At 40.8% G+C, this 66360-nt stretch overlaps 1 protein-coding gene and 1 long non-coding RNA gene across 3 annotated transcripts; both read right to left on the bottom strand.

Moving 5' to 3' along the window:
* Positions 1 to 7506: 7506 nt before the first annotated feature.
* Positions 7507 to 35656, bottom strand: LOC134329278 (uncharacterized). The gene is made up of 7 exons (XM_063010846.1): positions 35267 to 35656; positions 31543 to 31878; positions 24086 to 24421; positions 21711 to 22034; positions 14469 to 14507; positions 8067 to 8390; positions 7507 to 7553 (listed from the first exon to the last, which is right to left on the bottom strand). The coding sequence occupies exons 1-7, from the start codon at positions 35403 to 35405 to the stop codon at positions 7507 to 7509; spliced, it is 1545 nt and encodes a 514-aa protein (XP_062866916.1). The 5' UTR covers positions 35406 to 35656.
* Positions 35657 to 51243: 15587 nt separating this feature from the next.
* On the bottom strand, positions 51244 to 53792 carry LOC134318704 (uncharacterized). Of its 2 annotated transcripts, none has more exons than XR_010013420.1 (3): positions 52448 to 53792; positions 51555 to 51751; positions 51244 to 51397 (listed from the first exon to the last, which is right to left on the bottom strand). It is a non-coding gene; the product is annotated as an uncharacterized LOC134318704 (long non-coding RNA). The 2 variants fall into 2 exon arrangements; XR_010013419.1 differs by having other exon boundaries at positions 51903 to 53791.
* Positions 53793 to 66360: the final 12568 nt, after the last annotated feature.

Raw genomic sequence — 66360 nt, 5'->3', positions numbered from 1 at the left:
ATCCAGGGTTTAGAGGGACTGAAACAAACCTGTTAAACAGTATTGAAGGACTGAGATATTTTCATGATTAAACCTCATATATCATCACTACATCAGAATGTACAGCACTGGGGATCATGGGAAAACCTGCTATCTAACAGATAAAAACAGTGTGTATACAGTCATTTTATAGGGAAGGGGGGGGGGGGGGGGGGTTTGAAAACATTGTGTTTAGTATTTGAAAGTGTTCATTATTTCAGTAAGATGTTTAGAAAATTGTATTGTTTAAAATGTTATTTCCTGCTGCAGCTCCATAAAGACGTTGTTTGATAAGTTCAGATCTTAGTTTAGATTAGCACAAAGCTAACCACAGCTGTAACAGAACATTCACGTATTTAACACACAGTGTGTTGGACTTTAGCAGGGTCTCCCTCAATTTAAATATGGATTTGGCAGCAGATGATCCTCAGTTTCTCTTCCACATCACCACAAAATACACAGTATTTAAGTAGAGTCTGCCATGTTTTCATTTGTGAGTTATATTCACTTTCATTACTTAAATAGTTTTAATGATTTTGTTTCATAATATGAACAGTGAAACATTTCACCAGAGCATCTTTAACACATAATGAACACAAAATTATACAACCCCAATTCCAATGAAGTTGGGACGTTGTGTAAAACATGAATAAAAACAGAATATGATGATTTGCAAATCCTTTTCAACACATATTCAATTGAATACACCATAAAGACAAGATATTTAATGTTCAAACGGATAAACTTTATTGTTTTTTGCAAATATTCACTCATTTTGAATTTGATGCCTACAACATGTTCCAAAGAAGTTGGGACAGGGGCATGTTTACCACTGTGTTACATCACCTTTCCTTTTAACAACACTCAGTAAGCGTTTGGGAACTGAGGACACTAATTGTTGAAGCTTTGTAGGTGGAATTCTTTCCCATTCTTGCTTGAAATACAACTTCAGTTGTTCAACAGTCCGGGGTCTCCATTGTCGTATTTTGCGCTTCATAATGTGCCACACATCTTCAATGGGAGAAAGGTCTGGACTGCAGGCAGGACAGTCTAGTACCCGCACTCTTTTACTATGAAGCCACGTTGTTGTAACACGTGCAGAAGGTGGCTTGGCATCGTCTTGCTGAAATAAGCAGGGACGTCCCTGATAAAGACGTGGCTTGGATGGCAGCAAATGTTGCTCCAAAACCTGTATGTACCTTTCAGCATTAATGGTGCCTTCACAGATGTGCAAGTTACCCATGCCATGGGCACTAACACACCCCCATACCATTAGAGATGCTGGCTTTTGAACTCAGCGCTGATAACAATCCGGACAGTCCTTTTCCTCTTTGGCCCGGAGGACACGACGTCCATGATTTCCAAAAACAATTTGAAATGTGGACTCGTCAGACCACAGGACACTTTTCCACTTTGCGTTGGTCCATCTCAGATGAGCTGTGGAGCTGTTCACCTGTGGAATGTTCCAAACAGGTGTTTTTTTTTAGCATTCCTCAACTTTCCCAGTCTTTTGTTGCCCCTGTCCCAACTTCTTTGGAACGTGTTGCAGGCATCTGTCACACTGCTAGCCTTGGTGTGCTCATATGTGCCACGCCCCTCTTCTCCGTGAGCACACTCACTCCTGCCAGGCCTCACTCCTGATTGGTCCCCCTGAGCAATCAGCCCCAGCTGTTCCTAATCAGGGACCAGTTTAAAAAGGAGAGCTGAGGAACAGGCTGGCAGGGGTTATTTTGGTTTATGGTGGTTATTTTTGACTTGTTTGTGTTGGACTTCCTAGGTGATTACTTTGGTTTCTTTTGACTCTGGTTTGCTCTATGTTTCTGGCACTTGTTTGTAGTCAGTTCCTAGTTTGTGTTCCTAGCCTGTGTTTAGCCAGTGTTCCTAGCCTGTGTTTAGCCAGTGTTCCTAGCCTGTGCTTAGCCAGTGTTCCTAGCCTGTGTTTAGCCAGTGTTCCTAGCCTGCGTTTAGCCAGTGTTCCTAGCCTGCGTTTAGCCAGTGTTCCTAGCCTGCGTTTAGCCAATGTCCCTAGCTTATGTTTAGTTTGTGTTCCTAGCCTGTGTTTAGCCAGTGTTCCTAGCCTGTGTTTAGCCAGTGTTCCTAGCCTGTGTTTAGCCAGTGTTCCTAGCCTGTGTTTAGCCAGTGTTCCTAGCCTGTGTTTAGCCAGTGTTCCTAGCCTGCGTTTAGCCAGTGTTCCTAGCTTATGTTTAGTTTGTGTTCCTAGCCTGTGTTTAGCCAGTGTTCCTAGCCTGTGTTTAGCCAGTGTTCCTAGCCTGTGTTTAGCCAGTGTTCCTAGCTTATGTTTAGTTTGTGTTCCTAGCCTATGTTTAGTTTGTGTTCCTAGCCTGTGTTTAGCCAGTGTTCCTAGCCTGTGTTTAGCCAGTGTTCCTAGCCTGTGTTTAGCCAGTGTTCCTAGCCTGTGTTTAGCCAATGTTCCTAGCTTATGTTTAGCCTATGTTCCTAACCTATGTTTAGTCTGTATCCCTAGTTTATATTCCCAGTCCGTGTTCCCAGTCTGTGTTCCCAGTCCGTGTACCTAGTTCATGTTCCATACTCTTGTCATTCCCTTGTTTAGTTCATTAATAAATATCTTGCCCTACATCTCTGCGTGTGTGTCCGCCCCCTTTGTCTTGTCTTTGTTTAGTCCTTAGCCCCACCGTGACATAATAACCCCTCTCTAGGACACAGCGAGATGTTTAGTCTTAGTAATTTTCCGGAGTTTGACTCCATGAGGTTTCCTCTAATCTTCTTACTTTACAAGCCAGCTCCCTATGATGGAAGCGACCTTTTGGTTGAGGGCTTTCTGCTTCAGAGCCAGCTCTACCTGCAAAACCTTCTCGACCCGCAGCCTTCTGAAACACAAAAGGTGATGTTCATGATGTCTAGGCTGAAGGGTGCTGCACGAGAATGGGCGAGGCAGCTCTGGACTGAGAAGGGAGCAGTGCTGAACTCTGTGCAAGAGTTTGAGGGCCTCATGCGAGCTCAATTTTCTCGTCGTCACCCCAAGGGCTCCAGGGGTCTTTTTGTTTGTTCACCGGCCCCAGTGCCGTGTTCTCAAGTTCGGGTCAGTCCTAGGCCGAGTTCATCTGTCCAAGTCTGTCCAATGTCTCCAGTGTTTTCGCAGCTGAGTCCAGTTTCTCCAGGGTCCAAACAGCTGACTTCTGACGCATATCCAGGGTCCAAGCAGCTGATTTCGGACGCCTCTCCAGTGTTTTCGCAGCTGAGTCCAGTTTCTCCAGGGTCCAAACAGCTGACTTCTGACGCATATCCAGGGTCCAAGCAGCTGATTTCGGACGCCTCTCCAGTGTTTTCGCAGCTGAGTCCAGTTTCTCCAGGGTCCAAACAGCTGACTTCTGACGCATATCCAGGGTCCAAGCAGCTGATTCCGGACGCCTCGCCAGTGTTTTCGCAGCTGAGTCCGGTCTTTCCAGGGTCCAAACAGCTGACTTTTGACGCATATCCAGGGTCCAAGCAGCTGATTTCGGACGCCTCTCCAGTGTTTTCGCAGCTAACTTCGGACGCCTCTCCAGGGTCCACGCAGCTGAATGACGTTTCTCCAGTGTTTTCTCAAGTGACTTCGGACGCCTCTCCAGGGTCCTCACCGTTGTTTCAAGGAGTTTCTCAAGGATTTTTGCAGCTGACTTCGGACGCCTCTCCAGGGTCCACGCAGCTGAATGACGTTTCTCTAGTGTTTTCGCAAGTGACTTCGGACACCTCTCCAGGGTCCTCACAGTTGAGTACTGTTTCTCCAGTGTTTTCGCAAGTGACTTCAGACGCCTCTCCAGGGTCCTCACAGCTGAGTGACGTTTCTCCAGTGTTTTCGCAAGTGACTTCAGACGCCTCTCCAGGGTCCTCACCGTTGTTTCAAGGAGTTTCTCAAGGATTTTTGCAGCTGACTTCGGACGCCTCTCCAGGGTACTCGCAGCTAAGTGACGTTTCCCCAGTGTTTTCTCAAGTGACTTCGGACGCCTCTCCAGGGTCCTCACCGTTGTTTCAAGGAGTTTCTCAAGGATTTTTGCAGCTGACTTCGGACGCCTCTCCAGGGTCCACACAGCTGAATGACGTTTCTCTAGTGTTTTCGCAAGTGACTTCAGACGCCTCTCCAGGGTCCTCACCGTTGTTTCAAGGAGTTTCTCAAGGATTTTTGCAGCTGACTTCGGACGCCTCTCCAGGGTACTCGCAGCTAAGTGACGTTTCCCCAGTGTTTTTGCAAGTGACTTCGGACACCTCTCCAGGGTCCTCACAGCTGAGTGATGTTTCTCTAGTGTTTTCGCAAGTGACTTCGGATGCCTTTCCAGAGTCCTCACAGCTGTTTCAAGGAGTTTCTCAAGGATTTTCGCAGCTGACTTCGGACGCCTCTCCAGGGTCCTCACAGCTGAGTGATGTTTCTCTAGTGTTTTCGCAGCTGACTTTGGACGCCTCTCCAGGGTCCTCGCAGCTGACTGACGTTTCTCCAGTGTTTTCGCAAGTGACTTTGGACACCACTCCAGAGTCCTCACAGCTGAATCAAGGAGATTCTCAAGGATTTGTGCAGCTGATTAATGACGTTTCTCCAGTGTTTTTGCAGCTGACTCCGGACGCCTCTTCTCAAGGGTCCACGCAGCTGACTCCGGACGCCTCTTCTCAAGGGTCCACGCAGCTGACTCCGGACGCCTCTTCTCAGGGGTCAACGCAGCTGACTCCCGAAGCCTCTTCGCCAGGCTCATCGCAGCTGACTCCCGAAGCCTCTTCGCCAGGCTCACCGCAGCTGACTCCCGAAGCCTCTTCGCCAGGCTCACCGCAGCTTACTCCCGAAGCCTCTTCGCCAGGCTCACCGCAGCTGACTCCCGAAGCCTCTTCGCCAGGCTCACCGCAGCTGACTCCCGAAGCCTCTTCGCCAGGCTCACCGCAGCTGACTCCCGAAGCCTCTTCGCCAGGCTCACCGCAGCTGACTCCCGAAGCCTCTTCGCCAGGCTCACCGCAGCTGACTCCCGAAGCCTCTTCGCCAGGCTCACCGCAGCTGACTCCCGAAGCCTCTTCGCCAGGCTCACCGCAGCTGACTCCCGAAGCCTCTTCGCCAGGCTCACCGCAGCTGACTCCCGAAGCCTCTTCGCCAGGCTCACCGCAGCTGACTCCCGAAGCCTCTTCGCCAGGCTCACCGCAGCTGACTCCCGAAGCCTCTTCGCCAGGCTCACCGCAGCTGACTCCCGAAGCCTCTTCGCCAGGCTCACCGCAGCTGACTGCCGAAGCCTCTTCGCCAGGCTCACCGCAGCTGACTCCCGAAGCCTCTTCGCCAGGCTCACCGCAGCTGACTCCCGAAGCCTCTTCGCCAGGCTCACCGCAGCTGACTCCCGAAGCCTCTTCGCCAGGCTCACCGCAGTTGATTTCTGTTCCTGAGTTGGTGTCCTCCGACGGCACTTCTGTTCCTGAGTTGGTGTCCTCCGACGGCGCTCCTGTTCCTGAGTTGGCGCCCCCTGATGGCGCTCCTGTTCCAGAGTTGGAGTCCTTTGATGGTGCTTCTGTTCCCGAGTTGGCGCCCTCCGATGGCGCTCTTGTTCCCGAGTCGGTGCCCCCTGATGGCACTCCTGTCTCCAAAGGCGCTCCTGTCAAGTCAGCACCCCCAGAGGGTGCTCCTGGTTCTTTATCAGCACCCACCGACGGCGCATCTGAACTTTTGTCATGCCTGCCTGAGGACATTTTTAATGACTTCAAATTTACCCCGCAGGGCCCAGGACCTCCTTGTTTTTGTTTTTTTTAGGCACTCCAGGTGTAGTGCCTTTGGGAGGGGCATCTGTCACACTGCTAGCCTTGGTGTGCTCATATGTGCCACGCCCCTCTTCTCCGTGAGCACACTCACTCCTGCCAGGCCTCACTCCTGATTGGTCCCCCTGAGCAATCAGCCCCAGCTGTTCCTAATCAGGGACCAGTTTAAAAAGGAGAGCTGAGGAACAGGCTGGCAGGGGTTATTTTGGTTTATGGTGGTTATTTTTGACTTGTTTGTGTTGGACTTCCTAGGTGATTACTTTGGTTTCTTTTGACTCTGGTTTGCTCTATGTTTCTGGCACTTGTTTGTAGTCAGTTCCTAGTTTGTGTTCCTAGCCTGTGTTTAGCCAGTGTTCCTAGCCTGTGTTTAGCCAGTGTTCCTAGCCTGTGTTTAGCCAGTGTTCCTAGCCTGCGTTTAGCCAGTGTTCCTAGCCTGCGTTTAGCCAGTGTTCCTAGCCTGCGTTTAGCCAATGTCCCTAGCTTATGTTTAGTTTGTGTTCCTAGCCTGTGTTTAGCCAGTGTTCCTAGCCTGTGTTTAGCCAGTGTTCCTAGCCTGTGTTTAGCCAGTGTTCCTAGCCTGTGTTTAGCCAGTGTTCCTAGCCTGTGTTTAGCCAGTGTTCCTAGCCTGCGTTTAGCCAGTGTTCCTAGCTTATGTTTAGTTTGTGTTCCTAGCCTGTGTTTAGCCAGTGTTCCTAGCCTGTGTTTAGCCAGTGTTCCTAGCTTATGTTTAGTTTGTGTTCCTAGCCTGTGTTTAGCCAGTGTTCCTAGCCTGTGTTTAGCCAGTGTTCCTAGCCTGTGTTTAGCCAGTGTTCCTAGCCTGTGTTTAGCCAATGTTCCTAGCTTATGTTTAGCCTATGTTCCTAACCTATGTTTAGTCTGTATCCCTAGTTTATATTCCCAGTCCGTGTTCCCAGTCTGTGTTCCCAGTCCGTGTACCTAGTTCATGTTCCATACTCTTGTCATTCCCTTGTTTAGTTCATTAATAAATATCTTGCCCTACATCTCTGCGTGTGTGTCCGCCCCCTTTGTCTTGTCTTTGTTTAGTCCTTAGCCCCACCGTGACAGCATCAAATTCAAAATGAGTGAATATTTGCAAAAAAACAATAAAGTTTATCCGTTTGAACATTAAATATCTTGTCTTTGTAGTGTATTCAATTCGAATATGAGTTGAAAAGGATTTGCAAATCATCGTATTCTGTTTTATTTATGTTTTACACAACGTCCCAACTTCATTGGAGTTGGGGTTGTACAAACTGTGGTCATATTCTGCCAACACAAAAAGTAGAAAGATCTGATCATTTTATATCAATGTAAAACATATAAAAAATAAACTAAAGTAAACTGAGATTTTTCAACCTGTCCATAAACCTCTTGATAGAATCATTAAGAATGACATTGTACAGTGTAATCACTGGTTCTACTGTACACATGACAATAATAGTCTTGAATTATGAATCTAATTTAAAACCATCCAAGAAAACCTGAATAAACAAAACCAATGAAGCTTCTCTTTTTTATTATTTACTATTATTGTTATTATTTATTTATTATTTATTAGTTGTATTTCTTTCTGTTTTTTCCTGTCTTCTGCTGTAACAAGTTAATTTCACTAAGGAGATCAATAAAGTCTTATTCTATTTAATAGCTTTTAATTCAGACCAGAGACATTTTTATATTCTGTGTTCAGACGTATGTAAGAAGTGATTATTGAACATTCAACTTGTAGCAAAGAAAAAATCACTTTAATATTCACTCACCTCTGAAGGAGTCTGAGTCTGAACTCTGTGTTTCTTTGGCTAAAACAGACATTTGTATTAATTTTACAGTCTTAGCATCATCATAGCTCTCCTATCTGTAACAACACTAAATAAATCTAATTGGAGTGAAAAATGAACCTGAAAAATCTTTTACTTCTAATTATAATGATGTTTGGGTCATTCCTGGGATTGACCAGGATATACACTGTGACGTCCAGCCTGTTACGTATTAGGTGATAACAGGGTGGACCATAACAGGCTGGACATTCTGACATAAAGTTAGCCATTAGCTAAACCATGCTATAGCATAAAAGTGAATTCAGACAAATAATTATCTGCTTTTTAGTGTGATCATTTTTAAAATGGTCAAATCGTTTAGCTTTTTCTCATATGTATTTTTCTGTATGTATGATCAGAGATCTGATTCATTCTAACAGCTTTATAATAAAGTCTGAATGTTTATTGAATGAAAAACAGTGATCAGTGTTTCTAATGACTGATTATTTTGTTTCTGATGATCAGTTTCTGTTCTACTGAAAATTAAATACTTACCATCAACTGAGAGATGAACAGTTTGGATTAACGATCCAAAAAATCTCTCCAGGTGGTAGCACCTATAGATGCTCTCATCATTAATTCTGACATCCTTCAACACTAGAGAACAGTTTCCTTTATTGAGCTCGTCCTCAGGAACATCCACACGACCCTCATATCCTTCTCCATGATACGAGATATCACCCAATCGCTCAAACACTGTCTCATTATCAGTCTTCCACTTAGCATGTGATATTGGATAATCTGTGTTACATTTACAAGGCAGACGAGCTGTGGAACCCACTCTGGCAGTTATGTTGATCTGATCTTCAGGGAAGGAGCCTGGAATAAAATAAATAAAATCTAAATAACCTGGAGCTGATAGTAAACAAAACTCTTATATCAGAAGAATTCTGTTGCTCAGAAACTACAAAAGTAGTGTGGTGTTCCACAGGGGTCGGTACTGGGACCACTATTGTTTACACTCTATATGCTTCCACTAGGTGAAATTATTCATAAACATGGCATAAAATTTCACTGCTAAGCAGATGACACACAGCTGTATATATCAGCCAAACCAAATGATACTGACACAATCAGTAAGATAGAAGATTGTGTAAACGACATAAAAAACTGGATGTCGTGTAATTTTCTTTTACTTAATTCAGATAAAACTGAGGTTTTACTTGTTGGCTCTAAAGCTGCAAGAGACAAGTTGTCTAACCTGGTGCTAAACCTAAACACTTTCTCTGTTACTCCCAGCCCAGATGTAAAAAACTTGGGTGTCACACTTGATTCAGATCTTTCCTTTGATACACACATTAATAATATTACTAGAGTTGCTTTCTATCATTTGCATAATATCTCTAAAATAAGAAATATACTATCTGTTAATGACGCTGAAAAACTGATCCATGCGTTCATAACTTCTCGGTTAGATTATTGTAATGCTCTTCTAACTGGATGCTCTGGTAGATCCATAAACAAACTCCAGTTAGTTCAAAATGCAGCAGCTCGAGTGCTAACTGGAACTAAAAAATGTGATCATATTACTCCTGTTCTATCATCTCTTCACTGGCTGCCAGTTAAATTCCGCATTGATTACAAAATACTTTTACTAACCTATAAAGCGCTACATGGTCTGTACCACAGTGTCTGAGTGAACTTATTAATCACTACAGCCCAGTGCATCCACTTCGTTCACAAGATGCAGGGTTACTTATAGTTCCTAAAATTAAAAAGACCACAGCTGGTGGAAGAGCATTTTCTTACAAAGCTCCACAACTTTGGAATAATCTTCCTGCCTCTGTTCGGGATTCGGACACAGTCTCAATGTTTAAGTCTAGACTGAAAACATATTTATTTTCTCAGGCTTTGATTAATATAGACAAAGGCGCAGAGCTTGGGGGTTCTTGGTCATAGAAACTTGTGGTGATCAGGGATGTTGGGTTGCTGTCGTTCTGCCTCTCTTATCCGATCACTCCGGTTTGGGTAGGAGAGGTGGGCGCTGATGTCCTGTGAAAGCCTTCATGACCTTGTTACCTGCTCGCTCTCCCTTTTAGTTATGCTGTAATAATTAGGGCTGCCGGAGTCTAAAACTCTCTGTAAAACTGTTTTACTCAACTAGCATTGTACATTATTAACTACATTCTCTATTGTTTTACTCCAAGGGCATTCTGATGGAAACCTGTTTACCCGCCGAGGTTAAGGATTGAAGTCGAGACTGCCGTGACAACGATGCTGCTCCTGCCGGATGTGACGGGGCTGGAGTATCTGCACCAAGAATTACAAGAAATCACTACAGACTTTTATTGAAGACTAGAGCGAAGAACAACTCTATTATTATTTATTTATCTATTTATTACCAGTTATAACTTTTAGATCATTTAATTCTGTGTTTGTATGCTCTGTGTAAATCGTGTATTTATTTAAAGTTTCCTCCAGGCCACCCAAGAAGGATGGGCCCTGCTGAGTCTGGTTCCTCCCAAGGTTTCTTCCTGTAATTTTCAGGGAGTTTTTCCTTGCCTCAGTCGCCCTCGGCTTGCTCAACAGGGGTTTTTTGTATCTTTTGGTCCTGGATTTTGTAAAGTTGCTTTGAGACAATGTCTATTGTAAAAAGAACTATATAAATAAAGTTGACTTGTATTTTATAGAAACTGTTCACTCAGCATTACAGCTCCAGCGTCTCTTATTTACAGTTTTTAACAACTGTTTACACACATTTTCAAAATTCTGTGTCTTTTTTCAAAACTCTACACACAAAACCCACAATTGCTCACACAAAATGCAAAATGCCTCAAATCTCAAGCAAAATGACACACAACATTCAAAATGTCATAAACACATCTCAAAAGCAAGCATTGACCTCACATTGCAAACACTTTTGTCATAATATGACATTTTGGATACATTATGTACACACTGATGTTTAAAACCTAAAGCTCTTCTGTCTTTCATGGGATTCTATGTTTATTTACATACAAACGTGCAGAGAGAAGGTGGAATATACTCACAACACACAGAAGCAGTATTGAAACCAAAAATATTTATTTTTTTCCAAATCATTTGCTGCTCTAAATACAATGTTTGTACAGCACATAAGAAGAAAAAAATCCAACCACCACATGTAGTTGGACAGAAACCAAACACATCTATGAAAAAGCTAATTTCAAACAAATAATTTAATTTTTTACCAAAAAATTAATTGTGTGTGTGTGTGTTGGTTGGGGGGAGGGTAGGGGTTGGGTCTGTGTCTAGGCTTCATCTCTCCTCCGGGCTGGGTCTGGCCACAGTACTTCATCCACGTCGCATGCTATGTCCTCTCTTGCTAAACACAGAGGAAAGAACCTTCTTGCATGGCGCATCCATCCTTGAATAGAGGCAGCGTCAATGTCGCCACATGCTTCCTCTATTGCCTGGAGAAGTGGAATGCGGGCACAGGGACAACGATCATATTGCCAGCGCCATGTGGAGAAAAATTCCTCAATCGCTCTCTTTGCTTCCCTTCTTTGCCCTCGTCCTCTTCCCTGTCACTCCTGTCCTCTTCCTCCTCTTCCTCTCCTTCCAACTCCTCCTCCTCAAACCCGAACTCCTTGTGGTCTGCCTCTACCTCCAACTCTCCTGGCTCTCTCTGCGTTGTCATTCATTGTTCAAAACAGACATCTTGACCTATGTCAATATGTGACCTATGCTAATGATTCTTTGGTGTTCAATAAAGTAATGAATGTTTGCACATGTGAGGAGTGAGAGTGAAGCACTGGTGATTTAGTGTGGCATTTTGATAGGTTGTGTTTGAAAAAGGAAATCAAGTTACTTCCTGTTTGATTTTTGTGTATTAGGTAGAAAATTGTGTGTGGAGTTTTGCAAAATGTGTTTTAGAAAATTGAAAACTGAGTTAGACACTGAGAATTAGTGTATGGTTTTGCAGATTTGGTGTGGGGTTATGGTGTTTGAAGGACATGTTTAGAAAGTTGTGTGACAAGCAAATATCCGGACGTCGGGGGCTGAAAAGGAACAAAAAGGCATACAAAAGAAAAGGGAAAGCGCGAGGCGCGAACCCAAGACTCTTGCCTCCCGACCGGGAGCTTTAACAGCCTGCCACAGCGGCGCTAGTGGCAGACTCGCTCCCGGCGCTATTGAGGCAAAGAGTGGGTTCGCGAGATGGAACACCTCGCGCTGTTGGCCGAAGAAGGGGGGGTAACACCGACAATAGCTGGATGGCACGGCGCTTTCCAGCAGCTTATGCTGGCTAGAGCCATGCCAGCTACCGGGTGTGATTTATTTGCGGACTTCAAAAATTAAATGCAAAGGCGCTGTCACCAGCCAGGGTGGCTGGGAAGTGGCCATTTGCGCTAGCGCTCCAGAGGGCGGAACGTGACGCTGTCACCAGCGGTTTGCGCTGGGAGGGGGTCGCGTTCCTCTGGGCGCGATAATAGGATCTCACGGTGGCGGCGGCACGGCGGCTCGACGGCTCGGCGGCAGCGGCCTGACGGCGACCTGAAGGCGGCGACCAGGCGGCGGCGGCGGCTCGACAGCGGCGGCACAATGGCGGCAGCTTGGCGGCGGCGGCGGCCTGGTGGCGCCCCAATAGCGGTGGCCCGGCGGCGGCGGCACGGCGGCGGCGGCACAACCTAGAGATAAAAAATAACAAACATAAAAGGGCACCGCAGTGCCAAACAAACTGAAAGAAAGAAAAAAGAAACAGCCAACAGGAGCAGAAGGTGCGACGGCTACAGCTCTGCACCTATCCCTTAAATAAGGGAAAGCACAGGTGCAGCCCGTTCGCCCTAACGAGCTGGCCAGGTAATTAAATGCGCAGCTCGTCTCTGCTCTGTAAGGCCTGTGGCGTCAGGGAGAGATGGCACATTCCCCTGACGCCACAGAGCCTAACAGTAATAGCTTTTAATGTGGACCAGGGAAACTTTAATATTCTGTATACAGACATTACAAAATAAATGAATCAATAAATAAAATAAAGTGAATAAAAAAAACACATAATATATAAATACAGTGCAGTAATAGTAAATACAGTATAAATTACATTAAAAGTAATTCACTGCACTGGTCCTGAATGAATAAAAATTGATTTCTAAGAATGCGTAAGTCATGTTCAATTGTAAATTACATTTGGTTAACGAGTTGTTTAAGTAACTAAGGGGGCAATTACTTTTTCCCCCCACACAGGGCCAGTTGGTATTAAATAATGTTTTTCCTAATGATAATGATGTTTGGGTCATTCCTGGGATTGACCAGGATATACACTGTGACGTTCAGCCTGTTACGTATTAGGTGATTACAGGGTGGACCATAACAGGGTGGACATTCTGACATAAAATTAGCCATTAGCTAGCGAGTGAGCAAAACCATGCTAGCATAAAAGTAAATTCAGACAAAGAATTCTCTGCTTTTTAGTGTGATTATTTTTTAAATGATCAAATCGTTTTGCTTTTTCTCATATATCCCATAACAGGGTGGACATGTTATGATGGACCATATAAGACTTTTAGGATAAAATGTGGAAAAAACAACATAAAAATGAGGAGTTTAATAAGCCGCTCATCTTCCACAGTTGTTTTTCCTCCAAAAACATCATGTGAGCTCCAGGAAATGACGTCAGGATGTAAAACAGTTCTTCATGTTAAGAGACAGTAGTAAGAAATAACAGGGTGGACAGAAACTTGAGGGACGTGTGAAAAACCCTCATAATCAGCAATAACATCAAACTCATAAAGAAAATAAATCCAGGGTTTAGAGGAACTGAAACAAACCTGTTAAACAGTATTGAAGGACTGAGATATTTTCATGATTAAACCTCATATATCATCACTACATCAGAATGTACAGCACTGGGGATCATGGGAAAACCTGTTATCTAAGAGATAAAAACAGTGTGTATACAGTCATTTTATTTGGGGGGAGGGGGTAGAAAACATTGTGTTTAGTATTTGAAAGTGTTCATTATTTCAGTAAGATGTTTAGAAAATGGTATTGTTTAAAATGTTATTTCCTGCTGCAGCTCCATAAAGACGTTGTTTGATAAGTTCAGAGTGGAACCAGTGGCTGACCTGAATGATCTTAGTTTAGATTAGCACAAAGCTAACCACAGCTGTAACAGAACATTCACGTATTTAACACACAGTGTGTTGGACTTTAGCAGGGTCTCCCTCAATTTAAATATGGATTTGGCAGCAGATGATCCTCAGTTTCTCTTCCACATCACCAAATACACAGTATTTAAGTAGAGTCTGCCATGTTTCATTTGTGAGTAATATTCACTTCTGTTATTTAAAGTTTTAATGATTTAGTTTCATTGTTTCTTCCTGATATTTTTACCTTGTTTGTGTTTGTAATAAGAACAGTGAAACATTTCACCAGAGCATCTTTAACACATGATGAACACAAAATGATACAAACTGTGTTCATGTTCTGCCAACACAAAAAGTAGAAAGATCTGATCATTTTATATCAATGTAAAACATATAAAAAATAAACTAAAGTAAACTGAGATTTTTCAACCTGTCCATAAACCTCTTGATAGAATCATTAAGAATGACATTGTACAGTGTAATCACTGGTTCTACTGTGCACACGACAATAATAGTCTTGAATTGAATTAAATCTAATTTAAAACTATCCAAGAAAACCTGAATAAACAGAACCAATGAAGCTTCTCTTTTTTATTATTTACTATTATTGTTATTAATTATTTATTATTTATTAGTTGTATTTCTTTCTGTTTTTTCCTGTCTTCTGCTGTAACAAGTTAATTTCACTAAGGAGATCAATAAAGTCTTATTCTATTTAATAGCTTTTAATTCAGACCAGAGACATTTTTATATTCTGTGTTCAGACGTATGTAAGAAGTGATTACTGAACATTCAACTTGTAGCAAAGAAAAAAATCACTTTAATATTCACTCACCTCTGAAGGAGTCTGAGTCTGACCTCTGTGTTTCTTTGGCTAAAACAGAGAAATCTGTATTAATTTTACAGTCTTAGCATCATCATAGCTCTCCTATCTGTAACAACACTAAATAAATCTAATTGGAGTGAAAAATGAACCTGAAAAATCTTTTACTTCTAATTATAATGATGTTTGGGTCATTCCTGGGATTGACCAGGATATACACTGTGACGTCCAACCTGTTACGTATTAGGTGATAACAGGATGGACCATAACAGGGTGGACATTCTGACATAAAATTAGCCATTAGCTAGCGAGTTAGCAAAACCATGCTAGCATAAAAGTGAATTCAGACAAAGAATTATCTGCTTTTTAGTGTGATTATTTTTAAAATGATTAAATCGTCACTAAATCAGAATGTACAGCACTGGGGATCATGAGAAAACCTGCTATCTAACAAATAAAAACAGTATGTATACAGTCATTTCATTGGGGGGGGGGGTAGAAAACATTGTGTTTAGTATTTGAAAGTGTTCATTATTTCAGTAAGATGTTTAGAAAATCGTATTGTTTTACTTTTACTTTTATTACTTTTTCCCCCACACAGAGCCAGTTGGTATTAAATGATGTGTTTCCTTTTGTAGAGGAATGGATCGGAGGCTTTACTTTGCTCAGATTAACTTTTATTAATCAACTTCAGCCATGCAACAGCATACACACACAGTCTCGGTAACAGAGTTGTGTTTTCTATCTCCCCTCCCAGCCCTCGGCTCTCTACTGCCGTATATGACATAGTGTAAGCGCAAACACATTTTACTACCGAATATAGACGGTTTTCCATCCACCAACTTTTTGCGAATTTTGAAAATGTGCATTAAAAAACCTGGATGGAAAAGCTCAAAATTCGAAAAAAGACCCAAATATCGCAAAAAAAGTTTTCACGCTTGAACGAGGTGGAAAAGTTAGAATATCGCATCGCCGAAATGCAAAAAAAGGGGATGGAAACAGGTTTTGTGAATAAACGATGACGTTTCAAGCTCTAAGTCACACACACACACGCATATACAACCCCTGGCAAAAATTATGGAATCACCACTCTTGGAAGATGTTCTGTCAATTGTTTAATTTTGTAGAAAAAAAAGAAATCACAGACATGCCACAAAACTATCATTTTTCAAAATGTCAACCTTCTGGCATTAAGAAACAATAAAAAAAAGAAACAAATATAATAGTTGTGGTCAGTCACAATTGCTTTTTTTAGATCAAGTAGAGGAAAAAAATATGGAATCACTAAAATCTGAGGAAAAAATTATGGAATCACTCTGTAATTTGCAGTTTAAAAACAAAACATCTGCAACAGATTAGATTTGCTAATTATTCTTCAGTTTAAAAAGAGTGCTTACACCTCGGAGAGCTGTTGCACAAAGCAGATTGTCATGAATCATGGTTCCAACACAAGATATGTCAGTTGAAACAAATGAGAGGATTATAAAACTCCTTCAAGAAGATAAATCATTGTGGAATGTCGCAAAAGATGTTGGTTGTTCCCAGTAAGCTGTGTTTAAAATCTGGACCAAGTACAAACAAAATGGGAAGGTTGTAAAAGGGAAGCATACTGGTAGACCAAGTAAGACATCAAAGCATCAAGATAGAAAACTTAAAGCAATATGTCTTGAAAACAGAAAATGCACAACAAAACAAATGAGAAACAAGTGGCCGGAAAGTGGAGTCAATGTCTGTGACTGAACTGTAAGAAATCACCTAAAAGAAATGGGATTTACATACAGAAAAGCCAAACAAAAGCCATCATTAACACCTAAAAAGAAAAGAACAAGGTTAAAGAAGGCTAAAGAAAAGCAATCGTGGACTGTGGGTGACTGGATAAAAGTGATCTTCAGTGATGAATCGCGAATCTGCATTGGGCAAGGTGATGATGCTGGAACTTTTGTTTGGTGTCTGTCCAATGAAATTTATGAAGATAACTGCCTAAAGAAAACATGTTAATTTCCACAGTTGTTGATGATATGGACCTGCATGTCAGGTAAAGGCACAGGGGAGATGGTCTTCAATAAATGCCAAAGTCCACATTGAAATTTTGGATGCTTTTCTTATTCCATCAGTTGAAAGGATGTTTGGTGATGATGACTTCATTTTTCAAGATGATAATGCATCTTGCCATAGGGCAAAGGACGTGAAAACTTTCCTTCAAGAAAACATATAATGTCAATGGCATGGCCTGCAAATAGTCCGGATCTCAATCCATTTGAAAATCTCTGGTGGAAATTGAAGAAAATGGTCAATGACAAGGTTCCAACCTGCAAAGCTGATCTGGCAACAGCAATAAGAGACAGTTGAAGGCAGATTGATGAAGAATACTGTTTGTCATTAGTTAACTCCATGCCTCAGAGAGTTTAAACCATTATAAAAGCCAGAGGTGGTGCAACAAAGTAATAATGGTTCAGTGTTTTCTAATGATTCCATAATTTTTTCCTCAGATTTGAGTGATTCCATATTTTTTTCCTCTACTTGATCTAAAAAAAAGCAATTGTGACTGACCACAACTATTATATTTGTTTCTTTTTTTTATTGTTTCTTAATGCCAGAGGGTTGACAGTTTGAGAAATGATAGTTTTGTGGCATGTCTGTGATTTATTTTTTTTCTACAAAATTAAACAATTGAAAGAACATCTTCCAAGAGTGGTGATTCCATAATTTTTGCCAGGGGTTGTATACTGTCAATGTGTGTAGTGTACCTGAAAAGGTGTGATGTGTTAAAGACTGCTGCGTCATGTGCGCTGCCGAGAGAGCCAACACATACATCACGAATCAACAACTGGTCATCCAGAAGTGCCTGCAAAACAATCGATGGCCATCCCGATTTACATATTCCCTGTACCCGACTACTGGAGGGAGGATTGGAATGTGTGTAGCATCCAGTGCACCGTACACCTGTGGTATGTGGTGCGCTGCGTAATTACGCTGCGCTATTTCTTCTGCCTCCTGCGCATTTACGACGTAATGTTTCATTAGTTTTGATGTTATTGCTTGGCATACAGCGTACACACTATGGTGAACTGTTGTTACGCTCACGCCGAACGTCTCGTCCACTACTACTTGTACAAGGCAATAGCGATCCTCTTTTCAGTTGGCACGGGTGGCCGGTGACTGTAAACTTTTGGCTCTACAGATGACCCGATCATGGTGCACAGCTCATCAAAGGCTGATTTTGACATTCTGAAATTCTTGATCCAAAGCTTGTTTGAAAAATGGTTCTGCACAATGTGCTCCCAAAAGTGTTTAGTGCGTTTACGTTCCCAGATGCGGGGTGAACGTCGCCGTGGCGCGGAGATTTGAGCCCACATTAGACGGGCCATTGCTCGTTCTGCCCGACGTCTCTTACGTCATGTAAAGGTTTTTTTCGCATAACTGTAGTTGATGGAAACGCAACATTTTCCGCTTTTTTTTCTGCCGATATTTCATAAATGCGCATTACACTTGCAAAGCGTTTGGATGGAAACCCGGTTTATGACATCCCTCCCCCCTTTTTTTTTTTTTTTTTACGTTTAGTAACAGCATATTCTAGTATCTCACGTACTTTAACACGGTACTGTATTATCACCGACACAATTACGTCGCAAATCAACATTACTGACAATAATACAACTTATTCCCATTTCTTACTTTACAGTTTTCTTTTCACCATTTTTATACACAGATATCGTTTTTTTTTTTTACTTTACTTTATACATAAAAAAATTCAGATCAATGTGAAAGATCTTGGAGTTGTGCTCTCACTAGAGACCACTGCTGGTAAAGACCACGACCTTTCATGATCCAACTTACAGAACACAGCATCTCCTGGTCGCAGTGCAGGTAAGGGTTTGGCTCTATGACGGCAGTTGAAGTAGTAAGCCTGTTCAGCCTTCTCCTTACTGTCCTTTACCTTCACTGCAGTTCTATTTGGTCATTTTGGTAGTAGATTCTTCTCCAAGGTAGGTAGTCTAGTCAGCAGCTGGGCTGAAACCAGTGGAGGAACATGGAGTGGACCTATAGCTCATCAGAGCCATCACAGGATCATTTTGTTTGAGAATTTTCTTTGCCATTTGTACAGCTCTCTCAGCATGTCCATTACCTTGTGGATGGTGGGGACTCGAAGTACAGTGCTTAAAGTTGAGCTGTCTAGCAAAGTTCTGAAATTCAGCACATGAGAACTGTGGTCCATTATCACTCACTACCTCATCTGGAATACCAAATCTAGCAAAAACTGTTTTCAGTTTATTGATGACTTGTGCACTTGTTGTTGTTGGCAATTGTAGAATTTCAATAAATCTAGAGTAATAGTCTGAAATTACCAGGTACTGATGGTGTTTGTACTCACACAAGTCCATTGCAATTCTCTTCCAGGGTCATTCAGGAAGTGTTGTAGAGATGAGAGGTTCCTTTTGTTGTGTTCTTTTCAGTTCACGGCACACCTGGCATGATGTCACAAGCTCGCTTATTTCCTTGCTAATCCTGGGCCACCACACAGATGAACTTGCTCTCTCTCGACATTTCACTAGTCCCTGGTGCCTGTCATGGATTTTCTGAAGAATTTCGCTCCTCATCAGCCGTGGCACAACAATCCTGCTCCCTCTGAGTACAAGGCCATCGTAAACTGACAGTTCAGATTTCACTTGGATGTACTCTCTTGCACTCTCAGGTACACTGCTTAAGTGCTCAGGCCATCCAGTTCTTATGAGTTTCATGACAGACAGCAATTCAGCATCAAAGGATGTAGCTGCTCTAATTTCCTCCAGTTTGCTTAGAGAAGCAGGGATTTACCCTATTACACTAGCCACGTAACATGCTACCTCACTGTGCGTTTTGGATTCTACCCCTATGGCAGCCAGCGGACTGCGTGACAAGGCGTCAGCGATGACCAGAGTTTTTCCTGGAGCGTATTCTGCGATGGGGTTAAATCTCATAAGCCTCATGAGAAGACGCTGACAACGTAAAGGTACATTGTCCAGGCTGCGGTTGTTGATAAGGGGTACTAATGACTTGTGGTCTGTCACAAGTTTAAACTTCTCAAGTCCATTGAGGTATCTGTCAAACCTCTCACATGCCCACACGCCAGCCAAACTCTCCTTCTCTATTTGAGCGTATCGTGTTTCTGCTTCAGTTAGGCGTCTGGAGCAAAATGCCACAGGTTTCCACTGCTCTCCATGGAGCTGAAGGAGAACTCCTCCCAGTCCATAACTACTTGCATCTGCTGACACAGCAGTGGGCTTGTTTACGTCATAGTAGGCAAGTACTGGTGCAGTTGTCAGCAGTTCTTTTATGTTTTCAAAAGCTGTTTGTTGTGCATGATCCCATGTCCATGTGTTCTTGTTTCTTTTTAGAAGCTCATATAGTGCTTGTCCTACGGTTGAGAGGTTGGGAATGTATCTTCCTAGATAATTCACCATTCCCAGTATTCTTTTCAACTCTTGCACGTCTGCAGGTGGAGGTAGCTGCTGAATGGCTTCCACCTTGTCGGGGTCTGGGTGGATTCCGGACCGGTCAATTAGATGTCCAAGGAACCGTAGCTGGTTCTGCCTGATAAAGCACTTCTCACGGTTGAGTTTCATGCCAGCTGCCTCGATGCGCTGCATCACCATCTCCAGGTGACGATTGTGCTCTTCTGTTGTAGTTCCATAAACTAGAATGTCATCCATAAAGACTTCAATGCCCTCCAGCCCCTGCAGTGTCTCTTTCATCTTTCTTTGGAAGATTTCTGGAGCGCTGGTAATCCCGAATGGGAGACGCTTGAAATTGAATCTTCTGAATGGTGTTATGAAAGTGGTTAGTTTACAGCTGTCTGGGTGCAGCGGTATCTGGAAGAATCCACTGGCAGCATCAAGTGAGGAGAATACAGTGGCTCCACTTAGTTTTGCTGTGATCTCTTTTATAGTAGGCAGTAAATACTGTTCTCTTTTTACAGCCTCGTTCAGTTTCTTGAGATCAACGCAAATACAGAATTTACCTGTGCTCTTCTTCAAAACTGGCACTATAGGTGCACACCAGTCAGTAGGCTGTGTCACTCTTGCAATAATGCCATTTCTCTCCATCCTCTGGAGCTCCTCCTTGACCTTTGGCAACATGGGGAAAGGTACACGCCATGCTGCATGTACTGCATATGGCTGAGCATTGTCTTTCAGCTGTATTTTTACAGGTTTAGTCTTTAATGTCCCATGCTCACCGAACGCTTGTGAATGTCCTCTGTTGCACACTTATTCATTCACTCTTCTCACCAGATTAATTTTCACTGACAGTGGTCTGCTCAGCAGGTTGCTTACAGTGTGCCCACGGATGACATATGCTGTGATTGGGTGTGTTTCTCCTTTATAGGTCACAGTGCTCTGAACTCGCCCTATGCACTGCAGCTCACCACCTGGACTATGCAATGGAATATTTGCAGGCTCTAGTGGTCTTCTGGGGATAAGTAAGTAGTAGGTCTCCTCGCTAATGATGCTCACATCAGCGCCAGTGTCGATTTTAAATTCTACCGGTGTGGAGCCCACCAGCAGCTTGACAGCCCATTGTTCTGATGAACCCTCTGCCTTACTCACAGCCCCAAGAAAATATGACTGCGCTTCTAGTTCAGTCACCTCTCTCAAAGCTTTCCTGTTCCGACACACTCTACCCCAATGTCCGATTTTACTGAATCTCATGAAACGCTGCTTCCAATCCGGCCACTCACTTGGCTTGTCGAAAGAAAAGTTTGTCGGAGGGTTGAATTTCGCAATTACTTGTTCACTTCTGACACAATGTAGAGGAATGGATCGGAGGCTTTACTTTGCTCAGATTAACTTTTATTAATCAACTTCAGCCATGCAACAGCATACACACACAGTCTCGGTAACAGAGTTGTGTTTTCTATCTCCCCTCCCAGCCCTCGGCTCTCTACTGCCATATATGACATAGTATAAGCGCAAACACATTTTACTACCGTATATGACCCCTTTAATAAAGATAACAATAAATTTAAAACTACACATTATTTTACTCAGCTCATCTTTGTCTAACAACTTAAGTGTTACAATTATGCAAACATAAAAGAAATCAGGAGCAAACACTTTTTACTGCACTATATGTAAGGTCAGAGATCTGATTCATTATAACAGCTTTATAATAAAGTCTAAATATTTATTGAATGAAAAACAGTGATCAGTGTTTCTAATGACTGATTATTTTGTTTCTGATGATCAGTTTCTGTTCTACTGAAAATTAAACACTTACCATCAACTGAGAGATGAACAGTTTGGATCAACGATCCAAAAAATCTCTCTGGGTGGTAGCACCTATAGATGCTCTCATCATTAATTCTGACATCCTTCAACACTAGAGAACAGTTTCCTTTATTGAGCTCGTCCTCAGGAACATCCACACGACCCTCATATCCTTCTCCATGATACGAGATATCACCCAATCGCTCAAACACTGTCTCAAAATCAATCGCCCACTCAACATGGGATATTGGATACTCTGTGTTACATTTACAAGGCAGAAGAGCTGTGGAACTCACTCTGGCAGTTATGTTGATCTGATCTTCAGAGAAGGAGCCTGGAATAAAACAAATAAAATCTAAATAAACTGGAGCTGATAGTAAACAAAACTCTTATATCAGAAGAATTCTGTTTGTTGTATTTTATAGAAACTGTTCACTCAGCATTACAGCTCCAGCGTCTCTTATTTAATAGCTTTTAATGTGGACCAGGGAAACTTTAATATTCTGTGTACAGACATTACAAAACAAATAAATCAATAAATAAAATAAAGTGAATAAAAAACACACATAATATATCAATACAGTGCAGTAATAGTAAATACAGTATAAATTACATTAAAAGTAATTCACTGCACTGGTCCTGAATAAATAAAAATTGATTTCTAAGAATGCGTAAGTCATGTCCAATTGTAAATTACATTTGGTTAACGGGTTATTTAAGTAACTAAGGGGGCAATTACTTTTTCCCCCACACAGAGCCAGTTGGTATTAAATAATGTTTTTCCTAATTATAATGATGTTTGGGTCATTCCTGGGATTGACCAGGATATACACTGTGACGTTCAGCCTGTTATGTATTAGGTGATAACAGGGTGGACCATAACAGGGTGGACATTCTGACATAAAACTAGCCATTAGCTAGCGAGTGAGCAAAACCATGCTAGCATAAAAGTGAATTTAGACAAAGAATTCTCTGCTTTTTAGTGTGATTATTTTTAAAATGATTAAATCGTGTTGCTTTTTCTCATATATCCCATAACAGGGTGGACATGTTATGGTTGACCATATAAGACTTTTAGGATAAAATGTGGAAAAAAACAACATTAAAATGAGGAGTTTAATAAGCCGCTCATCTTCCACAGTTGTTTTCCCTCCAAAAAGATCATGTGAGCTCCAGGAAATGATGTCAGGATGTAAAACAGCTCTTCATTATAAGAGACAGTAGTAAGAAATAACAGGGTGGACAGAAACTTGAGGGACGTGTGAAAAACCCTCATAATCAGCAATAACATCAAACTCATAAAGAAAATAAATCCAGGGTTTAGAGGAACTGAAACAAACCTGTTAAACAGTATTGAAGTACTGAGATATTTTCATGATTAAACCTCATATATCATCACTAAATCAGAATGTACAGCACTGGGGATCATGGGAAAACCTGTTATCTAAGAGATAAAAACAGTGTGTATACAGTCATTTTATTTGGGGGGGGGGGGGGGTAGAAAACATTGTGTTTAGTATTTGAAAGTGTTCATTATTTCAGTAAGATGTTTAGAAAATCGTATTGTTTAAAATGTTATTTAATAAATACAATGATCAGTACTGGGGACACAAAAGGCACCGAATTGTAGGAACGACCTGTTTTGTGTTTGAGGTTAGTTTAGCACTGGAGCTACGAGGCTAATGCTACTTCTAAATAAGAGAAGGTTAATGCCTCCAGTTTACAGTGTATAAACCATCACACACACTTGATAGGTAATATTAATCAACCATACTAAATGACCAAAAGTATGTGGACACTAACAATCCATTGCTAACAGATCTCTAAAATCAGTAAAAGAAAACAGTATGACTGCACCCCTCCTGATCAGAGTTCAGCCACATCCATTTCTAACAGATGGTGTAAAATACTGACAAATGTTTAGTAGATTTCTGGTAGGTTGGTCAGTGAGATGATTTACTACTGTTACAGGTTTTCTGTTTTTGGAGACAGTGGCTCTTACTGTGGTTTGCTGGAGTCCCGGAGCATTTAGATTCTCCTGCAGTAATTTAGCTTGGTGTACCCAGTCATGACCAATTACTTTTTTTATTACACAGGGCCGGATGGTATTATATAATGTTTTATCCCGTCTAACTACACGTTGTATTTATTCAGTTTGTCTTATCTAACAACTGAGTTTTACAAATACGCAACAATAGAGAGAATCAGGAAGGGGGCAAATACTTTTTCACTGCACAATATTTAAGGTCAGTGATCTGATTCATTATAACAGCTTATAATAAAGTGTAAATGTTTATTGGGTGATAACAGTGATCAGTGTTTCTAATGACTGATTATTGTGTTACTGATGATTATTTTCTGTTCAACTAAAAATGTAATTCTTACCATCAACTGAGAGATGAACAGTCTGGATCACACGTAGTTTAAAAGAATAGCTGATGCTTTCCACGTGGTAGCATTTATAGACGTCCTCATCATTAACATTGACATTCTTCAACACTAGAGAACAGTCTCCTTTATTCAGCTTGTACTCAGGAACGTCCACACGACCCTCATATCCTTCTCCATGATACGAGATACCACCCCAACGCTCAAACACTGTCTCAGTATCAATCTTCCACTCAACATGGGATATTGGATACTCTGTGTTACATTTACAAGGCAGACGAGCTGTGGAACCCACTCTGGCAGTTATGTTGATCTGATCTTCAGAGAAGGAGCCTGGAATAAAATAAATGAAATCTAAATAAACTGGAGCTGATAGTAACAAAACACTGATATCAGAAGAATTCTGTTTGTTGTATTTTATAGAAACTGTTCACTCAGCATTACAGCTCCAGCGTCTCTTATTTAATAGCTTTTAATGTGGACCAGGGAAACTTTAATATTCTGTATACAGACATTACAAAACAAATAAATAAATAAATAAAACAAAGTAAATACAAAAAACACATAATATATCAATACAGTGCAGTAATAGTAAATACAGTATAAATTACATTAAAAGTAATTCACTGCACTGGTCCTGAATGAATAAAAATTGATTGCTAAGAATGCGTAAGTCATGTCCAGTTGTGAATTACATTTGGTTAACGAGTTGTTTAAGTAACTAAGGGGGGCAATTACTTTTTTCCCCCACACAGGGCTAATTGGTATTAATTAATGTTTTTCCTATAGATAATGATGTTTGGGTCATTCCCGGGATTGACCAGGATATACACTGTGACGTTCAGCCTGTTATGTATTAGGTGATAACATGGTGGACCATAACAGGGTGGACATTCTGACATAAAATTAGCCATTAGCTAGCGAGTTAGCAAAACCATGCTAGCATAAAAGTGAATTCAGACAAAGAATTCTCTGCTTTTTAGTGTGATTATTTTTTAAATGATCAAATCGTTTTGCTTTTTCTCATATACAGTGGGGCCAAAAAGTATTTAGTCAGCCACTGATTGTGCAAGTTCTCCTACTTAGAAAGATGAGAGAGGTCTGTAATTTTCATCATAGGTACAGTCAGAGTCAGTCAGAGTCAGAGAGGTTTTATTGTCATTTCAGCTACATACAAGTACATATTGAAACGAAACAGCGTTCCTCTAGGATCACGGTGTAACACAGTACAAAAAGTGTGAGACAAAAACAGTGTAAATACAAAACAGTGTAGGTACAACAATAAATACAAAAAAATCCTATAATAAATAACTACAAAAGATATTCCTAATTATCCCTAATCTAAACAAGTAATTAGAAGACAGGACTAAAGACAAGTGTTAGTACATGATGGTGAATAGATGGTACAATGGTTCATGAGGTAGTGACATGTTGTACATTAGCAGCGTAAAATTGGCAATGCAGATAAGGTGCCTAAAAAGTAAATAAGGTGCAAAAATACAAGTAAGGTGCAGAAATTAAAAGAAAACTTGTGCAGTTCCAGGAGGTGTGCAAAGAATGCAAGTAACATAGTCAATACAGTTCAGTGTGTGGCAGCAGAAAATTTCCGGAGGAAATTGTTATAGTACTGAGTTAAGGAGTCTGATTGCTTGTGGGATAAAACTGTTACACAGTCTGGTTGTGTTAGTCCGGATGCTGCGGTATCGTCTCCCAGACGGGAGCAGAGTAAAAAGTCCATGTGATGGGTGGGTTGGATCGTCCACAATGCTGAGAGCTTTTCGGATGCAGCGGGTGTTAAAAATGTCCGTGAGAGATGGAAGAGCGACCCCGATGATCGTTTCAGCTGTCCTCACTACTCGCTGGAGAGTTTTGCGGTCCGACGCAGTACAATTTCCGAACCAGACAGTGATGCAGCCGCTCAGGATGCTCTCGATTGTTCCTCTGTAGAACGTGGTGAGAATGGGGGGTGGCAGATGAGCTTTCCTCAGTCTTCTCAAAAAGTAGAGACGCTGCTGGGCTTTCTTGGTGATAGAACTGGTGTTGAGGGTCCAGGTGAGATTCTCTTCCAGATGAACACCGAGAAATTTGGTGCTCTTGATGATCTCAACAGATGAGCCGTCGATGTGCAGTGGGGAGTTGTCCCTTAGTGTCTTTCTAAAGTCAATGACCATCTCTTTGGTTTTATCCACATTCAGAGACAGGTTGTTGACTTGGCACCAGTCCGTTAGATGTTGTATCTCCTCTCTGTACGCTGACTCATTGTTGTTGCTGATGAGTCCCACCACAGTTGTGTCGTCTGCAAACTTAACGATGGAATTCGAGCTGTGCATTGCTGTACAGTCGTGCGTAAGCAGAGTAAACAGCAGTGGACTGAGCACACAGCCTTGGGGAGCGCCGGTGCTCAGTGTGGTGGTGCTGGAGGTGTTCTTACCGATCCGGACGGACTGAGGTCTCTCAGTCAAGAAATCCAGGATCCAGTTGCAGAGAGAGGTGTTCAGGCCCAGCATGCTCAGCTTTCCAATTAGATGCTGAGGAATGATGGTGTTCAATGCTGAGCTAAAGTCTATGAACAGCATCCTGACGTAAGTGTTCTTTCTGTCCAGGTGTGTAGAAGCCAGGTGAAGTGTAGTGGATATGGCATCGTCCGTTGAGCGGTTAGGACGGTACGCAAACTGCAGTGGGTCCATGGTGGGAGGCAGTAGTATCTTAATATGCCTCATGACTAGTTTCTCGAAGCACTTCATGATGATAGGCGTGAGTGCTACGGGACGATAGTCATTGAAGCATGACACAGATGACTTCTTTGGCACGGGTACGATGGTGGTCGTCTTGAGGCATGTTGGAACGATGGCGCTGCTCAGGGAGATGTTGAAGATGTCAGTGAATACATCTGCCAGCTGGTCTGCACATCCTTTGAGCACTCGGCCAGGAATGTTGTCTGGTCCAGAAGCTTTCTCTGTGCAGAGTTCTCCTCACGTCCGCTGTGGTGAGACGAAGCACCTGGTCGTCACAAGGTGGGATCATCTTCCTCGCCAACATGTTGTTCTGCGCCTCGAACCGAGCGTAGAAGTCATTCAGCGCATCTGAAAGGGAGGCATCACTGTCACAGACGGGTGGAGTCGTCCTGTAGTTGGTGATGGCCTGGATGCCCTGCCACAAGCACCGTGTGTCACCGCTGTTCTGGAAGTGGCTGTGGACGTTCTGGCCGTGTGTGCGCTTTGCTTCTCAGATTGCCCGGGACAGTCTGGCTCTCGCTGTTCTCAGAGCCGGCTGGTCACCTGCTTTAAAAGCGGAGTCTCTGGCCCTCAGCAGTGCACGCACCTCTGGAGTCAACCACGGCTTCTGGTTGGGTCTGGAAGGGATGGTTCTAGTGGTAGTGACGTCCTCAATGCATTTGCTGATGTAGCAGGTCACTGAAGTCGTGTACTCCTCTAGATCAGTGTAATCGCCGTATGTTGCAGCCTCCCTAAACATGTCCCAGTCAGTGCACTCAAAACAGTCCTGAAGAGCAGAGATGGATCCTTCTGGCCAGGTTTTCACCTGTTTCTGTACAGGTCTGGAGCGCCTGACGAGTGCTCTGTATGCTGGGATTAGCATTACAGAGATGTGGTCTGAGTATCCGAGGTGGGGGCGGGGCTCCGCCCGGTACGCACCGGCAATGTTCGTGTAAACATTATCCAGCGTGTTCGCTCCTCTCGTAGCAAAGTCCACATGCTGATGGAATTTAGGGAGAAGAGACTTGAGATTTGCAAGATTAAAATCCCCAGCGATAATAAACAGTCCGTCTGGATGAATGTTCTGCAGTTCGCTGATGGCTCTGTAAAGCTCGCTTAATGCTTCCTTCGCGTTCGCGCTGGGCGGAAGATACACCGCGACAATAAGCACGCTGGTGAATTCCCGTGGTAAATAAAAAGGTCTGCATCTAACAATAGCAAATTCCACCATCGGAGAACAGTACGCCACAACAAGCACAGAGTCCTTGCACCATTCGGTGTTAATGTAAACACAAACGCCTCCTCCTCGTGTTTTACCGGACTGAGCTGCATTTCTATCGGCGCGATACGATGCTAGCCCGTCTAGCTGAATGGCACTGTCTGGAATGTTGTCGCTAAGCCATGTTTCAGTGAAAATTAAAACACAACAGTCCCTGTACTCACATTGGGTAGTTCTCTGAAGTCTGATACAGTCCAGTTTATTCTCCAGAGAGCATGCATTTGCGAGGAATAACGATGGTAGAGCCGGCCGGCTTGGGTTAGCTTTTAGCCTAGCACGGACCCCGGCTCGCTTTCCACGCTTCTGCTTGCTTGAGCACTGCTTGCGGCGCCCCCTCCCCCGGTCACCTGCTTCAGGTAACACCGAGGACTGCAGGCCTGGTTCACGAAGTAGGCAGAGTTCATGCAGAGTTCGCAGCAGATCATCTTGCAGGTTGGTTTCTGACTGTTTTCTCAATTGTAGCAGTGTCTGGCGGTTGTAAACTAAGTCAAAAGTGGTTTCCATATGCTTATAAACAAAACTGTCCTAAACAAACGTACAAACTTTTCCTGAAAACAACAAAAAAACACAGTTTTTCGACCCCAGAGTGGCCGCTGCGTGTTAACGCGCCGCCATCTTGGATCTTCAACTTCAACTATGAGAGACAAAATGAGAAAAAAAATCCAGGAAATGACATTGTAGGATTTTTAAAGAATTTATTTGTAAATTATGGTGGAAAATAAGTATTTGGTCAATAATAAAAGTTCAACTCAATACTTTGTAACATAACCTTTGTTGGCAATGACAGAGGTCAAACGTTTCCTGTAAGTCTTCACCAGGTTTGCACACACTGTAGCTGGTATTTTGGCCCATTCCTCCATGCAGATCTCCTCTAGAGCAGTGATGTTTTGGGGCTGTCGCTGGGCAACACGGACTCCACAAATTTTCTATGGGGTTGAGGTCTGGAGACTGGCTAGGCCACTCCAGGACCTTGAAATGCTTTTTACGGAGCCACTCCTTCGTTGCCCGAGCGGTGTGTTTGGGATCATTGTCATGCTGGAAGACCCAGCCACGTTCCATCTTCAATGCTCTCACTGATGGAAGGAGGTTTTGGCTTAAAATCTCACGATACATGGCCCCGTTCATTCTTCCCTTAACACGGATCAGTCGTCCTGTCCCCTTTGCAGAAGAACAGCCCCAAAGCATGATGTTTCCACCCCCATGCTTCACAGTAGGTATGGTGTTCTTGGGTTCTTCTGCTTCCTCCAAACACGACGAGTTGAGTTTTTACCAAAAAGTTCCATTTTGGTTTCATCTGACCACATGATATTCTCCCAATCCTCTTCTGGATCATCCATATGCTCTCTGGCAAACTTCAGAAGGGTCTGGACATGTACTGGCTTAAGCAGGGGGACACGCCTGGCACTGCAGGATTTGAGTCCCTCTCGGCGTAGTGTGTTACTGATGGTAGCCTTTGTTACTTTGGTCCCAGCTCTCTGCAGGTCATTCATCAGGTCCCTCCGTGTAGTTCTGGGATTTTTGCTCACCGTTCTCATGATCATTTTGACCCCACGGGATGAGATCTTGACCCCAAGGGAGATTATCAATGGTCTTGTATGTCTTCCATTTTCTTACAATTGCTCCCACAGTTGATTTATTCACACCAACCTGCTTGCCTATTGTAGATTCACACTTCCAAGCCTGGTGCAGGTCTACAATGTTCTTCCTGGTGTCCTTCGACAGCTCTTTGCTCTTGGCCATGGTTGAGTTTGGAGTCTGACTGTTTGAGGCTGTGGACAGGTGTCTTTTATACAGATAACGAGGTCAAACAGGTGCCATTAATACAGGTAACGAGTGGAGGACAGAAGAGCTTCTTAAAGAATAAGTTACAGGTCTGTGAGAGCCAGAAATCTTGCTTGTTTGTGGGTGACCAAATACTTATTTTCCACCATAATTTACAAATAAATTCTTAAAAAATCCTACAATGTGATTTCCTGGATTTTTTTCTTCTCAGTTTGTCTCTCATAGTTGAAGTGTACCTATGATGAAAATTACAGACCTCTCTCATTTTTCGAAGTAGGAGAACTTGCACAATCAGTGGCTGACTAAATACTTTTTGGCCCCACTGTATCCCATAACAGGGTGGTGGACATGTTATGATGGACCATATAAGACTTTTAAGATAAAATGTAGAAAAAACAACATTAAAATGAGGAGTTTAATAAGCCGCTCATCTTCTACAGTTGTTTTTCCTCCAAAAAGATCATGTGAGCTCCAGGAAATGATATCATTATGTAAAACAGCTCTTCATTATAAGAGACAGTAGTAAGAAATAACAGGGTGGACAGAAACTTGAGGGACGTGTGAAAAACCCTCATAATCAGCAAAAACATCAAACTCATAAAGAAAATAAATCCAGGGTTTAGAGGAACTGAAGCAAAAGCTTTTAAACAGTATTGAAGGACAGATATTTTCATGATTAAAGCTCATATATAATCACTAAATCAGAATGTACAGCACTGGGGATCATGGGAAAACCTCTGCTATCTAACAGATAAAAACAGTGTGTATACAGTCATTTTATTTTTGGAGGGTATAAAACATTGTGTTGAGTATTTGAAAGTGTTTATTATTTCATTAAGATGTTTAGAAAATCGTATTGTTTAAAATGTTATTTAATAAATACAATGATCAGTACTGGGGACACAAAAGGCACCGAATTGTAGGAACGACCTGTTTTGTGTTTGAGGTTAGTTTAGCACTGGAGCTACGAGGCTAATGCTACTTCTAAATAAGAGAAGGTTAATGCCTCCAGTTTACAGTGTATAAACCATCACACACACTTGATAGGTAATATTAATTAACCATACTAAATGACCAAAAGTATGTGGACACTAACAATCCATTGCTAACAGATCTCTAAAATCAGTAAAAGAAAACAGTATGACTGCACCCCTCCTGATCAGAGTTCAGCCACATCCATTTCTAACAGATGGTGTAAAATACTGACAAACGTTTAGTAGATTTTTGGTAGGTTGGTCAGTGAGATGATTTACTACTGTTACAGGTTTTCTGTTTTTGGAGACAGTGGCTCTTACTGTGGTTTGCTGGAGTCCCAGAGCATTTAGATTCTCCTGCAGTAATTTAGCTTGGTGTACCCAGTCATGTCCAATTACTGTTTTTATTACACAGGGCCGGATGGTATTATATAATGTTTTATCCCGTCTAACTACACGTTGTATTTATTCAGTTTGTCTTATCTAACAACTGAGTTTTACAAATACGCAACAATAGAGAGAACCAGGAAGGGGGCAAATACTTTTTCACTGCACAATATGTAAGGTCAGTGATCTGATTCATTATAACAGCTTTATAATAAAGTGTAAATGTTTATTGGGTGATAACAGTGATCAGTGTTTCTAATGACTGATTATTGTGTTACTGATGATTATTTTCTGTTCAACTAAAAATTTAATTCTTACCATCAACTGAGAGATGAACAGTCTGGATCACACGTAGTTTAAAAGAATAGCTGATGCTTTCCACGTGGTAGCATTTATAGACATTCTCATCAGTAACTCTGACATTCTTCAACACCAGAGAACAGTTTCCTTTATTCAGCTCGTACTCAGGAACGTCCACACGACCCTCATATCCCTCACCAGGATACAAGATACCACCCAATCGCTCAAACACTGTCTCATTATCAGTCTTCCACTTAGCATGTGGTATTAAATACTCTGTGTTACATTTACAAGGCAGACGAGCTGTGGAACCCACTCTGGCAGTTATGTTGATCTGATCTTCAGGGAAGGAGCCTGGAATAAAATAAATAAAATCTAAATAAACTGGAGCTGATAGTAAACAAAACTCTTATATCAGAATAATTCTGTTTGTTGTATTTTATAGAAACTCTTCACTCAGCATTACAGCTCCAGCATCTCTTATTTAATAGCTTTTAATGTGGACCAGGGAAACTTTAATATTCTGTATACAGACATTACAAAACAAATAAATCAATAAATAAAACAAAGTAAATAAAAAAATCACATAATATATCAATACAGTGCAGTAATAGTAAATACAGTATAAATTACATTAAAAGTAATTCACTGCACTGGTCCTGAATAAATAAAAATTGATTTCTAAGAATGCATAAGTCATGTTCAATTGTAAATTACATTTGGTTAACGGGTTGTTTAAGTAACTAAGGGGGCAATTACTTTTCCCCCCACACAGAGCCAGTTGGTATTAAATAATGTTTTTCCTAATGATAATGATGTTTGGGTCATTCCTGGGATTGACCAGGATATACACTGTGACGTCCAGCCTGTTACGTATTAGGTGATAACATGGTGGACCATAACAGGGTGGACATTCTGACATAAAATTAGCTAGCGAGTGAGCAAAACCATGCTAGCATAAAAGTGAATTCAGACAAAGAATTATCTGCGTTTTTAGTGTGATAATTTTTAAAATGATTAAATCGTGTTGTTTTTTCTCATATATTCCATAACAGGGTGGACATGTTATGGTTGACCATATAAGACTTTTAGGATAAAATGTGGAAGAAACAACATAAAAATGAGGAGTTTAATAAGCCGCTCATCTTCTACAGTTGTTTTCCTTCTAAAAACATCATGTGAGCTCCAGGAAATGATGTCAGGATGTAAAACAGCTCTTCATTATAAGAGACAGTAGTACGAAATAACAGAGTGAACAGAAACTTGAGGGACGTGTGAAAAACCCTCATAATCAGCAATAACATCAAACTCATAAAGAAAATAAATCCAGGGTTTAGAGGAACTGAAGCAAAAGCTTTTAAACAGTATTGAAGGACTGAGATATTTTCATGATTAAAGCTCATATATCATCACTACATCAGAATGTACAGCACTGGGGATCATGGGAAATCCTGCTATCTAACAGATAAAATACAGTATGTATACAGTCATTTTATTTGGCGGCGGGGGGGGGGGGGTCGGTTATAAAACATTGTGTTGAGTATTTGAAAGTGTTCATTATTTCAGTAAGATGTTTAGAAATTGTATTGTTTAAAATGTTATTTAATAAATACAATGATCAGTACTGGGGACACAAATTGTAGGAATTGTCATTCCGAATTGTAGGAATGACCTGTTTTGTGTTTGTGGTTAGTTTAGCACTGGAGCTACAAGGCTAATTTGGGTAAAAAAGATGGTGGCGCATGCACAACGCGAGGCTCAGCGTCTCTCCAGACTTTGCATATTAGTAGTTATTAGTCTACTGTTTTTTAGTTTTTGCGTTCCATACTGCTAGGCGAGCATCTCATATAGCCGGCAGACACTGATTAATATTGGTTTAAATAACTTAAACAGTAAATTTGATCTGCAACTTCCTCGGGAAATGTCCGGATCACCGTGGACTACGGAATCGACTCACTCAGCTGAACGAAGCCGGTGCAAGCGCAGAGAACGTAAACAAAGGCGAGGAAAACGCGGAGGGCTACAGGTTAAGCTAATACTAAACCCGCATCGTACACCGGTTCCCAGCATTTTTCTCACCAATGTACGATCTCTGTCTAACAAAATTACATACAAAGCCACCCCCCTCCCCCACCTGGGACAGTCTGATCACCTTTCATTGTTCCTGCTCCCCAGGTATGTGCCACTCATCAAATGTGTGAAAACCACAACAAAGACAGTTAAAGTGTGGCCAGACGGCGCCATCTCCTCCCTACAGCATCAGTTCCATAACACTGATTGGAGCATGTTTTCGTCTGAAGCCTCCATGGACATAGACTTGGACACATACACATCATCTGTAATAAACTACATCAACACGTGTATTGATAATGTCACCTCTGTCAAGCATGTGAAAATCTTCCCCAACCAGAAACCCTGGATGAACGCCGAGGTTCGACTTCTGCTGAAAGCACGGGACGCTGAGGCCTACAGCTCAGCCAGGGCAAATCTGAAAAGGGGCATCAAAAGAGCCAAACACACTTACAAACTGTCTGTTGAGGAGCACTTTCACAACTCTGACCCCCGGCGTATGTGGAAGGGCATTCAGACACTCACCAGCTATAAACCATCACATCCAACCCCTCCATCCAACAGTGCGTCCCTCCCAGATGAGCTTAACAGGTTCTACGCTCGCATTAACTACAATGGACTTCACACCACACAGAGTCGACCACCTGAGGACTGCAACCTCCTTACACTCTCTACAGCTGAGGTGTGTTCAGTACTGAGTAAAGTAAACACGAGAAAGGCTGGCAGCATCCATGAACATGTCCTGAAAGCATGCGCTGAACAGTTAGCCCAGGTCTTTCCTAACATCTACAACCTGTCACTGGCCCAGGCTACTGTTCCTACATGCTGGAAGACATCGATCATCATTCCAGTGCCGAAGCGTACTACTGCAGCTTGCCTGAACGACTTTAGACCGGTAGCACTCACACCTATTGCAATGAAGTGCTTTGAGAAACTGGTTCTCTGCCATTTTGCACTTCTGGTAGATGCTAACTACATTTCGTTGCCTTGTACCTACCTACCTACCTACCCACCTACCTACCTACCTACGACGTTAAAATCCTAATAAATTAACAAAATACTAGCCCTAAATTGCCCCCATCCCAACTTTTTTGGAAAGTGTTGCAGGTCTGAAATGCAGGAATGGAGGTATATTAAGAAATAAAATTAGTTGAGCAGACAAAACATGAATTTGGGTTCAAACTTGGTTTCATCCTGTCTGCAATGAAATAAAAGTCAATGTAAATGTAAGAAACTCTGTGTTTTTATTTTATTTGCATTTTCCATACTGGCCCAAGTTTTTTTATTGCGGTCTCTTCTCTGCTGCCATGGTCATACTTGTATTTGCTTCTCCAGTTCAATCAATTGTAAGCTTTTCTGGATCCATTCCATGTTTTGTAGGCAGCTTTGCTCCACCTAATTCAGACTAGCACAGATGGTTTTAAATTAAGCTCCTTTGGGACTCCATAGTCCAGGTGTTAGTAATCAGTAGTTAATCTGTGTTTCAGAAAGTCTTTTTTTAAAGGCATGATTTACTATTCCAGATTAAGGCCTACTCCTGGCTTAAGTTAAACCCTGTCCGGGAAACCACCCCTAAATGTTTGTTGGGTGATAACAGTGATCAGTGTTTCTAATAACTGATTATTTTGTTACTGATGATCAGTTTCTGTTCTACTGAAAATGTAATACTTACCATCAACTGAGAGATGAACCTTCTGGATCACACGTAGTTTAAAAGAATAGCTGATGCTTTCCACGTGGTAGCATTTATAGACGTCCTCATCATTAACATTGACATTCTTCAACACCAGAGAACAGTTTCCTTTATTCATCTCGTCCTCAGGAACGTCCACACGACCCTCATATCCCTCACCAGGATACAAGATACCACCCAATCGCTCAAACACTGTCTCATTATCAGTCTTCCACCTAGCATGTGGTGTTGGATACTCTGTGTTACATTTACAAGGCAGAAGAGCTGTGGAACCCACTCTGGCAGTTATGTTGATCTGAGGCTGTTCAGGGATGGAGCCTGGAATAAAATAAATAAAATCTAAATAAACTGGAGCTGATAGTAAACAAAACTCTTATATCAGAAGAATTGTGGTTGATTTTATCTAAACTGCTCACTCACCATCACAGCTAACAAACTGCAAAATGCAGATGTACAGGAGAAACATCTGGATGTTTATGACTGTCAAGATGAATGAACAAATAATGACTTTAACAAAAGTGATGTTAATGTTTTATATTTGGTCACACTGAGCCCTATTTAAAGGTTTAGACATGCCTGGTCTAAAATTTTGTTTTTAACTGTAAATAATTGAACACAAACTTTTGACTTGATTTAAAATATTGTGAAAATGTTATGTTAGCAAGTAAACAGTAACTGGCCATTAAATGTACAGAAGTTTGTTCATTGGGGTAAAAGTGTAAACGGGTTAAAGTCTTTCACTGGGTCACTCAAAGACATTTAGAGTTTTTCCCCAAAGCTACTCCTGTGAACCTTCATCACTGTGTGAATTTGGCTGCATTTATTTATCAACCAGATTTTATTAACTCTCACTGCATCTGAAAAACACCTCTACAGCATGATGATGATACGTCCATGTTTCACCACATGCATGGTATCAGACAAGTGATTGCAAGACCTGATTTAGGAAGTGATGTCCATCCAACAGGTTCTCCTATCACTGCACAGGACTTTTGAAATCTTTTTAGAAGTGACAGTTGGGTTTTGGGATTACTGAGGCTCCTGTGGTCCAGGGAACAATGGCTTAGATAATGTTTTTTATCCTTGCCTTGATCTATGCCTTGCCACATTCTGATCACACATACAGTTCATTGGACTCTGACATGGTTTTTGTTTTAACCCTTTGATGCACAACCTGGGTCAAAAGTGACCCGACTGAGTTTTTATTTTCTATATCTTTGCAATAAATTAATTTCGTCATTCAAGCTTTCTTGAATTCCTCAATTAACTTGTTTTTGATCATCACAAATCCTTATTTCAGTTTTATATTTTTTTAATAAAAATAATTTTTGTATCACTACCCTTCTAATGCACAACATGGGTCAAAAATGACCCTTATATATTTACTATGGAATTTGACAGGAACTACTGACATTTGTAAGTGTTTGTAGTCAGAAACATATTTACTGATCTTTTGAAAGACAACCAAAGATTAGGCTCTTGAATCTTGAATATGTCCAATACTATTAGCTTGCTAGCTGTTAACATATTCTAGTGTGGAACATTAAATGGTGAAATGGTTTCAAAATATATACCAAAAAGATACTCAATAATACATGAAATAACACAGGAAACGAATATGGGTCATTTTCCACCCATGTTGTGCATTAGAAGAGGTTTACTTAGCTTGTGCATCAAGGGGTTAATAATGCAGTTTTTAATATACAGGGTGAGTCAAAAGTCTCAGGACACTCTTTTATTTCAGAAACGAAAGGGAAAATGACATATCTGATTACCCCAGCAAGTAATGGGTGAGGGGGCCTATCTTTTAGGCTATGTCTGGAACATGGCCGCCATCTTAAAAGCCGCCATATAGGGCAAGTTTTTCCAGTAAGAAGGTGGTCATGTAGCATATCAAAGAAGACCAGAATTTTCTCAGAAATCGATTGCCGCAATCAGATTTGCAAAGTCATCATCACAGAACTTTCAAAACTTTTTTGAATATCAGGATGACCCTGATAGACGTGTCGAGTTCTGCACCTGGGCATTACACCAACATCAACGGGATCCTGCATTCGCACAGGGCATTCTGTTCAGTGACCAGGCCAATTTTTATGTCAGTGGTGAGGTCAAGTGGAGTGACAAAAACCCTTACTGAACGGCAGACACCAAAGTCGTGGGTGATGTGAAGGTTATGGTGTGGTGTGGAATATGGGGCACCTGTGTAATCGGACCCATTTTCATTGACCAGACCTTAAATGCTCAGCACTACCTGACAATGCTACAGGAAACAGTGTTCCAATCCATTCTGACCCAAGATGGCGGTTTCCCCTGTTATTTCCAACAGCATGGGGCTCCACCACACTACGGAGCAGGTGTTCGTCAGTGGCTGGATATTTAATTCCCTGGTCATTGGATTGGCCGTCGTGGTCCTGTGGAACGGCCGCCCCGATCACCCGTCCTCACACCACTCCACTTTTATCTCTGGGGTCATCTCAAACGAATCCACAACAAACACCACCGTCAGCACCGCATCGTGGAGGCTTGTGACATCATTTTTTCCAGAGATTCTCATGCGGGTTTATAACGATTGGATCCAGCGTCTTCAGCTCTGTGTTCAGCACCAGGGACAACACACTGAACACGTCAAATAGCTGTTGCAATTTTCTGTGTTGATAACTTTTGAACTACAAGAGATATTGCAAATCTGATTGTGGCAATCGATTTCTGAGAAAATTCTGGTCTCCTCTGATATGCTACATGACCACCATCCCATTGGAATAACTTGCCATTGATCCAATATGGCGGCTTTCAAGATGGCGGCCATGTTCCGGACATAGCCTAAAAGATAGGCCCCCTCACCCATTACTCAGATATGTCATTTTCCCTTTCCTTTCTGAAAGGAAAGAGTGTCCTGAGACTTTTGACTCACCCTGTATTTTTAAAAAGTCTTTGAACCGTGTTTTCACTCGATCATTCTGGGTGATTAACTGCAGACTGATGGTAAAAAAGCAATTACATACATTCAAATATTTCATCAAACAATTAAATCAAGTGCCTGAACACTAAAGAACTGGATTTGTAACCTCAACATATTTCCAAACAAAACAACAAACTAGAGAGAACAGGGTGAAACAGGGTTATTTGTCAGTAGGCCCACAAGAGCTTCTTCATAGCAACTAAATCTAAACTTAAAAGTAAGTAAGTAAGTAAGTAATTTATTTATAAAGCACATTTACAACCAAAGTGCTGTACATGTTGAAACATAAAAAAACACATATAAAAAGCAACACAAAGTATAAAACAGAAGAAGAACAGAAACGCAGACCATGACACTCATCCAGGAAACGCTAGTTGGTAGAAGTGCGTTTTTAGTCTAGATTTAAAAACAGAAATGGAGGAAGCGGCCCTAATGTCCAAAGGTAGACTGTTCCACAACCTCGGAGCAGCAACTGCAAAGGCTCGATCACCTTTGAGCTTTGACCGTGACTGTGGCACAGCCAAGAGCAATTGATCGGATGACCTAAGAGATCTAGGAGAACAATAGAAATGGAGCAAGTCTCTTATGTAAGATGGCGCCAATCCATATAAGGACTTAAAAACAATCAGAAGAACTTTAAATTGGATCCTGTAGCTTACAGGAAGCCAATGGAGAGATGCCAGGACCGGGGTAATGTGGTCAAACTTCTTTGTACCTGTGAGCAGACGTGCCGCTGCATTTTGGACTAGCTGTAACCGAGCTAATGAGGACTTACTTATACCCATATACAAACTGTTACAGTAGTCTAGGCGACATGAAATAAGTGCATGAATTACCTTTTCCAGGTCTTGTGGTGACAAAATTGATTTGATCTTAGCAATTGATCTAAGGTGAAAAAAGCTGCTTCTAACAACAGAGTTTATTTGTTTATCAAATTTCAGGTCAAAATCAAATATTACCCCAAGATTCTTTACCTGTAATTTCACATAGTCTGACAGTTCCCCAATGTTTTCTATTAAAGGATCTGTATATTTGGGAGAGCCAAAGAGAATAACTTCTGTTTTATCCTCATTCAGTTGAAGAAAACTATTTGCTAACCAACACTTAATCTCTTTCAAGCATTCCTTCAGGCGTTTAAAAGAGCACAAATCGGTTGGACGCAGGGGGAGGTACAGCTGGGTATCGTCGGCATAACAATGAAATTGAATACCATACTTCCTGATGATTTTCCCCAAAGGAAGCATATATAAAGCAAACAGTACCGGCCCCAGGATAGATCCTTGAGGAACCCCACAGCCAATGGTAGAAACAGAAGAAAAGAAATTACCGACATGTACTGAGAAGGTCCTATTGCAAAGATAAGACTTAAACCAACTCAGCGCTGCCCCCCTAAGGCCAACCACATGCTCAAGACGTTGAATGAGCAAATTGTGGTCAACAATATCAAAAGCGGCGGTAAGGTCTAATAAGACTAAAATAGCACACTTTCCTGCATCTGCAGCAAGCAGCAGGTCGTTAGTCACCTTTAGGAGGGCTGATTATGTACTATTAAAAGGTTTAAAACCAGACTGAAAAATTTCAAAGATGTCATTTTTTGTCAAATGAGCCCACAGCTGTGAAAGCACCACTTTCTCCAATACTTTAGAAAGGAAGGGTAGTTTTGAGATTGGTCGATAATTATTAAGTATAGAGATATTAAGATTATGTTTTTTAAGTAAGGGCTGCACAGCAGCATGCTTAAAACACACAGGAACAGTACCAGAAGATAGACAGGCATTTATTATAGTCAACAGAGTAGGACCAATTGTATCAAATGTTTCCATAAGGAGGGAAGTGGGGAAAATATCACCAGGAGAGGTTGTGGGTTTCGTGCAAAAAACCACATCTTTCAATGCAGAAAGAGAGATGGGCTCAAAAAGATAGAAGCTATCCGAACACCCCAAATTTGGATGGGGGTCATTATTAGAGGGTGTTATATTTAATTTGATTGTCTCAATTTTCCCCATGAAAAACTGCAAAAAATCCTCACAAATCTTAGAGGACTCGACAGGGTAACAAATTGGTGGATTTAGAACAGAGTTAATAGTAGTGAATAAAACTCTGGGTTTGTTACTGTGCCTAGATATAATATTTGAAAAATAGCTTTCTCTAGCCAGCCTAGTAGCTTCTTGAAAAGCAAACAGGCAGCTCTTTAAAATCTCAAAAGATACCTGAAGCCTGTCTTTCTTCCATTTCCGCTCTGCTTTCAGACACTCTTTTCTAAGGATGTGGATATTATCATTTACCCATGGCTGATTGGGTTTACCCTTAGCCCGCCTGGTTGGGAAGGGAGCCACAGAGTCAAGGATTGATGAGCAGGTGGAGTTAAACATGGTGACCAATTCATCAGCAGTTGAATTAGATAAAGGAGGCACATTGCACTCTAGAGGGGACATCTTAAGAAAAGATTCTGAAAAAATGCTTGCTGTAGCAGAGTTTATAGGCCGATAACGACAGCTAGTAGCTCTGGTGCCGGTGGCTTGCATTGGCAATGTGATATTAAAAAATACTGATTTATGATCAGAAAACCCAACATCCTCGATTACAGTATTATTAATAGGAAAACCATAAGATAAAACAAGATCAAGAGTATGACCGAGACTATGAGTGGGACCACTGATTGACTGTACAAGGTTAAAAGATTCTATTAGGTGCATAAATTCACTGACCATAGGTTTGTTTGGGCAACAGACATAAATATTAAAATCCCCCAGAATTAAAAGTCTGTCTGCAGTAGGTATAATCCAAGCCAAGAAGTTAGAAAATTCATTGATAAAATTACCAACCACTTTAGGTGGTCTATATATAAGAGCACAAATCAGAGGATTACTACAATCCAGTTGTATAAGCTGCACTTCAAAACTAGTAAAATGTTCGACTGAAAGAGCTTCACATTTAAATCGGTTATTAAAAACCACAGCCACACCCCCTCCTCTACCAGTGGCTCTTGGACAGCTTAAAAAGGAACAGTTCGGAGGGCACAGTTCCAGTAGAGGGCTAAGTTTCAGTTAAAAATATAAAATCTAACTGATGATTTAAGAAGAAATCTTTCAGGATAAAAGTTTTGTTCGTGAGCGATCTCACATTGGCCAGTGCCATTTTCATCGGGGTGTATACAGCGGCCGAGCTTGGTTCCGGGACGAGTTCTCGTAGGTTTGCGAGTACCGCTCCCTCTCTGCTACGGCGAAGTGGGCGTACCCGGACAGGCCAGCTGAGCGCCGAGTTGTCAGGCTGAACACACCTGAGATGAACAGGTTTGAAATCTAATGAGTAGTCGCGGACAAGATCAGGTGCAAAGTCCACTCCGCGTTTCCCATCCCACTCCGTGGACAGCGTTGTCATTGAGACTAAACCGCTACTAGTGTGTAAGGCAGCAGTGCTCTGAAGATGTGTTTGCGGAGCGGCAGTGCGCACGGCTGACCAGAAGGATGGAATAGCGTTACCGTTTCGAAAATAAACAAGCTTTCTCCGGGAGCCCCTGTGAATATAACGAGGCCGGCGAAGGAGTCCAAGCTGTTTGATGACTGAAATACACGATGGAGTAGTGTAATTGTTGAACTTCATCAGCTGGTCAACGGAATAGTTCAACATTGTGCCGATCCCAGGAAAACTCATCCACCGTTCACCACCGGCCGCAGAAGTCACGCGATGCACAGCAGAAAGAACAAAAGTATCAAAGAACAAATAAAAGTATCAAAAGTAACATAAAAAGAAATAGAGCCACAAAGTGTGTAAAAAGATGAAAACGAAAAACGATAAAAAATACAATAAAATACGATAAAATACGGTAACGGTAGCGGCAGCCAAATGCGCCAGCGTCCACCATCACCATGACAACCGTTCAAAAAGTCTCAGTGTAAACGTTTATTGGTGCTATAGTTGACTGTACTGTATTTTCTCTTATCAGTGGCAAATGCGATTTTTTGCACATTTTGTTAAGACCTTTACAATGAAGTCTTTCTGCTATAACTTATTTATTTGTGTTTTAACACCATGTTTAACACATATTTGTGTAATTTTATCTCATGATTGGTATTACATTTCAATCTGCTCATTGTATCTTTATATTTTGGGCCCATCTTATGTTTTCATTTTTATGGCTGCAGGGTAGGTTCTTGTTTAAAAATGTCTTTGATGGTTTCAGGCGTGTGTACTTTCCTTGATGTATTTGGGGGTGTTCTATTGGGATGAGCTTTATTGTAATAGGTGTTTGGCAGATTTCACATGTTGAGGGGTTTTTCTCTTTTTTCAGGTGTTGTTGGGTTATTCTAAAGTGGCCGGTTCTGCATCTTGTGTGTAGTTGATGTGCTTTTTCATTTCTTCCTATCCCAGTGTGTCCTTGTACCCAGCATAACTTTGTCATGTTCCAGATCTATTAGGTTGTTGATTGACATCGCAGACAAGAAGAATGGAACCACACACCCAAACGTGTATCAAAGATTTTCTGGGGAGATTTGGTATTGTGAGGGTTCTGGGCTATTATGTTTGGAATTATTATGTTTGGAAGTTTTAGGTTGTCTATGTATGATTTTATAAGAATCCCAAATGGTTGGGTTTTATTTTGTCAGTTGTGTCGGGTTGGGGGCTGAGATTGGTGTATTATTCTGTATACTGGGTTTCTGTGGTTGCCCATGGTTCTGGCTGTGTATTGTAATGCTAATTTTAACCTTCTGAGTTCAAGTGAGGGTTCTTGTGCTTCTATGTAGAGGCTTAGGATGAGAGAAATTTGGTATAGTCCTATGGCCACTCTGATGCCTAGAAGGTGGACTATATTAAACATTAGTAATCCGCATTCTTAACAATGTTTTGTACAGGTGCATCAGTATGGACAGTTCTGCTTCTCATTCAGTACTAGCTAGTACTTTAAATATTGTACATTTGTTGAAACATTTCTCTCTCAGTAATGTAATATAAGGAAAATAGGTGAGTTATTTGTCTAAGGTTAGGCCCAAGTTAAAGTTTGTTATAACTAGCCTTAAGGCCTTGGCAGTTTCATTGTATTATGGTGTTTGTCATTTGGATTATAGTAAGTTTGAGCAAGATATTTCTGTATTTTTGGGGATATATTGCTGTGTCTGTTATGTTCCTCTTCTTTTAGCTATATGTTCTTAGTTGTTTCTGTTTTTCGTATGTTGTGGTCTGAAATGTTGTGGCCTTATTATTATTATTTTTTTTTTTTTATTATTATTATTATTGTTGTTATAATTATTATTTTCTAAGAGACATTTTAAAATATTCAATAAAGACTATAAAGTTTGTTTTATTGGTTTGTTAAAAGAAACTGGGTCTGTCTAAAAACCTAGTGGTCTCTCTACATACAACCCCACACAAAAAAAAAATCGGGACAGTATGGAAAATGCAAAAAAATAAAAAACGCAGAGTTCCTACATTTACTTTACATTTTAAACATTTAGCAGACACTTTTATCCAAAGCGACTTACACAATGAGCTGAACACGATGAGCAAGTGAGAGTTAAGGGCCTTGCTCAGGGACCAAACAGTGGCAACTTGGTGGTGGCGGGGCTTGAACCGGCAACCTTCTGCTTACTAGTCCAGTACCTTAACCACTGAGCTATCACTTTGACTTTTATTTGATGTCAGACAGGATGAAGCTGAGATATTTCATGTTTTATCTGCTCAACTTCATTTCATTTATTAATAAACATCCATTCCTGCATTTCAGGCCTGCAACACATTCCAAAAAAGTTGGGACAGGGGCAATTTAGGGCTAGTAATGAGGTGAAAAAACTAAATAATGATTTTAAACAGGTGATGTGAACAGGTGATTGTGATCATGGTTTGGTACAAAAGCAGCATCCAGGAAAGGTTGAGAGTCTCTGATGAGTAAAGATGATCAGAGGATCCAGTTTGTCCAGAAATGTGTGAGAAAATTATTGAAATGTTTAAAAACAATGAACCTCAAAGAAAGAAATGGTCTCCCTCTACAGTGTAGAATATCATTAAACCATTTAAGGAAACAGGAGGAATTTCAGTGCGTAAAGGCCAAGGGCGCAAGCTTAAGCTGAACACCCGTGATCTTCCATCCCTCAGACGGCATCAAGAACCTCCACTCAACAATAGCTGATATGCAAAACCACCTGCTGCACACATTACAAAGGCAGGGCTGCAGAAGAAAAAGGGTACGGGTACTGGACTGGCCTGCTTGCAGTCCTGATCTGTCCCCAATAGAGAATGTGTGGAGAGTTTTGAAATGAAAAATGACTAAACCCAATTGAGCACTGTGGGGCATCCTCAAGTGGAAGGTGGAGGAGCACAAGGTGTCTAACATCTACCAGCTACATGATGTCATCATGGAGGAGTAGAAGAGGATTCCAGTAGCAACCTCTGCAGCTCTGGTGAATTTCATGCCCAGGAGGGTTAAGGCAATAGTTAATAATGGTGGTCACACAAAATATTGACACTTTGGGCACAATTTGGACATGTTCACTGTGGGGTGTACTCACTTATGTTGTCAGCTATTTAGACATTAATGGCTGTGTGTTGAGTTATTTTCAGAAGACAGTAAATCTACACTGCTATACAAGTTGTACACTGACTACTCTAAGTTATATCCAAGTTTTATTTCTATAGTGTTGTCCCATGAAAAGATATAATGAAATATTTGCAGAAATGTGAGGGAGGTACTCACTTTTGTGAGATACTGTAAATAAGGACAAAACAAAGATTGTTGTGTTTGGCAGCAAGAGAAGAGGTCTAGTGTGAGTGAACACCTCAGTTCCTGGGCTCTAAAGACCAAAGACCAAGTCCGAAATCTTGCCGTTCTAATAGACTCAGATCTCACCTTCACTAGTCATATCCAAACCATCACCAAAACAGCCTTCTACCATCTTAGAAATATATCCAGAATCCAGGGTCTAGTGTCCCAACAAGACCTAGAGAAGCTGATCCATGCTTTTATCTCCAGTAGGGTGGACTATTGTAATGGTCTCTTAACTGGACTTCCCAAAAAGGCCATTAAACAGTTACAGCTCATTCAGAACGCTGCTGCTAGAGTTTTAACTAAGACGAAGAGAACTGAGCACATCACTCCAGTTCTAAAATCTCTACACTGGCTTCCAGTTAGTTACAGAATAGAATTTAAAGTGCTGCTACTGGTCTATAAATCACTGAATGGGTTCGGCCCAGAATACGTCTCAGAAATGTTTAGAGAATATAAACCCAGTAGATCTCTTAGATCCATGGACTCAGGTCAGCTAGCCGAGCCCAGATTTCAAACTAAACATGGTGAAGCAGCATTTAGCTGTTGGGCTGCATGTAACTGGAACAGACTGCCAGGAGATATTAGATGTTCCTCAAATGTAGAAATGTTTAAATTCAGGTTAAAAACTTTTCTTTTTTCTTGTAGCTCTACATTTTTGCTATTATTTAAGGGGAGTCTGTGTGGCTCCAGAGTCTGTGTGGCCCAAGGTCTGTGTGGCCTATTTTTATTACTATTTAAGGGGAGTCTGTGTGGCCCAAGGTCTGTGTGGCCTATTTTTATTACTATTTAAGGGGAGTCTGTGTGGCCCAAGGTCTGTGTGGCCTATTTTTATTACTATTTAAGGGGAGTCTGTGTGGCTCCAGGGTCTATGTGGCCCCCATTTATTGATATTTACTGAGAGTCTGTGTGGCTCTGGGTCTGTGTGGCCCTCATTTTACTACATTTTCTTTTAGTTTTTCATGTTCTTAATTTTTTATCTCTCGTTTTAATTTCATGTTCTCTTCATTGTAACTAAATGTTTGCAAGAAGTCTTTCTGAGGTTCTAGATCTCAGGAATGTTTTAATGCTTTTAATTTTTTTCCTTATGTAAAGCACATTGAATTGCCACTGTGTATGAAAGGTGCTATACAAATAAACTTGCCTTGCCTTGCTGTTTTCATATAAAACAACATGCTTCTTAAATCATTTTTGTTAAAGTTTTTGTTACAGTCGATAGTGTAATAGCTGTCTAACTAGAGTGTCTCAATAATCTGCCTTCTAAGGTTCAATGTCAGTTAGAGTCCGCTCCAGCTAATGCAGCGGGCAGCTCACTAGACAGACCCAGTGTTACATGTACATTACATTTACATTTTTGGAATTTAGCTGATGCTTTTATCCAAAGCGACTTACAGTACTGTCATAGTGTACAGTCTAAGCAATTGAGGGATAAGGGCCTTGCTCAAGGGCCCAACAGCAGCAACCTGGCAGTGGTGGGGCTTGAACCAGCGACCTTTGGATTACTACTCCTGTAGCTTAACCACTAGGCTATGATTTGTTGGCACATCTCAGCTCCAGTGTCAGTACTTGATCTTGAAAAACATGCCAAATCAGTTCAGGATTCCTTCCACCTTCTGAAAACATGCTGATATTTATTCAAATGATCCTCTAGGCCACCCAAAGAGGATGGAGGTCTCTGCTGAGTCTGGTTCCTCTCAAGGTTCCTTCCTGTAATTTTAAGGGAGTTTTTCCTTGCCACTGTCGCCCTCGGCTTGCTCAATAGGGTTTTTTGGTCTGTTGGTCCTGGATTCTGTAAAGTTGCTGTGAGACAATGTTCATTGTAAAAAGTGCTGTATAAATTAGTCTGACTTGACTCGACTGATAGCGAGTTTGGCCACTCTACATTACTACTTAGTATAAGTAAAAGAATAAGTGTGTGAGACCCTGCTATGATTCGGCTTCCTGTCCTGTAATACTTTGAACATATTACTAACAACCTTCCCTCAAAATAGAGCAGCAGAGTTTATTTGTTTGTGCTCAGTTCAACACTGAGGCAATAAACAAACAAGCAGTAAAGCAAATGACTATGCAATCATGTTCCATACCAGTACAAGAATAGATTTGGTATCATGACTCTGCCCTCAAAATCATTGAGTGATATACTGTACCTTTTAGACAAAACGCTGACCAAAACAATGTCCAGTAATGCTCTTAGCATTTACAGCACTGTGAAAAGGTATTTGCACTGTCCCAATTTGTTGTTTTTGTTAATTTGTTACATTTAAATGTTTCAGATCTTTCAACTAATTTAAGATTAAATCACGAGTAAACACAAAATACAGGTTTAAAATTAACATTCTATTTATTGAAGATAAATATTTATTCTAAACCTATATCACCCTCAGAATTACACATTTTCCTTTAGAATTTTTCTGATAGAGAGCAGAATTCATGGTTCCATCAATTATGACAAATCGTCCAGGTCCTGCAAAAGCAAATCAACCCCAGACCATCACACCACCAACACTACCATGTTTCACTGCTTGTATTTTTTTTAAAGATAGATTTAGATTTTATTTCGGTTTTTCAAAATGTATACATTCATATTGTTTGTATATTTAAATAAATAAATAAAAATACTGACCAAAAAGGTGTAGTATGAAGCTTTAGCTTATTTTGACTACCCTTTTTAAGACTTATACATTTTTGTAAATTCTGTATATAAACAATACAGATAATTATCAAAAGAAAAAAAGAAGAAAAAAAAAACATTTCATAGGCCGTAGCCTAGTGGTAAAGGTACTGGACTAGTATGCAGAAGGTCGCTGGTTCAAGCCCCACCACTGCTAGGTTGCTGCTGTTGGGCCCTTGAGCAAGGCCCTTAACCCTTAATTGCTCAGACTGTATACTGTAACTGTAATGTAAGTCGCTTTGGATAAAGGCGTCTGCTAAATGCAGAAAATGTAAATGTAAATATGATGATCATTCCTCAGTTTTGTAAGTGCTAACCACCTTCTTTTTAAACATTTTTTTTTACATTTGCAAAGTGAGCGACACATTCCTAAATTCTTATCAAAGCTATTCCACAGCTGTACCCCTTTGGCCGATATACATCTATCTTTTATATTTGTCCTTGCTCTTGTTTTTTTAAGTCCATAATTGCTCTCTTTGATTTTAAACAACCAGTAAATTATTTTGTGCTTTATGCAGTATTAAGGTCGACTAGATCATTGAATTTTGATAAAAATTTTGTTGAATAAATAGTTTGTTGGTTGGTTTATAATAATCTGATCGATTTATAATTCTTAAAGCTTTCTTAGTATGAATATAGGTTGTGTTGGTTTTGTATGTGTTTTCCCATACTTCCACACAGTAAGTCATATATGGAACTATGAATGAACAGTACAATCAATATATAGAGTGCATTTTCATTCAAAATATCTTAAGTTTTATACAATATTGCAATAGTTTTAGACATTTTTGTTTTCACATTACTTATGTGCTGTTTCCAACATAATTTATGATCAGTTATTACACCCAGAAATTTGTTTTCGTACACCCTTTCTATTTCAACATCACTGATCATAATTTTAACTTAATTATTGATTTTTCGATTTCCAAACAGTACACATTTTGTTTTGCTTTAATTCAATGATAACCTGTTAATATCAAAACATTTCTTTAATACTTTCAATTCACTTTCCACTGTATTCAGAAGTTGTTCTAAACTTTTCCCAGAGCAATATAAATTAGTATAATCAGCAAATAAAACAAATTTTAACAATTTAGACACTGTACAGATATCATTTATATACACTATAAACAACTTAGGTCCAAGCACTGAACCTTGTGGAACACCACAAGTGACTTTCATTAGTTTTGATTTGATGTTATTTATTTGTACATATTGATATCAATCATCTAGGTAACTCTTGAGCCATGAGTATGCTATATTTTGTTCATTAGTAAGTCATGATCAATGGTGTCAAATGCTTTTTAAGTCTATAAATACCCCAACTGTATATTCCTTGTTATCTATTGCAGTTGTGATCTCTTCTACCAGTTGCATCACTGCCATCGAGGTGGACCTATTTGCTCTAAAGCCATACTGATGGTCACTCAATAAATTATATTTTTCTATGAATTTATCAAGCCTATCTTTGAGAACTGGGAGAGCAGAGAAACTGGTCTATAATTGAAGAACTGGTGTCTGTCTCCATTTTTATAAACTGGTATCATTCTTGCTGTTTTCATTTTCTTAGGAAATGTTTTGAAAGACTGGTTGCAGATGTGTCAAAGGTTTCACAATGCATTCTATAATAGTTTTTACTAATGTCATATCAATTTCAGTCCAATCAGTGGACTTTTTATTTGTAATGTTTTTTTACAATATCCAATATTTCATTTTCATCAGTTCCCCTTATAAAGATGGAGTCAGGGTTTTTATAAACAATATCTTTATCTACACCATTCTTATTTTTTGGCTCCACAATTTCTTTTGCTAAATTGTACCCAACTTTCACAAAATAGTTATTAAATTAATTAGCAATTTCCTTCGTTTTATTTATAATTGTATTGTCTTCTTTTATGGAATAATCTGGACTGTCTGCTCTTCTTGAACTCTTTTTAATAATGTTATTTAGTACACTCCATGTTCGTTGGGTGTTATTACTGTACTGTTCCAATAATTTCTGATAATATTTCTTCTTACTAAATCTCATAACACTTATTAATTTATTTTTATATATTTTATATTTGTTTTCTGTTTCTTTTGTTTTATGCTGTATAAATCTCTTATATAGTAAATTTTTCTTTTTACATGCATTTGCTATTCCCTAGTAATCCATGGTTTGTCAGCATATTTATGCCTTCTTGTAACTTTTCTTAAAGGACAGGTTTTCATATACCGTAACTGTATGATGTTCTTATGGTGGAATGTGGTGTTAGCTTTACTCTAGATGTAACAGCATCAAAAGTACCACATTTTACTCATCCGTTCACAGACAATTATCATCTAAATGAGTCATCTAAATTTTTTTTTGGTAAATGTGACAAGTCTTTTTGGTCAGCAGCAGTTTGCACCCTGCAGCTCTCCAGTGAATGCCAGTTTTGACTAGTTTATTTCTTATTGTGGAATCATAACACTGGCTGCTACAGATGTTTGTCTGGGTTATTTTGTGAGTAGTCACTGCAAAATTTTGGTATAGGCCGGCCACTTCAAAATTTTTCCCAATTTGTGAATAATGGCTCTTACTGTGGTTCACTGAGGTTATCAGAGTCTCTGTAAAACAAGGCATTATGTGCTGTTTTTTGAGACCTTCTAACCTGATTCACATCACTAGACAGGTTCTATTTAAGTCATGTATACACTGATCAGCCATAACATTAAAACCACCTCCTTGTTTCTACACTCACTGTCCATTTTATCAGCTCCACTTACCATATAGAAGCACTTTGTAGTTCTACAATTACTGACTGTAGTCCATCATCTCTGCATGCTTGGTTAGCCCCCTTTCACACTGTTCTTCAATGGTCAGGACCCCCACAGAGCAGGTATTATTTAGGTGGTGGATCATTCTCAGCACTGCAGTGACACTGACATGGTGGTGGTGTGTTAGTGTGTGTTGTGCTGGTATGAGTGGATCAGACACAGCAGCGCTGCTGGAGTTTTTAAACACCTCACTGTCACTGCTAGACTGAGAATAGTCCACCAACCAAAAATATCCAGCCAACAGCGCCCCGTGGGCAGCATCCTGTGACCACTGATGAAGGTCTAGAAGATGAGCAACTCAAACAGCAGCAATAGATGAGTGATCATCTCTGAGCTTTACATCTACAAGGTGGACCAACTAGGTAGGAGTGTCTAATAGAGTGGACAGTAAGTGGACACGGTACCACTGTAAAAAATTATGTGTTAATTTTACTTAAAAATATAGTGCAACATTTTTGCATGCTTATTTTTGTGTATACTCTACTAAAGATTTTAGGTCATTTTTACTAAAAACTTTAAAATGTTAGTACTAAAAAATCTGATTTTCACTCCTCTGTCTTTACATTAAAAAATGTGTTTCTCCAGTTAGTAAAATTAAGCTACTTCTTTTCAACTTACTTAATGTTTTAAGATGACTGTGAGTAATAATTTGAGTTAACATTCCAGCTACACCACTAATACTGCTACTAATGCCAAAGTCAAAGATAATAACAGGTAAAATGGGTTGTAGATGTATATCAAATAAATGAAATCACTATACCAACAGGCTATTTAGTCAACTTCAAACAACAGTTTATTTTTAGAAATGGCATTTAAAAAACATCAAAATACATTTGTACTTAATGGATTTGGATCCTTGTCCAAGTTAGAATAGAATTGTGATTCCAAACAAACGGCAGTCAAACTTCTGTATTTCTCTTTCACCTTAAAAGCAAGATGTAATAATTATTAACAAAATTGTAATACATTATAAAATGTACATTCATTGTCACACACAGGCTACTATCCATATAGTGATATCCAGGAAATGAAATAAAAACCTAATGTAATTATGTAACTATAAAATCACTTGAAAAATCACCTGAACAACATCAAAAAGGGCAGGCCATGTCTCCATCAGGTCTCGTACAGGTGGGCACTGTGAGTCTTGAAGGTGCAAAGGCATTCAGAGTGTGGACAGGGATGGTGCCCTAAGCAGTCATAATCAATTTGACAATTTTAAAAAGGTCTCTTCTTCTCAAAACTTCTTTTTGACAAATTTTACAAACCCAATTAATGCTGTTGTAAAAAAAGACAAAACAACAACACAATAATTTGTAGCATAAATCATCTAGACTGAAATATAAAAATATTATAATACTATAAGCTAGCCAACAGCTGCAACAAGAAATTGGAATTTTGAATGACACATATTTGTTAATGTTCTTACATTTACTTAGGTGAACGCTCATAAAATCTCAAAAGCTTCCTTGAATCTGATATAACGATAAAACAATATGGGTTAATTTTGTTTTAATAATAATATTAATAATAATAGTAATCTCAACAATGACTATTGAACTGTTCTCTCTGTATTTTATTTAAATAGAAAAATGTTATCAACATCAGCTGCCTCTAAAAATCTTCATGTGCAACAAAAAAAATTGCTTTGTTGTGTTGCCGTGGCCGAAATGACTCCAAATAAGTTCCAGTACAAGGCAACAGACCTTGTGTGACTACTCCCTTAAACACCGAATAAATTAAGTTTTGGTGTGGTTTGTGACTTAACACTCCTAAAACCATCCATTAGATTGAATCTAAAATATATTCATGCTTCCTACCTAGCACACCAACATCGGCTTATTTGTTTTGCAATAAAAATACCTTTTTCCCCACCCACAGTAACAGCACAATAAACCAATACATATCTACTGTCTAAAACTAGAAAATGACTCAAAACTGCAAAATAGAAATAAACAGAAAAAGTGTTCTTACCTGTTAAATTCTGACTTTAGATGTACTGCACCTGCATGATTCAAATTTTCTTCTTTGTGCCAACATCCTGCGTCACGTGATTTTCCAAGAAATCTCAAAATTTTTTGTTCAGTGTACTTAATTCTAGTGGATGTTGATAGTCATCTAAACTTTAAGTAATGTTTTAGCAAAATTGTGAATATAATAAAAACATAAAATATATGACTGTGTTTATTCTTTTTATTAAGTAAAGTTCAAAAAGTAGCATTTTAGGTAAAATCTACTCATTTTAATAAGAAAACTTTACTGGGTTCAAGAATCATTTTTTACAGTGTTAAAAACTCCAGCAGCGCTGCTGTGTCTGATCCACTCATACCAGCACAACACACACTAACACACCACCACCATGTCAGTGTCACTATGGCTGATCAGTGTAGATACAACAGGTCTGGCGGTGATCATGCCCGGGTGTGGCAACCCATTTGTATTTAGTGAACTGGTTGATTCTGTAGGTAAGGGATGGCTGAACAGCATTTTCCTTTTGTGTTTACTTTGATCTCTGATATTAAACGTAGTTTAACAATCTGAAACGTGTACATTTCAGATCAGCCAACTTTGTACAGCTGCTCTTTAACAAGGGCCTTTATGGTCAGATAAACTTATTCCTTCACGTTCAGCGTTAAGCCCTAAACAATAATAACAACAAATTAAAAAACAGTTGTCAGCTATAAATAAAAATTATTTGATGTAATGTACAATCGTATCAGCCGACTTATTAGGAGTGTTTTTAACTTTAATTTAATTCACCTTAATTACTTGCTCCCATCAGTAGAAAGTAGGGTTGCCAACTTTCAGAACTGGAAATAAGGAACACCCTGGGCTGGCAGGTTGGTGGAAGGGTCTTAGACCGTCATAGGAACATTATCAAAATGTTTAATATAGGCTGTTTAACATTTATTATTTTCGCTCTTTATAATAATAAATCAGAAACATATTTTAGGCAAAACAACATGCATAAAGACATGCAAAATTTAGCCTGACATTCGAGTTTCTTTCGTCTTGTTCTCGGCCAGTACTAATCAAATATGACTAAAACAGCATGTACTTACTCTGAAGTAAACAAAGAACAAACTACTTAAACGTTCTTTTGTTAATATTTAGTTAACGGTGTCTTAAAATAAAATGCGAAGTGTATCTGCGTTAGAGAACTAAGGGGCCAGTTACAAGTATTTTATTGAGTGTGAACCATTAATAAACTTGCCTATAATTACTGTTGCCATTGTTTCCATTTTAAAACACAAAGCCTGACACTCAGGTTGCGGTAAAATGACGCTCTTAGCTCATTTTCATAATTAATTCATTTAACATTTATTACACCTGAATGTAAGCGTAAAACAAGATGGACCCTGCAACAGCAAAAAGAAAGAAAGAAAGACAGAAAGAAAGAAAGAAAGAAAGAAAGAAAGAAAGAAAGAAAGAAAGAAAGAAAGAAAGAAAGAAAGAAAGAAAGAAAGAAAGAAAGAAAGAAAGAAAGAAAGAAAGAAAGTTATACAGGCACCCCCACTGTCACTGCAGATTCATCCTCTTCATTAAATTCAGAAATAGCTTCGGAACCAGCACTGGAAAATTCGCAGTCCAAGTCATTCATAACGGTGTAGTAGTACACTGTTGTCCACCAGTGACGTCACGCTGCGACCTCGGGTTTTTCCGTCAATTTACTTGAAATCGTCGATTTTTGAGTGAATTAAACAAGTTATTTACATTCTATTCACGTTTATGGTTTTTAACTAGCCAAAATAATGTGAAATCTTTAGAGAGGTCCATTAGGTGGTGCTTAGCCTTTAAGATCAAAAATCAAATAACAAATAAGCAGAAATTGAAAAACGGGTCGTATTTTAATTTTCCAAAATCAACATTTTTTATCATTTCAACCAGAAATAAAAGAGTGAGCGCGTGCACGTGCTGATGTGAGTATACATGCTTCATATAAAGTGTAAATCAGATACAAGTGTTGAGAAGACGGAGTAAACAGTCATAATAACGTTACACCGCGTCCCCTGTTCTATTACCGTATAGAACTCAATTCTGTAGTAGGCCTACAGGCAGAACTAATCCTACATGTCACGGTGAAGCTATTACAACATCTAATACTTTTTTTTAATCAGCGTTCTGCTTATTATTTACCAAATAACTTTGTGAAATATATTTGATTGTTGTTGCTCCTTGTTTACTGCAGAGTTAGTTCGTGCAAGTTTATTAATTTTTGGATGTTTATTGGCCGAGAACAAGAAATATTGAATCGCCTCGGTTAAGGATTCGAATCTTCGTACTGAATCAGGAATCACGAGTCCGACATCTGAATGAACCCGGATCCTATGAGTCCTCTGATTGGCACTGGCTCTGAGTGTACAGAAGATAAGTGAGATCTGGATGCATTTTCATGCAGTAAATCAATCACAATCAAGATGTCAGTACAAGTGACTCAAGTGAATCGAATCACATCACTGAGTGATTCAGACTAACCCGAGTCCATAAAATGAACCGAATTTACCAGCACTATGTGACATGTACGATTAGTTATGCCTGTATTACAGAACTGAGTCCTATACGGTAATAATAATAATAATAATGTAAAAAATAATGCAGCATTCTTTTTTCTTAGAATAGCCCCCTATTTTTTTAGGATAAACAGTTCTTGTGTGAATTACAAGGGCAGGAAAAAGTACGACAGACACAAAAGTCAGAACAGAGGACGCGGTGTAACGTTATTATAACTTTTTGCTCCGTCTTCTCAACACTTGTACCTGATTTACACTTTATATGAAGCGTGTACGCGCACCTCAGCACGTGCACGCGCTCGCTCTTTTATTTCTGGTTGAACTGATAAAAAATGTGGATTTTGGAAAATTAAAATACGACCCGTTTTTCAATTTCTGCTTATTTGTTATTTGATTTTTGATCTTAAAACGAAAAACGAATAACGCCCCGTTTTCTTGTCTTTCAACTTTGGGAATTAAAGTGGAAAACGAATTACCAAAGGTACACGGACCCAAATCCCGGACATTTTTGGTGATTTAAATTTTTTTAGGTCTCAAAAAGAGGACATGTACGGGAAAAAGAGGACATGTGGTCACCCTAGTTTACACTCACCTTAAAATGGAGAATTGTAGTACGAGAACTAAAGTTAGTTTTGTTTTGAACACTCGCCTGACATTCGAGTTTCTTTCATCTTGTTCTCGGCCAGTACTAATCAAATAAGACTAAAACAGCATAAACTTACTCTGAAGTAAACAAAGAATAAACTACTTAAACGTTCTTTTGTTGATATTTAGTTAACGGTGTCTTAAATTAAAATGCGAAGTGTATCTGTGTTAGAGAACTAAGGGGGCGTCTAAAAATAGAGCTGGGCGGTTCCTGAATCACTCGGGTTAATGATTCGAATCTTCGTACTGAATCAGGAATCACGAGTCCGAAATCTCAATTAATGCCTAGTAGAGCTGAGCGGTTCCTGAATCACCCGGGTTAATGATTCGAATCTTTGTACTGAATTAGGAATCACGAGTCAGAGGTCTCAGTTAACCCAGATCCTATGAGTCCTCTGACTGGCTGCTGCTAATGCCAAGTTCACACTACACGACTTTCCAAGTGGTCAGGTCGCTGTACACTTCACACTACACGACTTTCCAAGTGGTCAGGTCGCTGTACACTTCACACTACACGACTTTCCAAGTGGTCAGGTCGCTGTACACTTCACACTACACGACTTTCCAAGTGGTCGGGTCGCTGTACACTTTACACTACACGAATTTCCAAGTGGTCAGGTCGCTGTACACTTCACACTACACGACTTTCCAAGTGGTCAGGTCGCTGTACACTTCACACTACACGACTTTCCAAGTGGTCAGGTCGCTGTACACTTCACACTACACGACTTTCCAAGTGGTCGGGTCGCTGTACACTTCACACTACACGACTTTCCAAGTGGTCAGGTCGCTGTACACTTCACACTACACGACTTTCCAAGTGGTCAGGTCGCTGTACACTTCACACTACACGACTTTCCAAGTGGTCGGGTCGCTGTACACTTCACACTACACAACTGGATCTCTTGTAATCGGGAGTCTTTCAGGTCGGTGTGTATTTCACACTACACGACTGATCGGTGATAGGGGGTTTCACACTACACCATCTATCACCAACTGGAATCACAAACGAGCTTCTCTGGTCTCCCAAACTACGTTTTGTTACAAAAACAAACATGAGAAGTGACGAGGGGTTTAATGATACCATGTCCAAAAATACACGTCAACAAGTAGCGAGCGATCAAAGTTTGTGCGCTGATGTGCAGCGTAATATCAAAGAAAAATAAATGAATCTGAGTGGATTTGGCTACATAAACAGCTTGGATTGTTCTGTAGTGAGTTGGAGGTTAATAAATATTTTTTGCAATGCAGCCTGGGTGTTTTGTAGAGAACTATAAGGTCAGAAATACTGTAAAACGTGTGTGCTGATGTATTCTGATAGAAACTGTATTAAGCCCCTGTACCACCTGTTTACAACTTCTCCCCTGTGTTTCCCCTCACACCGTATCTTGTGTTCTCATTGGCTGTTTGAAATAGCACTCATTGTCATTCGGGCAACTCAGATCCAGCTACACTATATTGCCAAAAGTATTCGCTCGTCTGCCTTCACATGCATATGAACTTGAGTGACTCCCATTCTTAATCCATAGAGTTCAATTTGATGTCGGCCTACCCTTTGCAGCTATAACAGCTTCAACTCTTCTGGGAAGGCATTCCACGAGGTTTAGGAGTGAGTTTATGGGAATTTTTGACCATTCTTCCAGAAGCGCATTTGTGAGGTCAGACACTGATGTTGGACGAGAAGGCCTGGCTCGCAGTCTCCACTCTAATTCATCCCAAAGGTGTTCTATCAGGTTGGGGTCAGGACTCTGTGCAGGCCAGTAAGTGATAAGTTAAAATATTCCAAGTAACAAGCGGTTTTACACACACGGGTGTTCATTATGTTATGTATCAGGCAAGCCGTAGCCTAGTGGTTAAGGTACTGGACTAGTAACCAGAAGGTCACTGGTTCAAGCCCCATCACTGCCAGGTTGCTGCTGCTGGGCCCTTGAGCAAGGCCCTTAACCCTCAATTGCTCAGACTATATACTGTAACTGTAATGTAAGTCGCTTTGGATAAAGGCGTCTGCTAAATGCCGAAAATGTAAATTATGTGGCTGATTTTATGCACATGCTATTATTATTATCAGTAGTAGTGGTATAGATTAGTAATGCAGTATATTTGTTTGTAAGCAAAACAACACAATATAGTTATATTATTATTAAAATGCAAATGCTTACAGGCTACTTTAGTACTGTACCACTTAAGGAGTATCATAGCCCTTCCCCATGGTAATTTATTGACTGTTTGTTTTGGTGCCACTGTGGCTGCCTGACTGGGTCAAGTTGCCATGGCAATTTGTTGTTGACCATCCCACCTGAACCCTTGACTCATTAATATACCAATATGCATGGTAGGTGAGTCCACAAAAAAGTGTCAACTTGTCACTGACAGGAGAAGCGTGAGGTGCCAGGAGAATTAAGAGAGAAGGATTTATTTACAGAAGATGAGTGGATGGAAGACAAGTGATATTTGGATCCATTTCTATGCAGTAAATCAATCACAAACAAGACGTCAGTACAAGTGACTCAAGTGAACCGGTTTACATTACTGTGTGACTCAAATTAACCCGAGTCCATAAAATGAACCGAATTTACCACCACTATTAAAAAGTGCATGAAGCGAAATTGTAGTAGTTACTAGTAATGGTTCACTTGGTACTGAGGGGGTTGGTGGGCATAAAAATTTTGGAGCAAACAATTTCAGTGTCTTAGGGTATATGTTGCTGCTCACGCCTTCTCCGACCCGTGCGCAGTGCTTTGTGGACCTTTTCTTTTCACCCATGCATTATGTTGTGTCCAGTGCATGAATATACTTTCATTATCAATATTTGTATGGTGTATGTACGTATTTGTTTTGATTATTTGTCTTATGTAAAGCGTCTTTGAGTATCTTGAAAAGCGCTATATAAATAAAATGTATTATTATTATTATTATTATTATTGAATGACAGCATGTGAGAATGCTACTCAGGAAGTGACGTAGTTGGTACACTGTCCGGTTGATTCGTGGGAATCAGTATGTTCAGTAATGTTCAGTAAAGTTATGTGTGTTTTGCACCTGTGTCTCCTGGGGGGGATTCCAGAAAGCGGGTTTAACAACCTTCAAACTTAACCCTGAACTCCGAGTTGACTTATCTCACCGTGTCATAGCCAGCGTTTTGGGTTCCAGAAAAGCAGATCAGCTTTAGGTTACTCAATTCTGAGTAGATTGAACCCAGCAGAAGCGCATTCATGGTTAACTATAAACAGGCATTCTCAATAGAGTGGTGATAAATGGATTCACCATGGATGTGAATGAAGAATAAAGTAGTTTGTCATATTTTACACCAATAGAGCTGTTAATATTAATGTTTGCATGTGCAGATCATAAACATGTTTTAGACGTAAAAGTAATACAGCAGCGTCCGTAAAAAAGGACGTCGCAAATGGCAAAAAAAAAAATGCTTACAGAGTTAATGCATGAGTTTAAATTAAATAAAAAAACTTGTTGAAACATAATTCAACATTTAGCAGAAGGATAGGCAAAATGTTTAATATGTCAGTTGTAATATTTGTCTCGATTTTACAAGTTTTTTTCTTTCATTTACTCAATCCAAGTGGAATCCAAGTGGAATCAGATGCACATGGCAGCAGATAAAAATGAAATACAAAAACTGTCTGTGTTCAAGGCTGTTCATTACATGTAAATCATTAGTTTGTAGTGCATAAACTGTGGAATATTAAGAACTGCATTGGTACAGTCTGAACACTTTATAATGCAATCTCTCCAGTGATTGGTGGTAAAGGACGATAAAGAAACCTTCTCCGCTGCCTCAGAGTGGGATGATACTAATGATACTGGAAGGCCTACAGAGGTACAGGATATGTTGAACAGCATGGCATTTCATTTGATCTACCATGATAATGTGTGTGACTGTCTGTCTGCTGTTCACATAATCCTTTTCATTTTCTGCTGGTGCTTTAATGGGAATGTGGGCTCCATCCACGCAGCCACTAACCCTTGGGAATCCTGAAGATGGTGCAGAGCAATTTTTTATTACTTTCCAGTTTTTATCTTTATTAATAAATACAAACCTGCGATTCTGTGGCATTCCTCTTTGATCGGGGTCATCGGGGTCGCTCTTCCATCTCTCACGGACATTTTTAACACCCGCTGCATCCGCAAAGCTCTCAGCATTGTGGACGATCCAACCCATCCATCACATGGACTTTTTACTCTGCTCCCGTCTGGGAGATGATACCGCAGCATCCGGACTAACACAACCAGACTGTGTAACAGTTTTATCCCTCAAGCAATCAGACTTCTAAACTCAGGACTGTAACCATTTCCTCCGGAAATTTTCTGCTGCCACACACTGAACTGTATTGACTATGTTACTCGCATTTTTTGCACACCTCCTGGAACTGAACAAGTAATTTCTGCACCTTACTTGTATTTTTGCACCTTATTTACTTTTTAGGCACCTTATCGGCATTGCCAATTTTACGCTGCTAATGTACAACATGTCACTACCTCATTAACCATTGTACCATCTATTCACCATCATGTACTAACACTTGTCTTTAGTCCTGTCTTCTAATTACTTGTTTAGATTAGGGATAATTAGGAATATCTTTTGTAGTTATTTATTATAGGATTTTTTGTATTTATTGTTGTATTTACACTGTTTTGTATTGTCTTGCACTTTTTGTACCATGTTACACCGTGATCCTAGAGGAACGCTGTTTCGTTTCAATATGTACTTGTATGTAGTTGAAATGACAATAAAACCTCTCTGACTCTGACTCTGACTCTGATGTTTATTACAGACAAACAAGAGTTTCAATGCTAGGCATACTTTTCGGATGGACCAACATACAGTTGCCTTGCCTTTATGTTCAGCGTCTCCTACATCCATGGAAATGTTTTATTGGCAAAAAAACGGAGAGCAATGCATAAAGTCTGCAAAGAAGTGAGGGCTGATCCACGAAGTGTAATATTGCAACTGTGTAAAAAATAATACTTGAATAGAAAGTGTAACCCCGGTTTAGGTTTAAGTGTAACCCCGGGTTAGGGTAAGGTTAACCTGCCAGTGAGCAGGTTAGCTTCAGAGCGTAAGTGGCTATAGTAACTGGCACAGGCTCTCTTTAATCTCGGTTTCTGGAACGGATAACTCAGAGTTTTCATTAATTCTGAGTTAACTTACCGGTTTAATCACTTTCTGGAATACCCCCCTGCTCTGTAATTTTTCTCCACTACAAACAACACATTATGCACAGGCGCCCCTATCTGCTAACCAAGGATCCTTGCATAGCGTTCGAAGACCCCACCCCAGTTATTCCGCCCTAGTGTCTGCTGCAGGCACTGCCAATTATGCCCGCTAGATGACACCCAGTCGACCGGAGTTTCTAACCGAGGAGTTCAGAATCTCCTGGGTTTCAGGTTTAAGGGTGACAGCACTACTTCAAGGCATGTGCCACAAAAAACAACATCAGTTGCTTGGAACCACTGTGCCGATGCTTAATTAAGTCTACACTAAAACAAATAGCGAGTAGGATAGAACCAGTGAGAAAAAGAGAGCGTTCTAAAGTTTGGGAACAGTTTAACTTTTGGTACAGTAAAACAGAGGTAGAGTAAAATAAGGTAGAGTATTTTATCAGAAAACTATTATAAAAATAAAGACAAAGCATTGCCTTATAAACTAATGGCATTGTGTCAGTTACGTTAAATAATAGGCTGTGCATCATTTAGAAATTATATTTTAAATTTATACAGTTGTTTTTGAGCTTTTATCATATTGTGGCATTGGCGAGAAATTTTCTGCTCTTAACTGTAGAAGCAAGCTCTTTTATTTGCAGTTGCTGTCCTGTGAATTACAAGGGCATGAGACCAGATCAGATATATGAATGATCCCTCACACCATGCTTTATTAAGCTAACAGAACAGCATGGTCACTAAACACAACACACTTAACTAAAATGGTAACTCCACAAACATCTCAATGAGCAAAAATGCTTCTACAACATTTCAACTATTAAGCTATTCTTAACTCTAATAATGCTCCAGCCGTGGGCGCACTGCATTGTGGGATACCGCGCTCCCATGGTCGATGGCGTAAGCAGGGGGATATAAGCCGCTCACCACAATATTTCTGTGTACATGACACATGCACATGTCCACCACCGTCCATTAAATAAAATGATCACTGTCCACTGCAACAGCACTGTTTTACTGCCCTGTCCACAAACATGCTCACTACTTTCACATCTATGAGTGCAAAATTCTGTCACATGTTAAAAACCTCATGAATAGCTGAACCCAGCTGTGAAAGCTATAACAATTATCCTTTGTCCACCAAATAGACTAAGCAATTCGTAACTTTGGCCACCAGATGCCGCTAATATGCAGCGTGTCATAAGCTTCAAGTGCTGGACCATTTAGGAGGAAAGCTTAGGTTTGCCATCGCTACCTCAAAGCTTCATGTTCAAGGGTGACATCACTAGTTTTTCCCATTTTGGATCTCCCTTTGGACTTTTTTGACAATTTTTTGACTGTTTTTTGTACCGTTGTAAATGTAACCACCACCTCCAAACCAATCTTTAGCGTCACACAGGATTACTTACAGTTGCTAGTATAAAAACACAACAGAGGAAGAGCATTCTCTTACATAGCCCCACAACTTGGAATAATCTCACTGTCTTTGGGCATGATTCAGACACAGCTGATGGTAAAGGAGGTGGGTGCTGTCTACAAAGAACCCTGGCTGTGGTTCCAACTAGTTCATTCTGTTAGTTATGTTGTAATAATTGGGGTGCCAGAGTCTCAAGATATTTTCTGTACACCTTACTGTTTCATATTATTATTCTTCAGATTATGTTTTAAATATACTTTCTGATTTTACAAAGGTGATTCTGAACCTTTTTACCCACTGGAAGGCTACCATGCCAATAATGGAGCTTTTGTTTAATATGATGAGATTCTGCTGATTGAGGCTGTACAAATTGTGTCAGTCCAGACAAGGGTGACATCAATAAAACTACTGGTCAATCCAGAATCAGTGAAAGCAGTAAAGTTTAAATCCTGCCATTTAAACTAGGTGCTGGGATGCTGCATGTGAAATAAATGTTTTTAATGCTTTTGTTAGCGAATCATTATTGTTATACATTGTACTTCTTATTGTCTATCTTTTGTACTGATGGCTTTACTGTCCCTTCACTGCTGCAACAATGTGAATTTCCCCACTGTGGGACTAATAAAGGATTATCTCACCTCACCTCACCTCACCTCACCTCACCTCACCTCACCTCACCTCACCTCACCTCACCTCACCTCACCTCACCTCACCTCACCTCACCTCACCTCACCTCACCTCACCTCACCTCACCTCACCTCACCTCACCTCACCTCACCTCACCTCACCTCACCTCACCTCACCTCACCTCACCTCACCTCACCTCACCTCACCTCACCTCACCTCACCTCACCTCACCTCACCTCACCTCACCTCACCTCACCTCACCTCATCTCATCTCATCTCCAGGAGGGCTATAGTCACACCACACTTTCCAGAAGTTTATTGACATTACCCAAGGCAATATTAAAAACTGAGGTTTCGTAATGGAGCACCAAATGCTGTGGGTTTCCGGTACCCAACTCATTCTTGAGCTGCTTGGAGAGTCCTCCCTGCAATGTGGCCATCAGAGCCTCAGAGTTCCAACCTCTCCTGGCAGCAAGAGTATGGAAAGGTATGCTGGAACGCACAGTAAATTCATCCATTAAAGAGCATAGATCAGGATGGTTTTCCCAGATGGCTGTGGCCCAGGTAAGGGGCCCAACCAGAGAGAAGGGCAACAAAGTGGGTGACCTTCAACCGCTTGGTGGGAGTAGGGTGGCCACATTCATAGTCACAAAAAGAAGGACATTACACCCTAAAAGGAGGACATTACACCCTAAAAGGAGGACATCATACCAGGAACAGGGGAACATGATACTGCAACACACAGAATGAAACCAGAACCCATATAACAGTTTTTGACCAATTTAAGCAAGAATTCTATAACAAATTACTGTTTTACTCAACAAATGTTGTGTCTACTTTTGATATATTTGGCATTTTCACAGCGTTCCTGAGCATGAGAGCTGACTAACTGACTCAGGTAGAGGTGTATGCAGAACAGAGCGGGCGAAATTCAACCACCCAATCAAAGACTAGCATTTAGAGGGTGGATCTTCTGCAATTGGCCAGTGGTGGGCGAGCATTTGTTTTGACCTGAGCCAATGACAGATAATATTGATCAAAAATGTAACCAGTTCACTCCAAAAGGAGGATTTTAAGTGTCTGTTCTAGCGTTGCATGGGCGGAGGACTGGCAGCTGAAAAACCGGACTGTCCGACCTAAAGCCGGACGGCTGGCCACCCTAGGTGGGAGGCCAACTCCATTGACTAACATCAAATCAGTTAGCTAGCTGGCTAATTACTAAACCAGTGGTAACTTAAAAACTCTCAGCTTGCAAAATATACAACCTCAATTATGGAACTGTGCAAGACTACTTAACTCGAATTAAAGTTACGAACAGTTAAACTTGGAGTGCTAAGATCAGGTTTAGCATTTCACTTAACCAAGTCACTACTGCATATGTTAATAAATGTTGTAGTTGGAGATGATGAAAATGAGGAGCACTAGCTAATCACGCCCACACATTCAAAATGGCTGATAGGAAGGCAGTGCATTTTATGATGACCAGCAGTGGTGGCTCCTGCCAAATCTCTCAGGGGTGGCAATTGTTGCGATGATGGGCAAATTAAAGCTTAAATAATTAACATCATCTGTCAGTTTGCCCTCACAAATAACTTTGAACATGGAGAGAGAGCAGCTTTACCATTAATCATAAAAAGTAAAGCCTTCACACTAACAATTTAATTCAGGGTGGAAAAAGAAGCGCAGTACGCTCTGCCCACTGCACTATACTCAAACAGCGGTGTATTAAACAGGTTGTTACGCTGATAAGCCTGCGCACACACGGCGTTACAAAGATAAAAGTGAAAACTAATTAAAATAATAACAAAACGCTTTCTAAAGTTCCCTTCTGTATAACGGTTCCGCCAGTACAGTCAGCCGCCAGCAGGGGGCCTGGGCGGCGCAGGGGAAGAACTGGTGGAGTGGAGCTTCAGAACTCCAACCCCCAGAATCCCCAACGACAATCAGTGCCAACCAGGCTCAGCTGTGCGGCACTGCATTTAAACCCGTGTCCCACTCAGTGGCGCGTTCAGAAAGCACAGCGCTATAGCGCTAGAAGTCGGAGGTTCGAATTCGACAAAAGCCAAAACACACAACGAGTGTTCTAAAATCAAATTATATATTTATTGTACCTTTCAACACGTATCCAACCATAAACTTATATTGATTACTCTGTATTTTGTTGAAATAACCACACACATTAAAAGACATTCTGCGCTTGGGTCCACCACCTCACCCACTCCCCGTAACAGAACGGTGCGAACACCATGGACCCAGCAGAGTTAACGCCCCTTAAGGAAGCCCTACAACATCAGGGCTCCGCCATAGGCCGTCATGAACAACTGCTGCAGGAGATGATGCAGCAGTTGACGCTGTTGGTTAAGAGTCACACTGAAACAGCCCAGGCCGCTGCTGAAGCTGCTGAACAGCGCCCCCCTCATATGTCCACTTACACTTTAGCCCAAGCCCCACTCAGAGAGGACTCTCAAGTAGCCACTCCTGAGCGCTATGCAGGGGAACCTGAAAAGTGTAGGGGATTTTTGCTACAGTGCTCACTGGTGTTTGAGCAGCAACCATCCCGGTTCCCCACTGAGAGATCGAAGGTGGCTTTTATGGTGTCCCTTCTTACTGATAGAGCGCTGACCTGGGCCACCTCTCTCTGGGAGCAGAACTCCCCAGACTGCGCCACCAGCCAGGCGTTTACTGAGGCGCTATGCCAAACCTTTTATCAACCTGTCGGTGGAAAGGAGGCTGGGCCACGCCTTCTCGAACTTTCACAGGGCGCGCGCCCAGTAGCCGATTACGTAATTCAATTCCGCACTCTGGCAGCAGAATGTGGGTGGAACGAGGAGGCACTGCTAGCAATATTTCAGCGAGGGCTTAATGGCAGGATTAAAGATGAGCTAGCCACTCGTGACTTGCCCTCCACCCTGCCCGCACTGTATGAGGTATGCATTCGGCTGGACAACCGCATGCGCCAGAGAGCCCAGGATCGGGCCAGAAGTGCCCACGCCCCTGGGTCTAGCCGATCTTGGCAGGGCACTCCAGAGAGATCGTTACCCCCACAAGAGGTACCGGAGCCCATGCAGCTGGGAGGTACCCGTCTGCCCAGTCCGCAGCATGGCCGCTCCTCCACCATACATAAGTCGGGAAATGGAAGGGTCTACCCCGATCAGGGGGGTCGAGTTTAGACCGCACAGTTTCCCCCAATTCTGGCCTCCTTCTCCCTATCACTCTGTCGTGGGCCCCTCGACAGCACACTAAATTAATGGCATTCGTGGACTCTGGGGCTGCCGGCAGTTTCATTGACTCCTCTCTAGCCTTATCCCTGGGACTCCCAGTAGAGCCCCTGGACCACCCACTGCCCATACTTGCCATTGATGGCCGAGCCGTTGGCTCTGGCCTAGTAACCCATCGCACCAAACCCCTGGCGATGCAGGTGGACTCCCATGTAGAACAGGTAGAATTATACCTGACACAGGCCCCCCACCTACAGTTGGTGCTGGGATACCCGTGGCTTAAGCTCCACAACC

The sequence above is a fragment of the Trichomycterus rosablanca genome, chromosome 1 (assembly GCF_030014385.1).
Source record: "Trichomycterus rosablanca isolate fTriRos1 chromosome 1, fTriRos1.hap1, whole genome shotgun sequence".
Classification (NCBI taxonomy): Eukaryota; Metazoa; Chordata; class Actinopteri; order Siluriformes; family Trichomycteridae; genus Trichomycterus; species Trichomycterus rosablanca.
The sequence above is the reverse complement of the archived record's forward strand: the minus strand, read 5'-3'. Positions and strand labels throughout refer to the sequence as shown.

What these genes read in the sequence shown, in the direction of transcription:
- LOC134329278 (XM_063010846.1), bottom strand. Translation starts at nt 35,405, where the DNA reads ATGAATAAAGGAAACTGTTCTCTGGTGTTGAAGAATGTCAATGTTAAT. An exon ending in GGTTCATCTCTCAGTTGATG is followed by an intron (nt 31,879 to 35,266) that starts GTAAGTATTACA and finishes ATTTTATTCCAG; the next exon opens with GCTCCTTCCCTGAAGATCAG. An exon ending in TGTTCATCTCTCAGTTGATG is followed by an intron (nt 22,035 to 24,085) that starts GTAAGAATTACA and finishes GTTTTATTCCAG; the next exon opens with GCTCCTTCTCTGAAGATCAG.